At 40.3% G+C, this 71,342-nt stretch overlaps 5 protein-coding genes and 2 long non-coding RNA genes across 8 annotated transcripts; 4 read left to right on the top strand and 3 right to left on the bottom strand.

Annotated features, from left to right (window-relative positions):
* Nucleotides 1-4,890: 4,890 nt before the first annotated feature.
* Nucleotides 4,891-6,301, top strand: LOC116202400 (cysteine-rich and transmembrane domain-containing protein WIH2-like). The gene is made up of 3 exons (XM_031533946.1): nucleotides 4,891-5,058; nucleotides 5,170-5,320; nucleotides 5,889-6,301. Exons 1-3 carry the CDS (start codon nucleotides 4,989-4,991, stop codon nucleotides 5,932-5,934), a joined length of 267 nt encoding a protein of 88 aa, XP_031389806.1. The 5' UTR covers nucleotides 4,891-4,988; the 3' UTR covers nucleotides 5,935-6,301.
* Nucleotides 6,302-6,752: 451 nt separating this feature from the next.
* On the top strand, nucleotides 6,753-8,189 carry LOC116202402. Its single transcript, XR_004156069.1, has 2 exons — nucleotides 6,753-7,510; nucleotides 7,605-8,189. It is a non-coding gene; the product is annotated as an uncharacterized LOC116202402 (long non-coding RNA).
* A 676-nt stretch (nucleotides 8,190-8,865) lies between these two features.
* On the bottom strand, nucleotides 8,866-11,725 carry LOC116202399 (L-type lectin-domain containing receptor kinase IX.1-like). Its single transcript, XM_031533945.1, has 2 exons — nucleotides 11,264-11,725; nucleotides 8,866-10,886 (listed from the first exon to the last, which is right to left on the bottom strand). Exons 1-2 carry the CDS (start codon nucleotides 11,610-11,612, stop codon nucleotides 9,211-9,213), a joined length of 2,025 nt encoding a protein of 674 aa, XP_031389805.1. The 5' UTR covers nucleotides 11,613-11,725; the 3' UTR covers nucleotides 8,866-9,210.
* Nucleotides 11,726-16,733: 5,008 nt separating this feature from the next.
* Nucleotides 16,734-20,383, top strand: LOC116202398 (heat shock 70 kDa protein, mitochondrial-like). The gene is made up of 6 exons (XM_031533944.1): nucleotides 16,734-17,036; nucleotides 17,842-17,918; nucleotides 18,016-18,094; nucleotides 18,172-18,738; nucleotides 18,822-19,442; nucleotides 19,541-20,383. Exons 1-6 carry the CDS (start codon nucleotides 16,959-16,961, stop codon nucleotides 20,153-20,155), a joined length of 2,037 nt encoding a protein of 678 aa, XP_031389804.1. The 5' UTR covers nucleotides 16,734-16,958; the 3' UTR covers nucleotides 20,156-20,383.
* A 3,077-nt stretch (nucleotides 20,384-23,460) lies between these two features.
* LOC116204107 lies at nucleotides 23,461-24,408 on the bottom strand. The gene has a single exon (XM_031536188.1). The coding sequence runs from the start codon at nucleotides 24,406-24,408 to the stop codon at nucleotides 23,461-23,463; it is 948 nt and encodes a 315-aa protein (XP_031392048.1).
* Nucleotides 24,409-24,561: 153 nt separating this feature from the next.
* LOC116202401 lies at nucleotides 24,562-28,027 on the bottom strand. Of its 2 annotated transcripts, none has more exons than XR_004156067.1 (2): nucleotides 26,697-28,027; nucleotides 24,562-25,420 (listed from the first exon to the last, which is right to left on the bottom strand). It is a non-coding gene; the product is annotated as an uncharacterized LOC116202401 (long non-coding RNA). The 2 variants fall into 2 exon arrangements; XR_004156068.1 differs by having other exon boundaries at nucleotides 24,562-25,445.
* Nucleotides 28,028-39,374: 11,347 nt separating this feature from the next.
* LOC116204108 lies at nucleotides 39,375-40,400 on the top strand. The gene has a single exon (XM_031536189.1). It carries the CDS (start codon nucleotides 39,375-39,377, stop codon nucleotides 40,398-40,400), a length of 1,026 nt encoding a protein of 341 aa, XP_031392049.1.
* Nucleotides 40,401-71,342: the final 30,942 nt, after the last annotated feature.

Below are 71,342 nucleotides of genomic sequence, written 5' to 3' on the forward strand. Positions count from 1 at the left end.
TATGTCGATGATATCGTGCTTACCGGTGATTCATCCTGTTTATTGGACTCTCTCATTCGCAGTCTGAGTCATGCGTTCTCTATGAAAGATCTCGGCCCTCTTCATTATTTTTTGGGGATTCAAGTGACTCGATCTTCCGCTGGTCTTCATTTGTCCCAACGCAAGTATGCCACAGATCTTCTTGTTCGCACTTCTATGGAATATTGCCGGCCGATTGCTACACCCTTGGCTTCTAAGCCTCCTACAGTTAAGGATGGTGACAAGCCTTATAGTGATGTTTCTACATTCCGAAGTGTTGTTGGAGCTCTCCAATATCTCACTTTAACGCGTCCCGATCTTTCCTTTGCTGTTAATTCCGTCTGCTAGCACATGCATGCTCCCACTTTGACAAATTTTCAGCAAGTTAAGAGAATTTTGAGATACATCAAGGGCACTCTCGATGTTGGACTTCAGTTTCATTCCAATAGTTCTTTGGACCTTTTTGCGTTTGCTGACGCGGACTGGGCAAGTTGTAAACTTACTCGTCGCTCAACAACGGGTTATTGTACGTTCCTTGGAGCTAATTGTATTTCATGGAGTGCTAAGAAACAACCTACCGTAGCTCGCTCGACCGCTGAAGCTGAATATCGCGCTCTCGCTTTTGCCGCAGCTGAGCTCACCCGGGTTTCCTTCATTCTTCGAGATATTGGCATTTCACAATCTCAGCCGTCTTTGCTCTTTTCAGACAATATCTCTGCTTTGCACCTAACTGCCAATCCAGTTTTCCATGCTCGAACTAAGCATGTTGAAATTGACTATCATTTCATTCGGGAGAAGGTCGCCCTAGGCAACATCATTACCCGTTATGTTCCCTCTTCATTGCAGCTTGCTGGCATCTTCACGAAGTCACTGTCTCGAGATTCTTTTCAGTCGTTTCGGTCCAAACTCGGGCTTTGGTCCTTACCGACGCCCAGTTTGCGAGGGAGTATTAACGGATTCAGTTCAGATATTTCTCCTTCAACTGATTCAGTTGTTGTACCAGAGAAATCCTCAGACCATGTAAATAGGATAGTCAGTTAGTATAATATCTTTCTCTCTTATCCTCTAATTACTTGTATATATACTGATGTACAACACTCATAGTGATTAATGTGAAAATCATTCCATCAAACTCTCTCTCTCAATCTTTCATTGTAAACCCAATCTCAATTATGTCGAAAGATAAGAATTTTCAAAATTCCTTCCCACTTTTCATCCCGACCACCAATCCTTACTTGCATATATGTTAGTAGAGAAAGAAAAGAATATTTACTTCAACGACTATATCATATTATCCTTGCATATAAACTTTTTAGATATGTGCTGATTCCGTCATTGTCAAAAGCTGTTAAAGAAGGAATTATACTTGCTGCTGAGAGAGGATGGAGGTCAGTAATTGTTGAAAGTGATACGGGAGGGTGTCCTTTGAATTGGGTGTATGAACCCCATTTTCTTTGCTTGTTCTGTTAGATAGTGATGTTCATAGAAATGACTTCACTCTGAAGTGAACAATGGCTGTAGTATTCATGATACAGGATGAAATCAATTAAAAGGAGTATGTTGTTTGGCAAACAAAAAAAAAAGTAATTCGGAATATTTTAAAAAAAGATTAAATTTGCTCCTCAATCTTTTACTCTTTTTTTAAAAATTATTTTAGTCATAAATCTACCTTTTTTTAAGATTAATTTTAATTCTCAATCTTCTAATATTATTTCACGTTGATCCTACTATTTTAATTAAAAATGATTTTATGTAGTTCACCCAAAAAAAAAATTATATGAGACATTTTATTTAAATACAAATTAATTTTCAAAATATCAAATTTACTAAAATAAAAAGGAAATTCAAAAATCTGAAGGAGTAGGAGCTGGAGGGAGACTTGTTGGCGGCCATCCCTCCCCTCCGAAGTTGCTGGTGGACACATAAGGCTAGAAAAACATGTAGTTATATCTACTGTAATACTTAATAAATGCTAGAGTGTAAATATATCGAATTTAGCTCGTGTAATCATGTGATGATCGGAAATAGATGAGTCAAGTTGGGTTTGTGAGGTAAGTTGTAAAGAGGAGTCAGGTGGGTGCACTCGTTGTGGTCAAGAGGAGAAGAGGATGAAGGGGACACAGAGGGGATGCTAGCAATTATTTGGGTTGCATTGGGCAGATTAGAGGAATTGAAGTGACCAGGGATGATGAGTTGGGTGCACGATTAGTGGACGGCCCATCTTTTTTTTTTTTTCGCTGAATAAAAGGTTAGGTCGGGTTATTAGCCCGCTGTGGCTACCCCGACTAAAAGAATCTAACCGCCACATAATATTTCTTTCGTCATAGCTCGCTAAGACTTTAGCCCAACTTGGTCATCGCAGTCCCATCAACACACTAGTGAATTAAGTCCAAGGCTCACTGGATCAAGCATTATGGGCCGGCCACCGCCATCCCATAATACACATATATAGTGGTGAGTTCTACGTCCTCAGTGAGATTCAAACTCGTGATGTTCAAGTGAAACACTCGATGGTTAATCACTAAATCACTGTGTTAGTGGTTAGTGGACGGCCCATCATGTATGAAGGGTGAATTAGGTCAGTGGATGACTGCAATCCGAAAAACAATCTGACAAAACCGAACACGTCGACTGACATAGACTCCATTTGTGATTTCTGGTCTAACACACCGGTATCCTTATTTATTTGACGGATAACTTAGAAAAAACACGAGTGCTGTTTTCGCAATTCCAGTTCTGATGCTTCCTATGGATTGCTGGTCCATGAGCGTCCCGTACTAACCTTGTCTTGTTCGGTTCATTGTCATGTTGGGATTGCTATGACCGAACCGACTCTCTGGATCCCTAGGAAATAATAATATGTGCCATGAGCGCTCTGAGCTGATACTTTTCCCATATGCCTCAGGGCCCTTTACTGTCTGATCCCTTCGAAGGATCACTTCAGACAAATCGATCGTGGTGGGTCCGCCTCACTAACCACACCGTTTTCTTATAGGAGAAAAAGTTATGATGCCTACAATCATCATGTGCAGTATAGTCTTGGTATATGTGTCATCAAGACGATATTCAGCTTTTGTGCCTTCCATTACCAAAAGCATGGACGGCAAAGGTACTGTTCCAGATTGTGAATGATCTTAGATGATCGATTAAATCCAACTTCAAGCAAAATTCTTCGTCTTTCTAGCATACTTGCCTCCTGCACTTGGTCATATGGGCTCGGCCGGCAAAGGTTGAGCTGGTTGGGTACGAATGGGGAGGATTATGATCTAGCAAGTTGCTCAACAGACCAAAAGATGTAGTGCTGGTTGATGGATGTCTTTTGCATAAGTACTCCTCATGTTACATAGTCCAACTAATGTTGAATTAACTCAGAATTCCCCCGAAAAGGTGGAAATATCAGGTAAGTTCTAGATGAAATTACCTAAACCAAAATTATTATAAACATAAAAAGACAGAGAAAAAGGCAACGTCTGAATCTGAAAGGCAGCAGAGGAATAAAATAAGGACTTTCCAAAAGAAAAAAGAGAGCAAAGGAATAATATTATACTCGGAATTTTCTTTTTAGCCTGCGAAATGGACCATGCACATTTTGGATTTGGGTTTTAGTAAATTTTGTACCTGCTCAATCTCCAATATTGACCAGCTGTCTGGGAAACGGAAAAAAACCCCACTTTTTAATTTATTCGTTGCGTCTAAGATTTACGATAAGCTCGTGAAGAAAATAAGCATAATTTAAGAACGATAGGGGAATGGATCGCTTGCTTGTCCCATAAAAATATCTTAAATACTTTTACCTCTACCGCAAGGTAGTACAATTATCGGAATATTTTAACGCATGTTCCTTCCGTGAATATTCACTTATTCTATTGGCTAGCTTCTCGAAGATCATGGAAAAGCTGCTATCTTGTATAGCAGCCATGAGATGTCGCACGAAAGACTCGAACTATTTCCTTGCGCTCGAGTTAGTGATCTGTATCCTTGGAGGAGGAGAAACTATTATCTAACTATAAAGAAACGTTTTCCGCAACGTTGATAAATTGAATATTTAGACAGGAAAATTTAGGAGTGTGCACATGATATACTCAGAATTGATCGGAACCTACCCGTTATGATAGGATCTAGGTAGCTCGTATTAAAAATAAGATATGGTCTGAATATTAAAATATGAAACCGGCAAAAATCGATTTCGATTCTAATTCTCACATATAGGTACCAAGAAACCGAATCAGAATGGATATCTGGATCCGAATAATAATTCCTTCCATTATATATATATATAATTATATTCATATATTTCTATATTTAAAAAATATAGTGACTAATTTAAGAAAATTTAAATCTACGTCACATTCTGTTTGGCGTGATTATTAATTATAAATAAAATATTTTCGATTTATTTAACTTAACAAGAAAATTTATAAATTTCAATAGAGTACCTAAAATCAGTAATATAATATATATTTCGGATAGATTCTAATTCTATGACTCAATAAGGTAAGATTCAATTTTAAAATCTAGAAATATGTCGCTTATATTATCCTTTAAAAAAATGGGGTACCTCGACAAGCACCCTGGGAAAAACGTGACTCAACTAAATTTATTATTTCCTTTCCTTCGATGGCCAATAAATGTCATGGGATGGGACGTCTTAATATATTGACAAGTGGAGGAAGTATAACAATTTACAACAAAGGAAAAGGCGGGGTTTACTGAAGAACCAATTGGCTTTTGGTCTCCGCAACGTCAACTTCTCCTTATCAATATTATATGCAAGCGTACAGATAAGACCAAACCTTATACAATGCATCTCTCTCTCTCTCTCTCTCTCTCTCTCTCGATGTTATATATATATATATATATATATATCTATATAAGCATATACATTTGTATCCATTCAGTAATTCAACGAGAGAGAGACACATCTCATCAGAGAAAATATAAGGAAAGGGATATTGATCAAGCAGCAATCGATGAGTTACTACGATAGCCAGTACCCGCACAAGCAGCCGCCTCCCGTCGTCGGAGTTCCTCCTCCTCAAGGTATATTATTTATGGTGGTTGGCTAGTCAAGAACTGATTGTTTTGTTACCTTGTCTTATTTTTCCAGCTAGATTTTCATGTCTTGGGATTTGGATGTTGGATTCGGCGCAGGATACTACCCGACCAAGAATGACGCCGTATATCCGCCACCACCTCCAGGCTACCCGCCACCCTACGCCAATCCCCCGTCGTATGCTCCCCCGAGTGCCCAGCCCACTGCTCAGCGGCCAGAGCAGCAGAGCATCGGCTGCTTTGAAGCTTGGTAATTACCTATCTCTCTCTCTCTCCCCCCTTCTCTCTCTCAAATTAATGAATTGTTAACTTAGCAATGATATAACACGGAACTACTGAAACTATTAGAAAGTAGTTCAGAAGTGATGACCCTTAGTGACGGTCAAAATGTTCCGGTTTGAACCAACGTAGATTGGTTCAAACGGTTCGACGCTTGTTTTGCTTAAAGAAGGTCTCTGGTTCGAGTTCTTGTGAATGCAGAAAATTCACACTGAGAGAGTTTTACTCATTGGGCCGATCTGGCATAACTGAATTAGTGAGGGTCCAATTGAACTTCTAGATATCATGGCTCACACAAAAAAAAAAGAAGTTCTGGTTTGGTTCTTCTACTAGAAGACCATCGATCAAGAGTGAGTTGATCGAGAAATCCAATAACCAACCGTTTTTACATTTTAGTTCTTTTGGTTTTTTTCATGATCATAAGCCGTTTCATTAGAGCTAGGAAAAAAATAACAGAAGTTAGTATTTCAATTAAGTACCTTAATGCTAATTGATGACAACTTACGTATTATCAATTATGTCTTGGTCGTTCTTACCAGTTTGGCCACTCTTTGCTGCTGTTGCCTCCTCGATGCAATTGTATGATAGATGGTTTGTGTCGCCATTGCTCAACCCCATGAAGTATATGCACTTTTCGGAAGGATACTACAAAAGAGAAGAGAGGCGTAGAGCGATCTCTTGATCCCTTGTTGATTTATTCTTTATCATATATTCCTGGATTTGATGATTCGATCAGTTGTTATGTATTATTAACTTACAAGCTAGAAAATCTTGTTTATAAGTCGTTAGTCTCGTTTCCAGCAAGTATTGCTCGCCACCGAGAGGATACTGAGCATTCCGTAAGATATATTTGTTGTTGTAGCGTAGGAGCGTTCCTCAAGAAGAGATCGAATGGTGTTTATGCCATTGTTTTATTGAAGATTTGATTTTACGAAGAACTTTCTTTCTTTTCCCTTTTTGCTGAATCAATGCAATTGGAATTTCTCGAGGGATGCCGAGGTTTATAAATCTGGCCAACATGATATAATACAATACAATGTGAAATATCTCTAACAATATTCGATGCAAATTTTCAAATTTATAGTGGATCAGCATCTCAATTGATCATGACTTCTTTCACAGAATTAATAAGTTTTTAAAAATACGTCCAATTTTATGGGCCTATGCGCATATATATATATATATATATATAATGACACCGTACGTAACTAAAGTTGCTTAAAAGTGTATATATATATATAGAACTTATTGACTCTTTTTTTTCTTTTTCCCGGTGGAGAGAAACTTATTGACTTTTTGGTTTTTCTTGGAATCTCTTAGCCGGCTCTCTTTCCTCTCTGTCTCAGTAGGAAATAAAAGCGGAGCTCAGGTGCGTTAGAAAATGGGATTTCGTGTACGCCTCAATGTCCATGGGTCCCCATCAATCATTCCATCATATCCTTACGACCAAAAGCAAGCCTATAATGAATCCTATCCAAACGTACGTTGTATTATATGTATACAGAAAGTAACAGAACAAACTCTGTTTGGTTGGGCAAGCGGTTGGTTTTCCGTCTGCTTCGGTCCAGCCCAACATACCCACCCTATATGACGTCGGTCCAGTCCAACAAGGTCCCAACGACATCGTCGAAGCAGCTTCGCGGTTCGTCTCCGAACGGGCAGAGCAGAACAGTTGTATGGCGCATATACATACAGAGTGTGCGTTTTGTAAGTATAGGTCGGTAAAAGGAAGGAAGAACCTTCGACCGCCATACGTTCTGGAAATCTCTGGCAGCATCCGAGCCTGAGCTCTCCCCCCCCCCTCCGGTTTCTCTCTGAACTTCCCAACTTCACTGTCCCATCATAAACCCTAACGTATCCTTCCCCGACCGACCCGGAAACTCCCTCTGCACTCGGAGCTGAACCGTCCTCTGTCCCCGTTTCCTCGCGATCATGGCCACCGCGGCGCTGCTCCGCTCGCTGCGACGTCGTGACGTCGCCTCCGCCTCCTTCTCTGCTGCTCACGGCAAGTTCATCCCTGAAATAAATTATGTGTACTAATTGGTTTGGACGTGGCAAACGTTAGGACGAATTGGTCCTTCTGTTTGAAAATATGAGAGGTACCTGACGGAACCATCCTGTAGAAGCCGTTAATGTGCACCGTTGGTCCTTCCTGATGTTTGTAGGCTTCCTCCCGCCCAAATTGCCCCAAATTGCTCCTTCCTTCAAAATTCGATCGAATAATCCTAATTGAGAGTGTCGCCCGTGATTTTTAGGGAGGAGAAGGGGAATAACCCCGAGAGGATCCGGGCGTCCAGCGGCTGCAGCTGCGGCTATTGCTGTTGATTCGCGTTGCACATGGCTTCCAGATCAGTATTGATTGTTGTTTCTGCTGTCTTTGGTTGTTCATTTGGGGTAATTATTGTTCATCACGATGCATAGCTACTGCTCGACAATATGCTCGACAAGTGCTCGACAAAATGCAAGTGCTCAGCTGATTCTGATTTCCCTCAACTTCCGTCCTTGCCCTCACCTCAATTCAGTCACCCTCAGCTCACCATCGACAGATCACCCCATTCATGCCCATTTGGCTTCCGAAAAAATAAAACCAAAGCTACTCCAGTCAGTGAAGAACCCTATTTTCGCTTGTAATTGCGATATCAGTTTGCCACTCTCGTTCATTTCGTGTCAGTTTGCCAGTCTCGTTCATTTTCACCCCGTTTTGTTTGCGATGGAGTGAATGTGACGGAAGTGTTAGGGGCTGTATATGGAGAGGTTATGATGATTCAAAAGTCAAGACACATCTAAAACTTGTTTTTATTCCTTTGCTTGATTGAATTATGCCTGGAAGTGAGTATCTACCGAGCATGGATCAGTTAACAGGCAGATCCAATGGTTGAAGAGGGGGGATCAAAATTAATTTTGTTTTATTTTTAATATAATTCTAGATCGCTAATCAACTAAATAATGAAGAGGAGATCTCATCAACGGTCAACCATCATCCAATTGATGGAAAGACTAGCTTTTCCAGAATCAGCAAATAAAATATCACGTTATTAAATAAATTTGATACATCTTTCTTTTTCTTTTTTCAGGAGAAAGGATTTCTTGAATTCTTTATATATATTATCTGAAAAATTATTTGGGGCACGGTAACATTTTAGTTATTCGCTTGAGATATTATAAAATAATTATCAAATATTGAAAATTGATTCCCATTCTCTAGGCAATGAATGAAACAGAAATAAATGAAATCGAACTCCGATTCTTTATTAAATAAAACAAATGGAAAAAGTTTTCATTTCATTCCCAATTTTATCCTATTTCACCTCATTTTGATTCCGCTCCCTTTCCACTTCCATGCCTCAAACCAAACATGTAATTTTCTTGTAGATGCCAGTTCCACGTTATTCTTGGAGAGGATGGCATTTGTGGGCTGGGCTAGAGGCCCAAAGTGAAAGAGAGCTTGGAGCGGGCTTGGAGGCCTCGATTACCATAAATCTCTCAAATTTTGACTTAATTATCGGAGAGAAAAACTGAGAACGTATATCAGTGTCTTCCATTCACAGCAATTTTGAATGAATGTTTTGGGTACAAGGATACTATTTCCTAAAATGATAATTACGGAGAAATTTTTGGTAATGTTGCTTTGTTCTAATTAATTAACTAGACATGGGAAGTGATTACTAAGTGGTTTATGATCACTTATATGAGGTATCCCGTGCACTCCAAATTAACCGATCGAATTGGCAATGTTTCCACTTCTTTCCCAGTTGAATTCATACCCTGTCTGCTATCACGTTGCCTGGTAAAATGCACTCCGACAAATCAAAGTCTCACCATCTTTCATGTACAAAGATGGAATAAACAGACAAATTTCTCTTACCGACCGCCGTAGAAATCCAACGAGGAGGAAGAAGCTGTAGCACCAGATTGTGAACTAAACTGTGACGATGAGAACGTTTGGTTGCTAATGCTGGTTGTCGATGAACGCCGGTGTTGGTCTCCTTCAGGATTCTCCAGTGCAGGAAAGTATGTCGCTAATCCTGCAGGACCTTCTGCCGGGAGGACGGGCAGCGGACTATTGAATTCCAGCACGTGCAACGCTTGCTTTGCAGAAGGCCGGCGCCTAGCGTCTGTTAAAGTGCAGGACAAGCCGATGATTAACAGTCTCTCTATCTCTGGCTCGTTGAAATCACTGCCCAGCCTTGGGTCTGCGGCCTTTAGGATCTCCCCCTTTTCCTGAAGCTTCCACACCCACCCGACCAAAACTACTTGATCCTCGGGCAGGCTCGAGTCCACTGGTCTCCTCCCGCAGGCTATTTCCAGGCATACCACTCCAAAGCTGTATATATCCGATTCCTTGGTGGCCCTGAATGTCTGGGCACATTCCGGGGCCATGTACCCCATTGTCCCTGCCAGAACTGTGGTCTGGGCCCCTTTTGCGTGATCTACCAATCTTGCTAGCCCGAAATCCCCAAGCTTTGTATTGTAGTCAGAATCGAGCATAATGTTGCTCGACTTTATGTCCCTGTGGACCACGCACTGCTCCCACTCCTCGTGCAGGTATAGCAGCGCCGAGGCCAAACCTTGTGCAATCTTGTACCGGATATTCCCGGGGAGGAAGCTTCTTCCCTTGAACAGATGGAAATCCAAGCTCCCGTTCGGCATGAACTCATAAACAAGAAGTAGCTCCTTCCTCTCGTGGCACCATCCGATGAGCTGCACCAGATTCCGGTGCCTGAGACGGCTAATGATCTTTATCTCCGAAGCATACTCCTTAACCCCCTGCTTGGATTTGCTGGATATCCTCTTCACTGCAACATACAAACTTGTACTTTGCAAGAATCCTTTATAAACTCCGCCAAACCCGCCCTCACCCAGCTTCTCCTCAGCCTTGAAGTTGCTCGTCGCATTGGCCAATTCAGAGTACAAAAACTTCTTGGGCCCCGATGATTCCATCTGTAATTCACCACTCATGTACTGAAGGATCTCATCCTCTTCTGCTTCATCCCCATTTCTCTTCCGGCACCAACAAAACCAGACTAATCCCATTAACGCAGTCACCAAGATTAACCCGCCGATGCTCAGGCCCACTGCGAGGCCTACTTTACTGCCCCGCTGTGACGATGGCGGCGTCACTGTCCTGTTAATTTCTAAATTCGAACTAAAGTTCCATGCCGTAACAATATGAGCAGCGGAAGCGTTTCCAGTTGATCCAGAGAACCCGAAAATGACTTGCTCGGGTAGCCAAAGCCTCAAGTCAAACACATGGCTGAGATACTGAAGGACTCGTGTGGCATTTCGATAACCAGTGAATACGACACTCAAGTTTTTTGACACAGAATCATAATTAATCCATGCTTCGTTCGTCTTCCCGCCAGTTACATTACTCAGCCAAGAGATATTTGTCACTGACACCACGGAATCAATGTCTATCCCAGCATGTGTACCCGGAGGGTCCCAATGATTTTTGTAAACGTCGAACTCCACCGCGACAAATGGATTACTGCTCGAGTTCTGGAACAGCTCCCTACTGGTGAGGCCCAGAGTGCCACCTTTCAATTGGAAGACAATAAATTCATTTCAACGGAAGATTACTATGGAAAACATGAAAGAGCACGCCGAGTGGCAATTACTTCATGGCTTACGTATGTCTTCTCCAGCATTTCTGACAAATCGAAAATTAGTCTTTCAAGTGCAGAAAATCCATGTTAGGAGGCTTTACCTTGATGGACCGACCCGGTTCGATTGGATTAAGCGGGGCCTAATTGGTCTTCCGAATACCGAAGTTTACACCAAAAAAAAAAAATTTATCTTCTAAGTGTTTCAACTATATCCCGATGCCATAGAACTTCTTTCTCTGAAAATGAATCTTTCGGGAGTAAATTATGAGAAGTAGAGGCTAAAGCAAATGCTTTTCATCATAACGCACCTTTGGTTAGATTATCGGGGATCCTGGAACCGACCGGGGCAAGGAAGAAGGCAAGGCCGTCTCCAAAGGCAGTGCGGTTATTAGAGTCAATTATGAAGGAGAAGTACGTCTCGAAGTCGGTGAGGTTTCCGGTGGACTTGTCCCAGAGCTGCATAGGCTTGGAACTGGTGGCCCGCCCAATATTGGCCCTGTTGTTCGCAGTGAGCTGGATGGCTCCTTCACCATTGACGTAGGCCCTCTCATAGGTGATGTTCGGGTCGGCGCTATTAAAGACCGTGTAGTTGAAGGACAGAGCTTCCGAGATCGGGGCAGCGGCCACAGAGAAGAGGAAGAAGAGAGTGAGCATCATCGAGAATTGCGGGGGACGGTGAGAAGGGACAGAGATGGATTGAGTGTAATGTTTTGCTGTATATACATGAGATCGAGAGAGAGAGAGAGGGATACATTGTATGAGGTTTGGTCCTATCTGTCCGTTTGCAGATAATATTAATAAGAACAAGTTGCCGTCGCGGAGACCAAAAGCCAGCCTTTTCCTTTGTCGTTATACTTCCTCCACTTGTCAATATATTATGCCATCCCATCCCGTGACATTTATTGGCAATTGATGGAAAGGAAATAATAAATTTAGTTTAGTCACGTTTTTCCAGTCAAAATGTTCAATTTATCAAGGTTGAGGAAAACGTTTATTTTTAGTTGGATAATAGCAAGGGTTCCCCCTCCTCCAAGGACGCCGATCACTAACTCGGGCGCAAGGAAGTAGTTCGAGTCTTTCGTGCATCATCTCATGGTTGCTATATAAGATAGCGGCTTTCCCATGATCCTCGAGAAGTTAGAATAAGTGAATATTCACGGAAGGAACATGCATTAAAATATTTCGATAATTGTACTACCTTGCGGTAGACTTGTTCCGTTTGATTTTACAATTAGATTTTAAAATTTAATTATAACTTTAATTATATTCACTACACAACAAAAATTAACGTTTAAAAGTTAAAAATGTGAATCCATACATAAATTCACATACAATTCTATTATACTCAATTCAATTTTTAATATTAAATTCTCTCAATTATTCATTATTTTTTCATTTATTTTTTTTATCATAATTCAACAATACAATCATTACAATCCAGTTATAATTAAAACTCAACTCAACTCTAAAATCAAAAATACTGTACGCAACTAATAAATTAAAAAGTGGGGTTCTTCCGTTTCCCATACAGCTGGTCAATATTGGAGATTGAACAAAAAGGGACAAAATTTACTAAAACCCAAATCCAAAATGTGTCTGGTCCATTTCGCAGGCTCAAAAGGAAACTATGAGTATAATATTATTCCTTTGTTCTTTTTTTTTTTTCTTTTGGAAAGTCTTTATTTTATTCCTCGGCTGCCTTTCAAATTCAGACGATACCTTTTTCTCTGTCGTTTCATGTTTATAATAATTTTTGTTTAGGTAATTTCATCTAGACCTTACCTAATATTTCTATTGAGAGATATTCCCGATATGTTTACTTTCTTCTAGATATATCAAGCTATTGTAATCTTTCAGTTTAGATCTTCCAGTTTAGGATTGAGATAGTTTCTTTCTTCCTTTCGTCAGTGTATCAACCTTGTATATGTAATCCTAGAACTCAATAAGCAGCAAGTCTTCATCCTCAATCTCATATCTTAAGATGGTATCAGAGCAAGGTTTTCTTGGAACCTTTAAGACTCGAAAACTGATAAGGAGAGATGACGAAGAGAGAAGGCAAGGTTGAAAGCTCCGGGAAAGGGATGCAAGACTCGGCAGTGTATAAGATTGGAAGCTCGGATTCCACTGGGGTGCAAATTACCTCGTGTCTGCTCAATGGAGAGAATTATTTGACATGGTCGAGGGCAATGACGATTGCATTGACAGCAAAGAGGAAATTAGGATTTGTGGATGGCAAGATACCGAAGCCATCACCAAGTGACTCGAACCTAGAAAGCTGGGAGATGTGTAACTCCCTTGTTTTGGCTTGGATTTTCAATGGATTAGAGAGGGAGCTTCAACCGAGCGCGGCTTATGCAACCGAAGCAAAGATGCTTTGGGATGATCTCAAAGAGAGGTATTTTCAAGGCAACGAAACGAGAATATATCAACTGAAGTATGACATCTCCTTGTATTGATAGGGATGAAAGACAGTACAAAGGTATTATTCGGGAATCAAGACGCTGTGGGATGAGCTCGAGACTTACCTCGAGTTGCCGGGATGTTCTTGTGAGGCTGCCACACGGTATGTTGCACAAAAAGAGAAGGAAAAGGTATATCAGTTCTTGATGGGTTTGGATGATTAATTTCAAGGTGTACGATCCGATATTCTCGGGACCGTCCCTCTGCCAACACTCAGTAGGATATACTAGATGGTTTCGGAGGAAGAAAATTAGCTTGCAGTCACTCGTTCCCGAGAAGTGGTGCGCACACCAAAGGGAGGAATTGAGCTTGGAGCGTTTGCTGTCAAGGGGGCAAGTGAAAACCGGCAGGGACAACGTTGGACAGCAGAAGGCAAACCGATTTGTGACCATTGCGGTCAATCTGGCCATTTCAAGAATTCATGTCGGGCACTCCACGATCCACCTACAGAAGGAAGCAACAAAAATAAAGGGAAGAAACTGATTGGATAGGGGAAGCAGGGAACATATGGAGAGTGGAAGACATCTGGACAGAATGCAGGACAACCATGGAGCATAATCATGGGCTAACGGCTAGTTCAAGCTCACAACTTGAAGATGCAAGTAGATATAGACGTTTGATTGGTCGTTTAATCTATCTAACCATTACCAGACCGGATTTATGTTATTCGGTGCATGTATTAGCACAATTCATGCAGGATCCTTGTCAACCACATTGGGATGCTGCTATGAGAGTGGTGCACTATCTGAAGCAGTCACCGAGACATGAAATTTTCATACAACCCGACTCTTTAGATCTTGTGGCTTATTGCGATTTAGATTGGGCAGGCTGTTCGACAACGAGGCAATCAGTCACAGGATATTTTATCACACTTGGTGGATCACCGGTATCCTGGAAGACCAAGAAGCAGACTACAGTTTCTCGTTCGTCTGCCAAGGCGGAGTATAGGGCTATGGCTGCTACTGTGAGTGAGATAATTTGGCTATGCAGCTTATTGAGATCCCTTGGTGTTCAGAGTACTCGCCCTACACGTTTATTCTGTGATAATCAGGCTGCTCTACATATTGCAGCCAATCCCGTGTTTCACGAAAGGACTAAACACATAGAGATAAATTGTCATTTTTGTTCGTGAATACATTCAATTTCGAGTCATTGCCACTGCACATGTTCCAACCAGGCTTGTGGATATATTTACAAAGGTTTTGGGTCGAGATTGGTTTACATTTCTCCTCAGCAAGTTGGGCATTCGTCAGACTCATGCTCCAATTTGAGGGGGGAGTATTCAGAGATATTCTCGATATGTTTTCTTTCTTCTAGATATATCAAGCTATTGTAATCTTTCAGTTTAGATCTTTCAGTTTAGGATTGAGATAGTTTCTTTCTTCCTTTCGTCAGTGTATCAACCTTGTATATATGTAACTCTAGAACTCAACAACTAGCAAGTCTCCATCCTCAATCTCATATATTAAGAATTTCCACCTTTTTGGGGGAATTCTGAGTTCATTCAACATTAGTTGGACCATGTAACATGAGGAGTACTTATGCGAAAGACATCCATCAACCAGCACTACATCCTTTGGTCGGTTGCGCAACTTGCTAGATCATAATCCTCTCCATTCGTACCCAACCAGCTCAACCTTTGCCGGCCGAGCGCATATGACCAAATGCCCTAGAAAGACGTAGAATTTTGCTTGAACTAGGATTTAATCGATCATCTAAGATCATTCGCAATCTGGAATGGTACCTTTGCCGTCCATGCTTTTGGTAACGGACGGCACAGAAGCTGAATATCGTCCTGATTACATGTATACCATGACTATATTGCACATGATGATTGCAGGCATCATAACTTTGCTCCTATAAGAAAACGGTGAGGTTAATGAGGCGGACCCACCACGATCGATTTGTCTGAAGTGATCCTTCGGAGGGATCAGACAGTATAGGGCCCTGAGGCATATAGGAAAAGTATCAGCTCAGGGCGCTCATGGCACATATTATTATTTCTTAGAGACCCAGAGAGTCGGTTCGGTCTTAGCAATCCCAACATGACAATGAACCGAACAAGACAAAGGTCAGTAAGGGACGCTCATGGACGAGCAATCCATAGGAAGCAGCAGAACTGGAATTGCGAGAACAGCACTAGTGTTTTTTCTAAGTTATCCATCAAATAAATAAGGATACCAGTGCATTAGACCAGAGATCACATATGGAGTCTATGTTAGTCAACATGTTCGGTTTTGAGAGAATTTTTCTGGATTGCAGTCATCTAATGGCCTAATTCACCCTTCCTTAATACATGATGGGCCGTCCACTACCCGTGCACCCAACTCATCATCACCGGTCCCTTCAATTCCTCTAATCTGCCCAATGCAACCCAAATAATTGCCAGCATCCCCTCTGTGTCCCGTTCATCCTCTTCTCCTCCTGACCACAATGCGTGCACCTACCTGATTCCTCTTTACAACTTACCTCGCAAACCCAACTCGACTCATCTATTTCCGATTATCACATGATTACATGAGCTAAATTCGATATATTTACACTCTAGCTTTTATTAAGTATTTCAGTAGATATACCTACCTGTTTTTCTAGCCTTATGTGTCCACCAGCAACTTCGGAGGGGAGGGATGGCCGCCAACAATTCTCCCTCCAGCTCCTACCCCCTTCAGATTTTTTAATTTCCATTTTATTTTAGTAAATTTGATAGTTTGAAAATTAATTTGTATTTAAATAGAATGTTACATATAATCTTTTTTTTTTTGGGTGAACTACGTAAAATCATTTTTAATTAAGATAGTAGGATCAACATGAAATAATATTGGAAGATTGAGAATTAAAATCAATCTTAAAAAAAAAGAGAGTAGATTTAGGACTAAAATAATTTTTTAAAAAAAAGTTAAAGATCGAGGAGCAAAATTAATCTTCTTTTTTTTTTAATATTCCGAGTTACTTTTTTTGTTTGTTTGCCAAACGACATACTCCTTTTTATTGATTTAATCCTGTGTAAGAATAGTACAGCCATTGTTCACTTCATTCGGAGTGAAGTCATTTCTCTATCATATCCTCACGACTAAACGCAGTCTATAATGAATCCTATCCAAACGGACGTTGTATTATATATACAGAAGTAACAGAACAAACCTGTGTTTGGTGGGGCAGGCGGTTGGTTTTCCGTCTGCCTCGATCCAGCCCAAACATACCCTATACGACGTCGGTCCAGTCCAACGAGGTCCCAACGACGTCGTTGAACCAGCTTCGCGGTTCGTCTCCGAACGAGCAGAACAGAACAGTTGTATGGCGCATATACATACAGAGTGTGCTTTTGTAAGTATAGGTCGGTAAAAGGAAGGAAGAACCTTCGACCGCCATCCGTTCTGGAAATCTCTGGCAGCATCCGAGCCTGAGCTCCCCCCCGGGGTTTCTCTCTGTACTTCCCAACTTCACTGTCCCATCATAAACCCTAACGTCTCCTTCCCCGACCGACCTGGAAACTCCCTCTGCACTCGGAGCTGAACCGTCCTCTGTCCCCGTTTCCTCGCGATCATGGCCACAGCGGCGCTGCTCCGCTCGCTGCGACGTCGTGACGTCGCCTCCGCCTCCTTCTCTGCTGCTCATGGCTCGGTACCCTCTCGTTAACTCCCTCCTTCCTCTCTCGCGAATTCCCTTCCCCTGTTTGTACGCTTGTGGGTGGCTGGTCTTGTGTGTCTTGAAGAAGCTCGGGAAAGCTGGAGATTTTGGGTGATCAAAGTAGAGCTCAATGGTAAAGCTGTCGGTATTTTTCGCGGATTAACTGAGCTTGGTTCAGCTGAAAGCTGGACTACTCCCCCGTGGTAGTGGAGTCTCACTATGTACGGCACCATTCCGGGACACTTTTGTATCCCTGCAGTTTCAAGCCGGTGGTCCTCTGCCGTGTTTCCAATTTCCGATTAAATTCAAATCATAAACTGGCGGAAAAGTGGTTTTTCCTCGCTAATTCGAGATTATCATAGCAGAGTTCGGGATTTTATTTATACCTTGTTTGAGTTGTGCTTGGTCTTCCTATGTCGCATATTCATTGAGCTCTGCAGTTAGATTTAGGAATGAAGTCCAGAGTGCGTCACAATTCTCGGGTTTTTCTTACATTAATGGGGGCATAGTTTTCCGGCCATATTAGCTTTCCCGTGATTTCAAGTTAAGTTGGTGTGAACGACTCCTGGCCTCCTAAAGTTCGGGTCTTATGATCGTATTCTGTTGCGAAGGTGCTATACTGCAATTTATTTATTTTGTTAATTTCTTCGGATAAAGTTCAAGTTTTTAGACGTAAATTTGCAGTTAGCTGAAGACTCTGTCTTTACTATCCCTTGAGTGTTATGTTAAATTAGTTGGTTCTTTTTTGCTATAACTCTCTAACTGCAAAATTGGCTGATATGTGATTTTCTGCACGCAGCTTGGTCGGAGCACGAAGCTGTCATGGTCTGGTTCATATCTAGGTCAAAGTTGGGCAAGTCTGTGCAGACCTTTCAGGTACTTTTAAATTATTTCATGTTCTGCATGTGAACTTATTCCCGTTCGTTCCATTGCTGCATAATATATTTATTCTCTTGCTCATTGTCTGGTACAGCTCAAAGTCTGCAGGAAATGAAGTGATCGGTATTGACCTGGGCACTACAAACTCCTGTGTTGCAGTCATGGAGGGAAAGGTGAGCATATTGATGTTTCTGATACATTGTCTAATTATTTCAAATGCTTGCGACTCACATGCTGGTGAACAATGCAGAATCCCAAAGTTATCGAAAATGCCGAGGGAGCTAGAACCACTCCATCTGTGGTTGCCTTTAACCAGAAGGGTGAACTCCTTGTTGGTACACCAGCAAAACGCCAGGCAGTGACCAATCCAACAAATACGGTCTTTGGAACAAAGCGCTTGATTGGAAGACGCTTTGATGATCCCCAAACTCAGAAAGAAATGAAGATGGTCCCGTATAAAATTGTTAGGGCTCCAAATGGAGATGCTTGGGTTGAGGCTAATGGACAGCAGTATTCCCCCAGCCAAATTGGTGCCTTCATCCTCACTAAGATGAAGGAGACTGCGGAGGCATATTTGGGGAAGACAATCAATAAGGCCGTTATTACAGTACCTGCCTACTTCAACGATGCCCAGAGACAAGCAACAAAAGATGCTGGGAGAATTGCAGCACTTGATGTCGAGAGAATCATCAATGAGCCCACTGCTGCTGCACTGTCCTATGGTATGAACAACAAGGAAGGTCTAATTGCAGTTTTCGATCTTGGTGGTGGAACTTTTGATATTTCCATCTTGGAGATATCTAATGGTGTTTTCGAGGTATGCATCAGTAAAAACATTATGATGGTTATGCGATTCATCTACCATAAGTTTCACTACAAGCTTCTGGTGTGAAAGTGCAGGTCAAAGCCACCAATGGGGATACGTTCTTGGGAGGAGAGGATTTCGACAATGCTCTGCTGGACTTCTTAGTCAATGAGTTCAAGAGAACTGAGGGGATTGATCTTTCCAAGGACAGGCTTGCCCTACAGAGACTTAGAGAAGCAGCTGAGAAGGCCAAGATAGAGCTCTCATCGACATCCCAGACAGAAATCAACTTGCCATTTATCACAGCCGATGCTTCTGGTGCAAAACACCTGAACATTACCCTCACCAGATCAAAATTTGAGACTTTGGTAAATCACTTGATTGAGAGGACTCGGGAACCATGCAAGAGTTGTTTGAAGGATGCTGGAATTTCAACTAGGGATGTGCATGAAGTTCTTTTAGTTGGAGGCATGACACGTGTTCCCAAGATACAAGAAGTGGTCACAGAGATTTTCGGGAAGAGCCCAAGCAAAGGAGTTAACCCTGATGAAGCTGTTGCGCTCGGAGCTGCTATTCAGGGTGGTATCTTACGTGGGGATGTAAAAGAACTGCTACTTCTCGATGTTACTCCCTTATCGCTTGGTATCGAAACCCTTGGTGGTGTCTTCACAAGGCTCATCAACAGAAATACAACTATTCCTACAAAGAAGAGTCAGGTATAGAGGTCCATCCCAAATGTTAGATTAGATGACCGTTATTTTGTAAATCCTTTCCTGGTTCTTAGACGGGCATGTATGTGCCTCCTATGTTTCAGGTTTTCTCGACAGCGGCTGATAATCAGACCCAGGTGGGTATCAAGGTTCTTCAAGGTGAAAGAGAGATGGCTTCTGACAACAAGTTGCTTGGAGAATTCGAGCTCGTGGGCATCCCACCAGCTCCTAGAGGGATGCCACAAATCGAAGTGACCTTCGATATTGACGCTAATGGGATTGTCACAGTCTCTGCCAAGGACAAGGCAACAGGGAAAGAGCAGCAGATCACCATTCGATCCTCAGGAGGCCTCTCGGAAGGTGAAATCGAGAAGATGGTCAAGGAAGCAGAGATGCACGCTCAGAGGGACAAGGAAAGGAAGGCTTTGATTGACATTAAAAACAATGCGGACACCACCATCTACAGCATTGAGAAGAGCCTGGGCGAGTACCGGGACAAGATACCCAATGAGGTCGCCAAGGAGATTGAGGATGCTGTCGCTGATTTGAGGAAGGCAATGGGAGGGGACGATGCTGACGAGATCAAGTCGAAGATGGATGCTGCGAATAAGGCTGTATCAAAAATTGGGCAGCACATGACAAGTGGCTCAGCCCCCTCTGGGGGTTCACAGAGTGGAGACCAGACCCCCGAGGCCGATTTTGAAGAGGTGAAGAAATAAATTTCAAGTAATCAGATGTTTTTGTAGCCTATTTCAATGCCTGTGTGGAGAGAACGACCGGGAATCTCGATCTCTCCTTCCCTTTGCTTTATTAGGATACGAACACTTATATCGCGGTTCTTGCATGTAAATAATGGAGGTCTGGTGCGAGGATGTATTTGGTAAATGATACAAACGGTTACTGCTCAATGTTAAACCGGCCAACCCACGTTATTGCCTGTCGTTAAATTGTGGAGTTTCTGATGGAAAATCTTACTTCCAAGATGTGTGCGGTCATGCTCTGGCAGTGATCAGGCTTTCGGTGATTTAGATCGTCACTTGAAAATGGTTAGGATGGAATGCAAAGCAGATGGAATAGAACTGTGACAACGTTTCTGATTACTTTTGCGTCTGGCATTCTGCTCTATTATTATATGGAATGCAATCTTATGATCGCGTCATCGGCAACTCTAGTTTCCGTAGAGACAGGATTCAATAGCCATAGAACAGATGTCAAAGTCATGGGAATTTGTCACTCTGGAAAATTTTGGGACATGGTTAGGTCTAAGAACGTTGAATATGTCCGTAAGATAATTCTTCAATGCATTTATTGATGTAAAAGTAGCATGAGCCAGGTCACTGAGGAAATGTGAAATACTTGGATCATGAAATACATTAACCGAACAAGACATAATTGAAACATCAAACAAAACACAGAAACATGAGCTATTGGTGGTCCACTAGAACCACACCCCATCAATTGCTCTCGACATGGCCTCCAAAGTAGGCTACTCTGTTGCTGTTTGAACTTCCTGGAAACTTATCTTGTAAATGACAGGAAATGACCAAGGCAGTGGATCCTCAGACTGCCATTCACAACAGCATGATGTGGGGAAACATCTGCGTGCATGAGACTCACGTTCGTAGAACATCCTACAGTGGGTTACTCACGCCACAAGTGTAACGCTACACTTGTCACGCTTCTTCATGAAGCGTTGAAGGGGTTGCTCGGCACTTCTCCCAGAAATGCAAGTCAAATCCCTTAGAATCTGGTGCTGATATGCCATGAGCATACATAATTGGTTCTAGCCGGTGGACTGCGTTGAGAGTTGTCCTCTAGTTTTATGCATCAATAAAAACCATAATTCTTTGTTTGTGAGCTTAGAATATTCTTCTCCAATACTAACTTCAAGTTTTATCTTTAAAAGCCAATCACGTAAAACACGTTCATCATCATCAACACAATCAAGATCAAGAGTATTAGTAAATCCAGTATTCTGGGATCTAAGCAATCTATATTTAGCAGGGACTTCTTTTTTCCATTTATTATCAGCTTTAAAATATCCTTCCTTGTAAGGATAATTCCAATCAGGTTGTTGCTTAAAATAAAATGCTTCATCAGGATCATTATCGTCAACTCTATGTGGCTTTCTTTTTCTGCTTTGGGAGCTACTCCCTTCATGTCTCTTACCTAAATCAGGTTTGCTTTCATGTTCCATATCAAAACGAATTTCATTATCATCAGAATCAGACATAGCAAACATAACATCATTGTCGACAAAGGTAAAAGCAGTTTTTTGTCTAAAAGGCTCATCTTTTATAGGAAATCTTTCTTCAGATTCAAACGAACTAGCAGATTCAGCTTTCATTGGTACGCTTTTAGAAGTTCTAAAACTAGCTAAGCTTTCATCATCAGATTCAACCATTGAGTCGGCAAATTTCTCAAATTCTTTTTCCTGAGCTTCGACAAAAGTAGTATGTTCAAAATCAGATTTTAACTCTACTGGTTCTACAGATTTCTTAACCGGTGTATACATTCTAGATTTTCCAGATTCTATATAACCTTTATCACTTAATACTTTTCTATACAAAGCTTCTTTTCTAAGCCTTTCTTTTTCCTCTATAGAACTAATTTCTTTAGTTTTTTCTATAGCAGGGTCTAAATGCATTCTTTGAGTTTCTTCTTGTAAGGCTTCTAATTGTCTCATTTGGCTTCTAACCTCACTAAGCTTATTTCTGATTTCTTCGAAATTCATTCTATCTGATCTTTCTTAGGCTCCTTATCTTTTCTAGGTCCAGAGAAAGGTGGATATTTAGGAAATGTCAAAGGATGTCTTCTTGGTCTATCATGAAATGCAATTAATTCTTCTCTAAAAATGTTTCTAATCTGAGCTTCTCCAAGTTCTAAAATTCTAGATTCAGTAGATACTAAACTAGCTTCTTTTATTCCTACAACTTCATCTAATATTTTGCTAGTTTCATCTATTATTTTAGAGGCAGAGGTAGACGTTCCAGTCTCTCCAAGATTCAACATTCTCTTTTCAATTTCAGACAAAGTTTTCTTAATTTCATGAGTATCTTCAGACATAGACACCTTTCTATTTATTTCTACTAAAAGATCAGCTATATTGTTCAACTGTGGATTTTTAGTATGTGCTAAATGTTCATAAGATTTGCCATGGGGACAGTTCATAATATCGATTCCATTAAAATAGGTTTCCGAAGGTTTCAATTCACCAATATCAATTAATGTTTTTATTTGTTCCATGCAAAGCTTCTGTTGAGCACTTACTAAATCCAATCTTTTTTCAATAGCTTCTTGCTTTCTTAAACTAGTTTCAACATTCATATTTAATGCCATCAAGAACGTAATCAAGGCTCTGATACCAAGTTTTTACACGCGGAATATCTATTATAAAATCTCACAGAATGAAATTGTACAAACACAGATTATCAAGGAATTCCAGATGCTTCAAAGGATAACAAAATATATAACCATGTAAAGAAACATAGGATAATTATACAGACAGATTCCCAAAACATTAAAGAGATAATAATACATAATATACAAAATACAACTGGAAACCAAGTCATTTTAAAATTACAAATCCATTTCTTTGATTCCATACTATAGTTGGTTTACAATCTTCACATATAATTGCACAATTTATACCCAAATTGTTTCTATGCTGAATTCCTTTTACTAAATAAATTACTTCATTATCACAAAAGTTTTTCAAATGAATAGTTTCTTTAGACATCAATTCAATCAACTGAAATCTTCTATCTTTTGAAATAGTATATATAGCAGCAGAAAAATCTTTCCATTTCATTTCAGAATCTAATTGTAAAGTCTCATTTTCTCTAAATCGTTTTCTACAAGAAGAAGAAGATCCAGGATCCATAAAACCTTAGTCCCTTTGATCAATCTCGCACTCCTGTATTCAAAGATTCCTTTAGTACAAGGAATACAAATCAGGCTAAACGTTTAGTATGATCAAAGAACTTGAATTTTACTTCAAGCTTGTCCTTTAGGCTGGATCCTATCAAATTCTTCTAGATAAATCCTGAGTCAAAACATTTAGTTCTCTAACTTGATTTTTAATCTCATCTAAATCAGATTTCATTGGTAAGTGTATAACAGCAGGTGCTTCCTGAGGTTTCTCATCTAACATTGGTTCTTTTCCAACAGATATAGGTGCAGTGATTCTAAAGCTTTCAGATTTCAACAATCTAGTATTACTAGTGGAAGGTAATCTTTCAATAAATTCTAATCTAGTGCTTGTTCTAGCAAATAAATCTTCAATAACAATCTTATCTTTATTAATAAATTCTACACTATGATGAGAGTTGCTTAAACCATAAGATGTAGCATAAGTAATAGAAAACGGAATATCAGTTTCTTGCATAATATCTTTATTCATTAATTCAAACCAGATTCCAATCGAATTATTAAAACAACTAGATGCAAGCGGAACAGCATAATTACAAGTAACATCGAATTTAACAACTCCATATCCAAGATCTCCAGTAATTACCCCAAGTATCTTATCACAGTTTTTAGTCATTCTATTATCAATCACAGCAATTCTAACAGGGCAGTGGATATTTCTACGAAAAGTAGACTTAATCAAAATCTGAATAGTTCCAACATGTATCCAACCAATCTTAGATCTATGAGATTCCTTCATTTTCTTAATTCTAGCATCAACTTGTTCGGAATTCAAGACAGTCAAACATCTATCACCTTTAGCTTCTTTCAAACGAATTTGAAATTCTTCAACAGTTTTTCCAAAATATAAAATATTGGTTCTATCTTTGTTAAACAGATTCAAAAATCCATCAGATCGTTTTCTTTTCAAACCATAGCCTTCTTTTAGAGTAATGTTTCCTTTTTTCTCTACTTCAGAAATCTTTGCATCTTCAATAAGTATATCAGTAGAATATTCACCTCTATCGTCTCTAAGAGATACAACTGAATATAAATCTTCCATAAGTAACTTTAATTAAATCTTCTAAGAATATCGAAAGTAATTGTTCGCACTATAACATATAAAAGTTCAAATGGAACTGTATCTTGATTAATATCAAACATATCCAGAGTAAATAAGATCAAACCAACAAGAGTATTTAAACATTCATAAGTATAGATGGGCAACGGATGATTCATGCTCATAATTATGAATAATACTTCACACAATTTATTCAAGATCAAACTGTATACAGGAAATCAAACAGATAAATACACTCCTAAGAGTGGGAACTAGATAGTAAGAGCAGCTAGGCTCCAGGGGATATGGCTGTGCCGGCGGAATTACCTCTTATCCTGTGGCGGCGCCTCTTCAACCCAACCTTCAAGCTCACTCTTCTATTTCGCTCCCTTATGACAGACGGGAGAGCGTCTATAAATAGCTAAAACAGACGCATCCTAGTCGTTGATAGCCAACGGCTAAGATTCAGATCTAAAATCAAAAGCGGATGGCCGACAAAAGATGTCAGTCATTAAAGAAAAAGTAAAAGTAGTGGATGACAGCACATCGTGTCAGAGCCACAAAAAGTAAAAGACGCGTCGGGACAAACCGACACAACAGCTGTGAAGACAGCTGGTTTCCACTAGAGCGTCATGGCTGACGCAAGCTTCCACGTGACGTCATTGAATGCGTCACTCAGTAATCAATTCCAGAGAGGCTTCTGAATGGGCCTCATCTGCAGCTTCCTCGGATGCTTCTTCAGAGTGTCTAGAGCCATCCAAAGATGCACGGCAACAGCTACATCGGTGGTTTCCAATTTCTTCACCGTTGCTTCCATTTAAACAGCTACATAAAATCTCCTTCATGGCTGGCTTGCAAGCTTCTAAGTCAAGAATTGGCCTCTCAAAATCTAAAACAGCCTTTTCATGAACTGGATTGATCTTGTGTCCAAAAGGCGTAGAAATCAAAAGGATGTTTTCTGACTTGTATAAAACACGAGTATTTTGTCCCAGCTGCTGGAGACCCCTGCATATGCCTACATAGTTGTTTTTCCGCCATTTCTTCAATTCCGCGTGTAAAAACTTGGTATCAGAGCCTTGATTACGTTCTTGATGGCAAATTTGCCATGGGGACAGTTCATAATATCGATTCCATTAAAATAGGTTTCCGAAGGTTTCAATTCACCAATATCAATTAATGTTTTTATTTGTTCCATGCAATGCTTCTGTTGAGCACTTACTAAATTAGAAGTTCTAAAACTAGCTAAGCTTTCATCATCAGATGTTCCTCCAAACTGGATAAAAACTCTGTAGCTTAAATTTGTCTTCATAATCAATCTGAGAGTTGCTTAAACCATAAGATGTAGCATAAGTAATAGAAAACGGAATATCAGTTTCTTGCATAATATCTTTATTCATTAATTCAAACCAGATTCCAATCGAATTATTAAAACAACTAGATGCAAGCGGAACAGCATAATTACAAGTAACATCGAATTTAACAACTCCATATCCAAGATCTCCAGTAATTACCCCAAGTATCTTATCACAGTTTTTAGTCATTCTATTATCAATCACAGCAATTCTAACAGGGCAGTGGATATTTCTACGAAAAGTAGACTTAATCAAAATCTGAATAGTTCCAACATGTATCCAACCAATCTTAGATCTATGAGATTCCTTCATTTTCTTAATTCTAGCATCAACTTGTTCGGAATTCAAGACAGTCAAACATCTATCACCTTTAGCTTCTTTCAAACGAATTTGAAATTCTTCAACAGTTTTTCCAAAATATAAAATATTGGTTCTATCTTTGTTAAACAGATTCAAAAATCCATCAGATCGTTTTCTTTTCAAACCATAGCCTTCTTTTAGAGTAATGTTTCCTTTTTTCTCTACTTCAGAAATCTTTGCATCTTCAATAAGTATATCAGTAGAATATTCACCTCTATCGTCTCTAAGAGATACAACTGAATATAAATCTTCCATAAGTAACTTTAATTAAATCTTCTAAGAATATCGAAAGTAATTGTTCGCACTATAACATATAAAAGTTCAAATGGAACTGTATCTTGATTAATATCAAACATATCCAGAGTAAATAAGATCAAACCAACAAGAGTATTTAAACATTCATAAGTATAGATGGGCAACGGATGATTCATGCTCATAATTATGAATAATACTTCACACAATTTATTCAAGATCAAACTGTATACAGGAAATCAAACAGATAAATACACTCCTAAGAGTGGGAACTAGATAGTAAGAGCAGCTAGGCTCCAGGGGATATGGCTGTGCCGGCGGAATTACCTCTTATCCTGTGGCGGCGCCTCTTCAACCCAACCTTCAAGCTCACTCTTCTATTTCGCTCCCTTATGACAGACGGGAGAGCGTCTATAAATAGCTAAAACAGACGCATCCTAGTCGTTGATAGCCAACGGCTAAGATTCAGATCTAAAATCAAAAGCGGATGGCCGACAAAAGATGTCAGTCATTAAAGAAAAAGTAAAAGTAGTGGATGACAGCACATCGTGTCAGAGCCACAAAAAGTAAAAGACGCGTCGGGACAAACCGACACAACAGCTGTGAAGACAGCTGGTTTCCACTAGAGCGTCATGGCTGACGCAAGCTTCCACGTGACGTCATTGAATGCGTCACTCAGTAATCAATTCCAGAGAGGCTTCTGAATGGGCCTCATCTGCAGCTTCCTCGGATGCTTCTTCAGAGTGTCTAGAGCCATCCAAAGATGCACGGCAACAGCTACATCGGTGGTTTCCAATTTCTTCACCGTTGCTTCCATTTAAACAGCTACATAAAATCTCCTTCATGGCTGGCTTGCAAGCTTCTAAGTCAAGAATTGGCCTCTCAAAATCTAAAACAGCCTTTTCATGAACTGGATTGATCTTGTGTCCAAAAGGCGTAGAAATCAAAAGGATGTTTTCTGACTTGTATAAAACACGAGTATTTTGTCCCAGCTGCTGGAGACCCCTGCATATGCCTACATAGTTGTTTTTCCGCCATTTCTTCAATTCCGCGTGTAAAAACTTGGTATCAGAGCCTTGATTACGTTCTTGATGGCAAATTTGCCATGGGGACAGTTCATAATATCGATTCCATTAAAATAGGTTTCCGAAGGTTTCAATTCACCAATATCAATTAATGTTTTTATTTGTTCCATGCAAAGCTTCTGTTGAGCACTTACTAAATTAGAAGTTCTAAAACTAGCTAAGCTTTCATCATCAGATGTTCCTCCAAACTGGATAAAAACTCTGTAGCTTAAATTTGTCTTCATAATCAATCTGAGAGTTGCTTAAACCATAAGATGTAGCATAAGTAATAGAAAACGGAATATCAGTTTCTTGCATAATATCTTTATTCATTAATTCAAACCAGATTCCAATCGAATTATTAAAACAACTAGATGCAAGCGGAGCAGCATAATTACAAGTAACATCGAATTTAACAACTCCATATCCAAGATCTCCAGTAATTACCCCAAGTATCTTATCACAGTTTTTAGTCATTCTATTATCAATCACAGCAATTCTAACAGGGCAGTGGATATTTCTACGAAAAGTAGACTTAATCAAAATCTGAATAGTTCCAACATGTATCCAACCAATCTTAGATCTATGAGATTCCTTCATAGTTCCACTGACGAAGGTCGTGGCGTCCCTGAACGACAACAGGAAACTAGAAATAAGCTTTCACATCTTGAAATCTGTGATATGAGATTTTACTCTGAATTTTATTGTCATTACAAAGAATACTACTATACTCTTGAATCTGAAGCTGATAGACTTGCTTTCAAAAATTTATTTATTGATAAGCTACCTTATCCTGTGTCTGCTGTTATTAGAGAACGATTTGAAAAAGCTTTGCATGATAATGAAATCTTTGATACTCTAGGTGGTATAAATACTATTGTGAAGAAGCATAAGACTGAAGTCTGTCTTCGCAGACAACAAGAAAAACAATTGAAACAGCATGTAAATTTTTGTGGTAATAGAACTTTAGATATGCCTAGGCAATATGGTTGTAAGGATTCTAGAGATAGAAGAAAATTTTACAAAAAGAAATATAAAATTAAAAGATATACAGGTAGAAGACCACCGTGGAAAAATAGGAGATCTATAGATAACTGGAATAGAAAGAAATTTTTTCGAAGGGGGGGAGAATTGGAAATAGAAACCCCAAGAAAGTACAAGATAAATCTAGATACTGTCCTGAAAAGAAGAAAATTTGTAGATGTTGGATATGTCAGGAAGGACACTATGCTAATGAATGTAGAAAAAGAAAGGATAAATCTAACGATAGAGCTCAGATGTTCTATGGATTGATTGCTAAAAGTCTAGAACCTATAGAAGATTCGGATTATGATAGCGAGGAATCTTACTATGAATTGATTACTGATGATTCTGATTATTCTGATTATTGATGTCGGGTGTTAATCCCAATGCTACTTTTATTCGTGTTAGAATCTTTAATAAACTTGTTATGGCTTATATCGATACTGGTGCTAGTGTTTGTTTTGGACGACCTAGTATACTTCCTGATAGATTCTGGAAAAGGATGGAAAAACCTTTAGAAGTTGTTATTGCTGATAAATCTAAGGTACAGATTTGGTACCGAGCTGAATTGCTTACTTTGATGATTGAAGGAAAGAGATTTCCTATACCCTCTATTTATAAGCAAGATTCTGGTATGGATTTGATTATTGGAAACAATTTCTTAAGGCTATATGAACCTTTCGTTCAAAGACTAAGGTATGTACAGTTAACTTGCCCTGAATTAGAAAATCAGAAGAAGCAGGCAATAGAAATTCCAATAGAACATTCTAGTAAGCTAAAACAGTTGAAGCTTATGACAGATTTGTTTATGAATCTTAGTGAAATAAGTGCTAATCTAGATATGAAAGAAATAGAAGGATATTTAGATTTGATAACTAGTGATAATCCTTTAGATATAAAGAAAAATAGAAATAATATGGTTGTAGAGATTAAGCTTAAGGATCCTAATGCTGAAATTAGAGTAAAAAATAATATTCCATATACTATTAAGGATGTAGAAGAATTTAAAACTGAATGTGGAGAACTTTTAAAATTAGGAATAATTAGACCTAGTAAAAGTAGACATTCTGCTCCAGCTTTCTATGTAGAAAATCATAATGAATTGAAGCGTGGTAAAAGAAGAATGGTTATAAACTATAAGAAGCTTAACGAAGCAACTTTTGGAGATGCTTATAATTTACCTAGAAAAGATTATATACTTGCAAAATTGAAAGGGTGTAACTGGTTTAGTACTCTAGATGCTAAGTCTGGATACTGGCAGATTAGGTTAGAAGAAAAGACTAAAGAATTGACTGCTTTTACTTGTCCGCCTCAGAGGCAGTACGAGTTTAATGTCTTACCATTTGGTTTGAAGCAAGCTCTGTCTATTTATCAAAGATTTATGGTTGAAAATTTGACAGGTTTAGAAAAATTCTGTCTTGCATATATTGATGATATTATTATCTTTTCAAAAGGAAGTCTTGAAAATCATAGAAAATATTTGAAGGAAGTTTTGAAACGATGTTTTGAAAAAGGAATTATTATTTCAAAAAAGAAAGTTGTTCTGTGTAAAACTGAAATAGATTTTCTAGGTTTAACAATCAAAGAAAATGGAAACTTTTGTTTACAACCCCATATTTTAGAAAAGGTAAATCTATTTCCTGATAAAATTGAAGATAGAAAACAATTGCAACGTTTTCTTGGATGTTTGAACTACATTTCTGACCAAGGATGGTTGAAAGGCCTATCTAAGGAAAGAAAATCTCTTCAAAAGAAACTCTCTGAAAAAACTATTTGGTCTTGGACTGAAAAAGATTCTGAAGCTATTAGAAAATTGAAATCTCTTTGTAAAGATTTGCCACCTTTGTATAATCCAAAAGAAGATGATTTGATTATCATTTCTACTGATGCAAGTGGAGACACTTGGAGTGGTACTATGACTGCTATAGTCGGTGGCTGTATTGAATCTTTGTCCGCTATTGATACTAAATCCCTATCTCCTCGGAGACCAGGTCCCTCGAAAGAGGAAGCATTTGAATCTATGATCGCTATTGAAACTTGCATTCGTGCAACCTCGCCCGATTTATCGGAGAAATTGCTTCTAAACGAAGCTCCTCGTGTTAAACGAGATGATTGTATACTTGCCGAAAGGCTATTGAAACTGTCCGATGGACACCCCTTACAAACTTCTGTTTTGCAGGAAAAATTGTGTAAATATATTTGTGGGGCTTTTTCAAAAGCCGAACAAAATTACACTACACATGAGAGAGAACTGCTAGCAGTTATCAAAACTTTGAAAAAATGGCGTGTAGAACTACTCCCAAGGAAATTTATTTTGAAAATTGACTCTACTTATGTAACCAGGTTTAGACACTTGAAGAATTTCAAGGAAGGCTACAACAAAAGTCGCCTAATCAGGTGGCAGCTAGAGTTGGAACCTTACACTTTTGTGGAAAAACATATAAAAGGAAGCGCGAATCATCTCCCGGATACTCTGACTCGAGAATGGAAGCCGTAAAACAATTGGACGTTCTTATGGAAAAGGAGATGGCTGTAGTAGAAGCTTCAATGAAGAAAATTGAAGAATTGAAAAAGGGAAAAGAAGCTCTATTGAAGGCTTTAGGCTTAGTAAAGCTTGAAGATGTTTTGGAGCCATGGCAGATGCCGAAGGAAGCTGGGAGTTCTTCTAAAGCTCCAGTAGAAGCTGTTCAACCTGTAGAAGCAAAGCCGGTAGAAAAGCCTAAACTTAACTGGGCCAAAGAAGTAGAAGCTGAAGAAGAAGCTGCGAAGAAGGCTGCTGAAGAAGAGAAGCCTGTTATTGAAAAAATTGTAAGAAACTCGGTCAAGGCCAAGAAGTTTTATGCTATTTTTAATGGACCGATGAAAGGAATCTATGATGACTGGAGTAAGGCCGCTCCCTTTGTCACTGGAAACAAGTCGATACTCCACAAGAGTTACGACTCCATGGAAGCTGCTAAGGAGGCATTGCAGGAAGCCGAGAAATCTTATGCGATGAAACTGAAGGTTCCTGCTCAAAAGGAATCTATCAACCGTATGAGATCTCTTGGAAAGGTCCCTCAAGGGCCTTAACTATTGATTCTATCCGGACTCGTGCCGAAATGGAGAAAGCCCGGACTGTCACTGTTGATATTTTCAGGGAAAGATTCATGTCCCTGATTGATTATGAGGAAAAATATAAGCTTCAGAGTTTCTACCCTGTCTGGAGGAACTCTTTCGGGCCGAAGGTGATTATCCTACCTGAAGCCTCGTCAGAAACTACTTTTGAGTTCTTCGCTTGTGGGTTAGTGGATTCTATTTACTCAACTCATAGCTCGATATCTACTCAGTTTGCTCTCTTCCCGAGTAAACTTATGGAGTCTGTTCGTGGATTCTCAAGCAAAGTTCTGCATGGAGAAAGCACTCTTTTTGTTAAGTGCTTTTCAACCTACCCATCTTTTTTGAAGGAGGGGGGAGGTATATTGAAAAATGTTTACGCTTTGGCAACTGTTGGTAGAAGCAACGAAAATCTACCACCACTGGACACTTGCCCAAAGGATGCTGCAAACGAGGAAGCCAGAAATGAATTTTATAAGAACAACTATGTAGGCTTGTGCAAGCGACTTCAACAGCTTGGACAAAACACTCGTGTTTTGTATAAGTCCTCTAGCACCCTTTTGATTTCTACACCCTATGGACACAAGATTAATCCTGTCCATGAAAAGGCTGTTATAGATTTTGAAAGGCCAATCTTGGACTTAGAAGCCTGCAAGCCTGCTATGATGGAGATTTTATGTGACTGTCTCAATGGAAGCAATGGAGAGGAGATTGGCAACCATAGATGCGAATACTGTCATATCTCTGACGGTTCCCCTGCTGATCTTGAAGCTGCCAAAGACGAAGGCAAATCTGAAGATTCCTTGGAGCTGCTCACTGAGTGACGCACTGGATGACGTCACATAGAAGCTTGCGTCAGCCATGACGCTTTAGTGGAATCCAGCTGTCCTATACAGCTGTTGGTGTCGGTTTGTCCCGACGCGTCTTTTGCTTTTGTGGCTCTGACACTTTGTGCTGTCATCCACTACTTTTTCTTTTTCTTTAATGACTGACATCTTTTGTCGGCCATTATCTTTTCGTTTTAGATCTGAATCTTAGCCGTTGGTTATCAACGACTAGGATGCGTCTGCGTTTTCTATATAAGGACGCTCTCCCGTCTGTAATAAGGGAGCGAAAATAGAGAGTCGAGTGCAAGGTTGGGTCGAAAGCCGCCGCCACAGGAGAAGAGGTAATTCCGCCGGCATAGGCATATCCCCTGGAGCCTTACTCCTCTTTTATCGTAGTTCCCACTCCCAGGAGTGTATTTATCTTTTTATATTTCTGTATGCTTGTTTTATTTCTTTGAATCAATAAAACTTGTGAGGTACTATTCATTTCTTGATTGTTCATGGAAGATATATATTCTGTGGTATCTATTAGAGACGATAGAGGCGAATACTCTACTGATATTCTTATTGAAGATGCTAAAATATCAGAAGTTGAAAGAAAAGGAAACATTACTTTGAAAGAAGGCTATGGTTTGAAGAAAAAAGGATCTGATGGAATTTTGAAACTATTTAGTAAAGATAGAACTAATATTCTTTATTTTGGAAAAACTGTTGAAGAATTCCAAATCCGTTTGAAAGAAGCTAAGGGTGATAGATGCTTAACTGTTTTGAACTCAGAACAGGTGGATGCTAGAATTAAGAAAATGAAAGAATCTCATAGAGCTAAGATTGGTTGGATTCATATTGGAACAATTCAGATTTTGATAAAATCAACTTTCCGTAGAAACATCCATTGTCCTGTTAGAATTGCTGTAATTGATAATAGAATGACTAAGAATGTTGATAAGATTCTTGGAGTCATCACTGGAGATCTTGGATATGGAATCGTTAAGTTTGATGTTACTTGTAATTATGCTGTACCACTTGCTTCAAGTTGTTTTAATAATTCTATTGGAATCTTGTTTGAATTAATGAATAAGGATATTATGCAAGAAACAGATATTCCTTTTTCGATTACTTATGCTACTTCTTATGCTTTAAGTAATTCTCATCATAGTGTGGAATTTGTTAATAAGGATAAGATTGTTATTGAAGATTTGTTTGCTAGAACCAGTACTAGATTAGAGTATATTGAAAGGCTACCTTTGCCTCCGATTGTTGATGAATCTGCTAGTTCAAGCGCTAGATTATTGAACGTAGTTTCCCAGCCACTAAGCGTAGGGATAGACCTACAAAGAAAGAAGAGTCTTATTTGGAAGAGCATAGGAAAGGAGAAAGCTCTGAGTATGCTAGAAATTTTGACAAAGATTTCTATGACCAAGGATTCTTCCAGGCCGGTGGCAAATGGAAAAAAGAAACTCCTCAGAAGTACAAGCTTCTGAGAACAGGTAATGTAAATTCCTTTGGAAGCATTCTCGATCTTGATTGCATAGACGATAACATGAAGATTCTTTCTGATTGGGTCATGAAGACCAAGTTAGAAGTCCAAATAGGCGAAGAATATAGCAAGCTTAGCAATAAGGAGCTTTGGCAACTTTTGCTTCATAAGACTCGTGGACAAGTCCACCAGTATATGTCTATGATTAGCACTCTTATAAATTATGATGCTAACCCTTTTGCTTCGTTTACTCGTGATGAAATTTGGAGTCATTTTGTTACTAACATCGAACGTGAGTTCGTTGGTGCAGTCACTACAGGTGTAGGAGCATTCGAGAAACAGCAGGAGCTTAAACATAAGCTCAACAAATTAGAAATCTGCGATATGTGTTATTTTAACACATTCTATTGCAATTTTAAGGAGTATTATTATCAATTAATCGAACCAGCTGACATTGCTGCTTACAGGAATCTTTTCATAGATAAGCTGCCCTATCCGGTGTCTTCAGTAGTCAAAGAAAGGTACGACAAAGAGGTAGAGTCTGGAGCTATCTATCCTACTCTAGGTGGAATAGCCACAATAGTCAAAAAGCATATGGAAGAAGTCTGTCTTAGGAGAAAAACTGAGAAAATGATGCAAAAGACTAGAATATGCTGTGGACCTGAACAAGGTCTTGACATTCCTCAACAATACGGTTGTAGTCGTCGTATCTCTAGAAGAATCTCTAGGAAGTCTAGCAAGCCTAAGAAAAGATATCGCCTTAAGCGGTATTCTGGCAATAGGCCTCCATGGAAGAGTCAGTCAAAAAGAAGAAGCTGGAATCGTAGAAAATTTTTTCGAAGGGGGGGAGATAATAGAAACCCTAAGAAAAAATGGAATAGTCGTGATAAGAAAAGATTCTGCCCAGAAGGCAAAAAGACTTGTCGTTGCTGGATATGCAACGAAGAAGGACATTACGCTAATGAATGTAGTCAGAAAAGGAATCAAAATAATAATAGAGCACAGGTATTCTTAGGAGTCATGTCTAGGAATTATGAGCCTATTGAAGATTCTGATTATGATTCTGATGAGTCTTACTATGAGTTAGTAACAGATTCAGAGTATTCAGATTCAGAGTATTCTAGCGATGCCTAAAGAGAATCCGAATGCAACATTCATTGAGGTAATTATTCTTGGTAAAAGAATCATGGCTTATATTGACACAGGTGCAAGCGTGTGTTTCGGCAAGCCTAGTCTTCTTCCAGGTAAGTACTGGAAATCTATGGAGCATCCTCTAGAGATAGCAATCGCTGATAAATCAGTCCTTAGGATTCACCATAGAGCTGAGTTTGTCAACTTAGTCATAGAAGGATTCAGGTTTCCCACACCTAGCATTTATAAGCATGATTCAGGAATGGATTTAATCATAGGAAATAACTTCCTTAGACTTTATCAACCTTTTGTTCAACGAACTAGGTTTGTAGAGCTTACATGCCCTGATCTTGATGGTCAGAAGAAAAGAGTCGTCCAAATTCCCATTCATCATAGTAATAGAATCAAACAACTTAGGTTGTTAAATTATCTGTCTAAGTCCATTCAGGAATTAGAAAATGAAGTCGATACTGCTGAAATAGAAAGACTCTTAGATTCTATCACTAGTGATAATCCACTAGATCAGAAGAAGAATCGCAATAAGATGCTTGTAGAAATCAAACTTAAGGATCCCCTTAAGGAAGTAAAAGTCCCAAACAATATTCCTTACACCATTAAAGATGTAGAAGAATTCAAGGAAGAGTGCAAGACGCTTTTAGAATTAGGAGTCATCAGACCTAGTAAGAGTCGTCATAGTGCACCAGCATTCTATGTTGAAAATCATAATGAACTCAAACGTGGTAAGAGGCGTATGGTCATCAACTATAAGAAGATGAACGAAGCAACATTCGGAGATGCTTATAGTCTGCCTAGAAAGGATTATATTCTTGCCAAACTGAAAGGTTGTCAGTGGTTTAGTACTCTTGATGCAAAATCAGGTTATTGGCAAATCCGCCTCGAGGAGTCTACAAAGGAGTTGACAGCATTCACTTGCCCTCCGCAGAAGCAGTATGAATTCAACGTGCTTCCCTTCGGCTTGAAGCAAGCACCATCAATCTACCAGAGATTCATGGATGAGAATCTCTCAGGTCTGGATTCTTTCTGTCTAGCCTATATAGACGATATAATCATATTTTCAAAAGGATCTTTGGAAAATCATAAGAGTCATTTGAAAATAGTTTTGAAACGATGTTTCGATAAAGGAATCATTATTTCAAAAAAGAAAGCAATCCTTTGTAAGAAAGAAATCGATTTTCTTGGTCTTACTATTAAGCAAAATGGAGACTTCTGTCTTCAACCACACATTCTTGAAAAATTAAATCTCTTTCCAGATCAGATGGAAGACAAGAAGCAACTTCAAAGATTCCTTGGAAGTTTAAACTATATTTCTGACCAGGGATGGTTAAAGGATTTATCAAAAGCAAGAAGGAGTCTTCAAGAAAAACTTTCTGAAAAAAGAGTCTGGTCTTGGAATGAAGAGGATTCTAAAAATGTGAGATATTTAAAGTCTATTTGCAAAAATCTCCCATCACTTTATAATCCTTCTGAAAATGATTTGATTATCATTTCTACTGACGCAAGTGGAGACACTTGGTCCGGAACAATGACAGCAGTCGTTGGAAAGGCATCTGAAATAGATGTCAAGGAGTTCTTATCTCTTTTAAGAGTGAAGTCCTTTGATGAGGTTGATGCCTCAAACGAAATACTCTTTGCTTCGGCATATACTCCGTACTCTTGTGCGAGGAAATCCCCTGGCTTATTTCCGGCTAGCAATGCTAAATGGTTAAGTCATGGTCCACGCGTCAAGCATGACGATAGTATTCTTACTAAGGTCAGGTCTGAGCAATCAACCCACCTTAGGCGGTTGCGGGAACAATCGCGGCTCTCGGAGCCTTATTACGCTAACTCAGCTTCTCTTTTGCAGGAAAAGTTGTGTAAATATGTTTGCGGGTCTTTCTCTAAGGCCGAGCAGAATTATACTACTCATGAACGCGAGTTATTAGCAGTCATAAAAACTCTGAAGAAATGGCGTGTTGAACTCCTGCCCAGGAAGTTCATTCTCAGAACTGACAGCAGTTATGTTACTCGCTTCAGGCATTTGAAAGGATTCAAACAAGGCTACAGTCAAGGAAGATTAATCCGTTGGCAACTGGAATTGGAGCCATATACATTCGTGGAACAACACATCAAAGGAAGCAAGAACTTTCTTCCCGACACCCTAACCCGGGAATGGAAGCCATAAAAGCACTCGATGATATCGTGGCCACTAAAATGGCTACAATCGAAGCACTCATGAAGGAAGTTGAGAACATTCAACTTCAGAAGAATACTCTCAAGAAAATTCTTGGTTTGGAGGAAGAGTCTCTCCCAGCTGAGACTCAGAAAGATTCTTTACCAGCAGGAATCAAGGAACTCGTTCCTGAGTATATTCGACAATCTGCTGAGCAAAGGAACAAAGAGTCAGGCGAGCAATTGCCTGATCCTAAGCAATCTACAGGACCAAAGAAGAAATGGTCTGATTATTCGGAAGACGAGGCAGAAGTGGTAGAGTCCAAGCTCTCTACCACCCGCACTGAAGAGACAGTTACTGGGTCCAAGCTCCCGGTAACCAGCACAGCAGTCGCTGAGGTGAAAACTTCAGCGGCCGGCCTTCCAGATGATTCTCTTTGGCAACATGCCAAGCCAAAGAAATTCTATGTTATATTCAATGGCCCTATGCGAGGAATCTACGACGAGTGGCATAAGGTTTCTTGCCATGTCCAAGGCAAACCAAATATCACTCACAAGAGTTACAAGACTCTTACCCTCGCTCAGGAGGCTTTGAAGGAATCTGGCAGCACTTTTGCCGCCAAAGCAGCAGCTGCACCGTTTCCGCAGCACGAAGGAATCAACCGACTGAGAAGTCTTGGTCGTATTCATGGAGGAGCATCCAGCTCTGCAAGCACACCAGCGCTTACAATCTCCAGTATTCCGACCAGGCAGCAGTTCGAGCAATCTCAACATCTCACTGTTGAACAATTCAGGTCGAGGTACACCCAGGTGGTGGAATACAAGGAGTCCTACAAAACTCAAGGATTCTACCCCATTTGGAGAAATGCCTACGGCCCTAAAGTCATCATTCTGCCCGAAGCAACGGCAGAAACAGTCTATGAGTTCTTCATGTCAGGACTCGTCGATACAATCTACTGTGACGGTAAATCTTTAGTCTCACAGTTCAAGCTTTTTCCCAATAGGCTTCAGGATGCAATCAGACAATTCTGCATCCGAGTACTCGAAGGAAACCCGATGTTCATCAAATGCTACTCCATTTACCCTGGATTTTTTCCGAGGGGGGAGGATATTCAGGAAAAACCTATCGATGCCAGGCACCTTATGGTACTTGGTAAAAGCAATCAGAATTATCCACCTATTGATTCTTGCCCAGCTGAAGCACTCCGCCAGGATCAAAGGGATGGATTCTACATAGTCAACTATGTTGGCTTGTGTAGGCGTCTACAAAATATGCAACAGCAGACTGCGGTTAGATACAAGTCTGCCACTACTCTTTTGGTGTCTCATCCACCAAACCCGAAGTTCACCATGAACCCTGCCCAGGAGAGGGTCCTCAGAGCATTCGAGAGGCCCGTCATCGACCTCGAAATATGCAAGCCAAGGAATCAGCAAGAACTCTGCGCTAATCTCTCCGGCCTCAAGGGAGAATGGGTTGGCAATCACAAATGCCAGCTTTGCAGTCCTAAGCCCAAGGCTGAAGAGTCAAGCCCAACAAAGGATGAGTCAGGTGGATCCAGCCCACAAGGAGTCTCGGATTCCGAATTGGAGCCACTTGAAGATTGACGTCAGCCATGACGTCTCGAAGGAATCTTACAGCTGTGTCTTAGCTGTTTGTGTCGGCCACTAGGGCCTTCTGTCCTTTTGCTTTATGGCTCTGACACCATGTGGGTTGTCATCCATTATTTTTCCGTGAGTGCGCCTTTTGTCGGCCACTTACCTTTTCTTTTAGATCTGAATCTCAGCCGTTGCCTATCAATGGTTGAGATGCGTCTGCTCCGCCTATATAAGGAGCCGCTCCCCGTCTGTTCTAGGGGAGCGAAATAAGAGAGTGAGTAAGAGGTTTTGGGTTGAGGCCACAGGCACAGGCACAGGAAGGGTCCGCCGCCGCAGCCACAGGCAAGTCCCCTGGAGACCCATCCTCCTTATCTTCTACCTCCCGTCTAGGCGACGAAAATCCCTTTATCGGTTCGAGTCATTTATATCAATAAAATCATTGAAGTATTATCCATATTCTGTGCATAATTCTGAGCAATGTTTACATCACAATCATATATGTTTGCGTATGAATTCTTATGTACTCTCGTATTCGTAATCTGTGAACTAATTCTTGAAGTAATCTTGTTTGAAATCTGAAGAAATCCCAGGCATACAACCCTGAAGAGAAAACTACAGGTAATCTATGGAAGATTTATATTCTGTTGTTTCCTTGCGTGATGAATCTGGTGATTATTCAACTGATATTCTTATTGAAGATGCTAGAATAGCTGAAGTCGAAAGAAATGGAGTCATAACCCTAAAGGATGGAACTGGGTTTAGAAGCAAGTCTAGAAAGAGTCTCATATCTAGTCTTTTACATAGTCGCAAGAACATAGTCTGTCTTGGTAGAACAGTCGAAGAATTCCCTATTAAGCTTAGAGAAGCTAAAGGCGATAGGTGCCTTACGCTTGTTAATTCTGAACAGGTAAATGAAAGAATCAAGAAAATGAAGGAATCTGATAGATCTAAGATAGGTTGGATTCATGTCTCTACTATTCAGATCTTGATTAAATCTACATTTAGAAGAGGTATTCATTGTCCAGTTAGGATAGTAGTAATCGATAATCGCATGACTCGTGATTCAGAAAAAGTCATTGGGATCATCTCAGGTGATCTTGGATATTCTGTGGTTAAATTCAATGTCACATGCAATTATGCTATTCCTTTATCTTCTTCTAAGTTCAATAATTCTCTTGGTTTATTATTCGAACTTGAACGAAAGGATATTATGGAAGACGCTGATATTCCTTTTAGTATCACATATGCATGCTCTTATGCTTTGAGTAATAGTCATCATTCTGTTGAGTTTATCAATAAGGATAAAATAGTCATTGATGAGTTATTCGCTAGAACCTCAACTAGGTTGGAGCCTATAACTAGAATTCCCTTACCAGTCATAGAGGAAGCTAGTTCTTCATCTAGATTAATCAAAGCACCAGAAGCAATCACTGAACCTTTAACGGTTAGCAGAATTCGTGAGAACCTTGATAGGTTAGGAAGTCTTAGATTGAGAGATTATTCTGACAAAGGATCAACCATTAGTCAGGATGAAATTCTGGAGAAAGCTCCTGAAGTAATAGTCTTACCCCATAAAGAGGACATAGCTGAAATTAAGAGTCAGGTTAATGAACTTAGTATTCTTACGAAGGATCTTTCTAGAAGGATCTGAATCGCTTGACAAGCTCAGGTTAACTACCCGAGTTTCGGAATCAAACAGTCCATGCCCCTGCAAGGCCTCTCAATGCAGTCATATTCATTGAAGCATAGCTTATGAAATATTCTGTGAAGCATACTCATATGACATGGTGAGATCTCCGAGGAAAGCTTTTCATTCCTTTTATTTTGATTCTTTTGTAGAATGCGTCGGGCTAGGAACCCTAGGATTCAGAAGTCAATAAGATTCGGTCCTAAACTGACCAAAGACGAGAAGAGAGTAATCCGAGAAGAAAGAATGTCTAGAAAAAGAACTCGTGAAGAAAATACTCTGGATTTCAAGACTTCTTCCCAACTTAGAAGCTACCAGGAATTAGTACATAGCATTCCCTCGGCTAGGAAGATTCAGCTAACTGAAGCAATCTGGATTGGAGAATTAATTCATCTGAAGAATTATTCCCCGAATGAGCAACTCTATCTGATAGAAGCCTCTTCTAGCAGAAAGAAATTAGGAATCAAAACATCAGAATACTGTTCTGAATGTACTCCTTATATATTCTTTGTAGAGCATGGTGGCTGGAAGGTTATCCCTTCTGAGAAATGCTCTTGCTAATAGCATTCTTGTTTGCTGTTAGTTCTATCAATTTTATGCCTTTGCAAGTTATTATTCTATGTATCTTCATATGGATTTGCATAATGAAAAGTCTTTCTGATTATCCTTGAATATTCTTAATGGATCGATCTGACCGTGATCTGACTGTTAGAATCTTATCTCACATTTTGAGATTAACTCGCAGGGAGCGGTCTGATGCCGCTGTAGAAGCTTTAAAGTCTGTAGGTCTAGAAACCTTACAACACTTTGATAGAGTCTTAGCATCTGTTATAAGTAGATGTCCTAATAATAATCTTTTAATAAAATTAGTCGAGTGCAGAGCTTGTGTCACTAGGGCTATTCATGATTCTCTTAGAGATAGAATTCGTAGAAATCCATGATTTTTAGTCTGTTTATAATCCGCGTTAGAATTTGGTATCAGAGCCATGTTTAGCAATCCAATTAGTCATTAATCATGTTAGGTTCAGGTAATCTTGAAAAACTTCTCAAAGAAGTAGGCTACCAGAGAACTCTAGGCGAAGCCTTTCGCAACAATCCTTATTTTGATGAAAATACCATTCATGGTCTAGCATTTCCCACCGAGAAATATCTAGATGAAAATAAGTCTTTAGTCGACTGTACTCAGGGAGGTCAGTATCCCCACATTAGTCATACGTTCCACCCACAGTTGAACGTCATAGTCGACCTACTAGTCAGCCTTAATAAAAAGATTACTCAGAAACAACATGAAGAAATCTCAAGTCTTAAAGAAGAGCTTAGTGAAGTCATTAAAAGAGTCAAAGAAATTAGTTTTAAAGAAACTCTAGATGAAACTTCTAAGCTTTTAGACGAAGTCATAGGAATCAAAGATTCAGTTTCAAAGGCGGATTATAAACAGACTAAAAATCATGGATTTCTACGAATTCTATCTCTAAGAGAATCATGAATAGCCCTAGTGACACAAGCTCTGCACTCGACTAATTTTATTAAAAGATTATTATTAAGACATCTACTAATAACAGATGCTAAGACTCTATCAAAAAGTTGTAAGGTTTCTAGACCTACAGACTTTAAAGCTTCTACAGCGGCATCAGACCGCTCCCTGCGAGTTAATCTCAAAATGTGAGATAAGATTCTAACAGTCAGATCACGGTCAGATCGATCCATTAAGAATATTCAAGGATAATCAGAAAGACTTTTCATTATGCAAATCCATATGAAGATACATAGAATAATAACTTGCAAAGGCATAAAATTGATAGAACTAACAGCAAACAAGAATGCTATTAGCAAGAGCATTTCTCAGAAGGGATAACCTTCCAGCCACCATGCTCTACAAAGAATATATAAGGAGTACATTCAGAACAATATTCTGATGTTTTGATTCCTAATTTCTTTCTGCTAGAAGAGGCTTCTATCAGATAGAGTTGCTCATTCGGGGAATAATTCTTCAGATGAATTAATTCTCCAATCCAGATTGCTTCAGTTAGCTGAATCTTCCTAGCCGAGGGAATGCTATGTACTAATTCCTGGTAGCTTCTAAGTTGGGAAGAAGTCTTGAAATCCAGAGTATTTTCTTCACGAGTTCTTTTTCTAGACATTCTTTCTTCTCGGATTACTCTCTTCTCGTCTTTGGTCAGTTTAGGACCGAATCTTATTGACTTCTGAATCCTAGGGTTCCTAGCCCGACGCATTCTACAAAAGAATCAAAATAAAAGGAATGAAAAGCTTTCCTCGGAGATCTCACCATGTCATATGAGTATGCTTCACAGAATATTTCATAAGCTAAGCTTCAATGAATATGACTGCATTGAGAGGCCTTGCAGGGGCATGGACTGTTTGATTCCGAAACTCGGGTAGTTAACCTGAGCTTGTCAAGCGATTCAGATCCTTCTAGAAAGATCCTTCGTAAGAATACTAAGTTCATTAACCTGACTCTTAATTTCAGCTATGTCCTCTTTATGGGGTAAGACTATTACTTCAGGAGCTTTCTCCAGAATTTCATCCTGACTAATGGTTGATCCTTTGTCAGAATAATCTCTCAATCTAAGACTTCCTAACCTATCAAGGTTCTCACGAATTCTGCTAACCGTTAAAGGTTCAGTGATTGCTTCTGGTGCTTTGATTAATCTAGATGAAGAACTAGCTTCCTCTATGACTGGTAAGGGAATTCTAGTTATAGGCTCCAACCTAGTTGAGGTTCTAGCGAATAACTCATCAATGACTATTTTATCCTTATTGATAAACTCAACAGAATGATGACTATTACTCAAAGCATAAGAGCATGCATATGTTATACTAAAAGGAATATCAGCGTCTTCCATAATATCCTTTCGTTCAAGTTCGAATAATAAACCAAGAGAATTATTGAACTTAGAAGAAGATAAAGGAATAGCATAATTGCATGTGACATTGAATTTAACCACAGAATATCCAAGATCACCTGAGATGATCCCAATGACTTTTTCTGAATCACGAGTCATGCGATTATCGATTACTACTATCCTAACTGGACAATGAATACCTCTTCTAAATGTAGATTTAATCAAGATCTGAATAGTAGAGACATGAATCCAACCTATCTTAGATCTATCAGATTCCTTCATTTTCTTGATTCTTTCATTTACCTGTTCAGAATTAACAAGCGTAAGGCACCTATCGCCTTTAGCTTCTCTAAGCTTAATAGGGAATTCTTCGACTGTTCTACCAAGACAGACTATGTTCTTGCGACTATGTAAAAGACTAGATATGAGACTCTTTCTAGACTTGCTTCTAAACCCAGTTCCATCCTTTAGGGTTATGACTCCATTTCTTTCGACTTCAGCTATTCTAGCATCTTCAATAAGAATATCAGTTGAATAATCACCAGATTCTTCACGCAAGGAAACAACAGAATATAAATCTTCCATAGATTACCTGTAGTTTTCTCTTCAGGGTTGTATGCCTGGGATTTCTTCAGATTTCAAACAAGATTACTTCAAGAATTAGTTCACAGATTACGAATACGAGAGTACATAAGAATTCATACGCAAACATATATGATTGTGATGTAAACATTGCTCAGAATTATGCACAGAATATGGATAATACTTCAAAGATTTTATTGATATAAATGACTCGAACCGATAAAGGGATTTTCGTCGCCTAGACGGGAGGTAGAAGATAAGGAGGATGGGTCTCCAGGGGACTTGCCTGTGGCTGCGGCGGCGGACCCTTCCTGTGCCTGTGCCTGTGGCCTCAACCCAAACCTCTTACTCACTCTCTTATTTCGCTCCCTTAGAACAGACGGGGAGCGGCTCCTTATATAGGCGGAGCAGACGCATCTCAACCATTGATAGGCAACGGCTGAGATTCAGATCTAAAAGAAAAGGTAAGTGGCCGACAAAAGGCGCACTCACGGGAAAATAATGGATGACAACCCACATGGTGTCAGAGCCATAAAGCAAAAGGACAGAAGGCCCTAGTGGCCGACACAAACAGCTAAGACACAGCTGTAAGATTCCTTCGAGACGTCATGGCTGACGTCAATCTTCAAGTGGCTCCAATTCGGAATCCGAGACTCCTTGTGGGCTGGATCCACCTGACGCATCCTTTGTTGGGCTTGACTCTTCAGCCTTGGGCTTAGGACTGCAAAGCTGGCATTTGTGATTGCCAACCCATTCTCCCTTGAGGCCGGAGAGATTAGCGCAGAGTTCTTGCTGATTCCTTGGCTTGCATATTTCGAGGTCGATGACGGGCCTCTCGAATGCTCTGAGGACCCTCTCCTGGGCAGGGTTCATGGTGAACTTCGGGTTTGGTGGATGAGACACCAAAAGAGTAGTGGCAGACTTGTATCTAACCGCAGTCTGCTGTTGCATATTTTGTAGACGCCTACACAAGCCAACATAGTTGACTATGTAGAATCCATCCCTTTGATCCTGGCGGAGTGCTTCAGCTGGGCAAGAATCAATAGGTGGATAATTCTGATTGCTTTTACCAAGTACCATAAGGTGCCTGGCATCGATAGGTTTTTCCTGAATATCCTCCCCCCTCGGAAAAAATCCAGGGTAAATGGAGTAGCATTTGATGAACATCGGGTTTCCTTCGAGTACACGGATGCAGAATTGTCTGATTGCATCCTGAAGCCTATTGGGAAAAAGCTTGAACTGTGAGACTAAAGATTTACCGTCACAGTAGATTGTATCGACGAGTCCTGACATGAAGAACTCATAGACTGTTTCTGCCGTTGCTTCGGGCAGAATGATGACTTTAGGGCCGTAGGCATTTCTCCAAATGGGGTAGAATCCTTGAGTTTTGTAGGACTCCTTGTATTCCACCACCTGGGTGTACCTCGACCTGAATTGTTCAACAGTGAGATGTTGAGATTGCTCGAACTGCTGCCTGGTCGGAATACTGGAGATTGTAAGCGCTGGTGTGCTTGCAGAGCTGGATGCTCCTCCATGAATACGGCCAAGACTTCTCAGTCGGTTGATTCCTTCGTGCTGCGGAAACGGTGCAGCTGTTGCTTTGGCGGCAAAAGTGCTGCCAGATTCCTTCAAAGCCTCCTGAGCGAGGGTAAGAGTCTTGTAACTCTTGTGAGTGATATTTGGTTTGCCTTGGACATGGCAAGAAACCTTATGCCACTCGTCGTAGATTCCTCGCATAGGGCCATTGAATATAGCATAGAATTTCTTTGGCTTGGCATGTTGCCAAAGAGAATCATCTGGAAGGCCGGCCACTGAAGTTTTCACCTCAGCGACTGCTGTGCTGGTTACCGGGAGCTTGGACCCAGTAACTGTCTCTTCAGTGCGGGTGGTAGAGAGCTTGGACTCTACCACTTCTGCCTCGTCTTCCGAATAATCAGACCATTTCTTCTTTGGTCCTGTAGATTGCTTAGGATCAGGCAATTGCTCGCCTGACTCTTTGTTCCTTTGCTCAGCAGATTGTCGAATATACTCAGGAACGAGTTCCTTGATTCCTGCTGGTAAAGAATCTTTCTGAGTCTCAGCTGGGAGAGACTCTTCCTCCAAACCAAGAATTTTCTTGAGAGTATTCTTCTGAAGTTGAATGTTCTCAACTTCCTTCATGAGTGCTTCGATTGTAGCCATTTTAGTGGCCACGATATCATCGAGTGCTTTTATGGCTTCCATTCCCGGGTTAGGGTGTCGGGAAGAAAGTTCTTGCTTCCTTTGATGTGCTGTTCCACGAATGTATATGGCTCCAATTCCAGTTGCCAACGGATTAATCTTCCTTGACTGTAGCCTTGTTTGAATCCTTTTAAATGCCTGAAGCGAGTAACATAACTGCTGTCAGTTCTGAGAATGAACTTCCTGGGCAGGAGTTCAACACGCCATTTCTTCAGAGTTTTTATGACTGCTAATAACTCGCGTTCATGAGTAGTATAATTCTGCTCGGCCTTAGAGAAAGACCCGCAAACATATTTACACAACTTTTCCTGCAAAAGAGAAGCTGAGTTAGCGTAATAAGGCTCCGAGAGCCGCGATTGTTCCCGCAACCGCCTAAGGTGGGTTGATTGCTCAGACCTGACCTTAGTAAGAATACTATCGTCATGCTTGACGCGTGGACCATGACTTAACCATTTAGCATTGCTAGCCGGAAATAAGCCAGGGGATTTCCTCGCACAAGAGTACGGAGTATATGCCGAAGCAAAGAGTATTTCGTTTGAGGCATCAACCTCATCAAAGGACTTCACTCTTAAAAGAGATAAGAACTCCTTGACATCTATTTCAGATGCCTTTCCAACGACTGCTGTCATTGTTCCGGACCAAGTGTCTCCACTTGCGTCAGTAGAAATGATAATCAAATCATTTTCAGAAGGATTATAAAGTGATGGGAGATTTTTGCAAATAGACTTTAAATATCTCACATTTTTAGAATCCTCTTCATTCCAAGACCAGACTCTTTTTTCAGAAAGTTTTTCTTGAAGACTCCTTCTTGCTTTTGATAAATCCTTTAACCATCCCTGGTCAGAAATATAGTTTAAACTTCCAAGGAATCTTTGAAGTTGCTTCTTGTCTTCCATCTGATCTGGAAAGAGATTTAATTTTTCAAGAATGTGTGGTTGAAGACAGAAGTCTCCATTTTGCTTAATAGTAAGACCAAGAAAATCGATTTCTTTCTTACAAAGGATTGCTTTCTTTTTTGAAATAATGATTCCTTTATCGAAACATCGTTTCAAAACTATTTTCAAATGACTCTTATGATTTTCCAAAGATCCTTTTGAAAATATGATTATATCGTCTATATAGGCTAGACAGAAAGAATCCAGACCTGAGAGATTCTCATCCATGAATCTCTGGTAGATTGATGGTGCTTGCTTCAAGCCGAAGGGAAGCACGTTGAATTCATACTGCTTCTGTGGAGGGCAGGTGAATGCTGTCAACTCCTTTGTAGACTCCTCGAGGCGGATTTGCCAATAACCTGATTTTGCATCAAGAGTACTAAACCACTGACAACCTTTTAGTTTGGCAAGAATATAATCCTTTCTAGGCAGACTATAAGCATCTCCGAATGTTGCTTCGTTCATCTTCTTATAGTTGATGACCATACGCCTCTTACCACGTTTGAGTTCATTATGATTTTCAACATAGAATGCTGGTGCACTATGACGACTCTTACTAGGTCTGATGACTCCTAATTCTAAGAGCGTCTTGCACTCTTCCTTGAATTCTTCTACATCTTTAATGGTGTAAGGAATATTGTTTGGGACTTTTACTTCCTTAAGGGGATCCTTAAGTTTGATTTCTACAAGCATCTTATTGCGATTCTTCTTCTGATCTAGTGGATTATCACTAGTGATAGAATCTAAGAGTCTTTCTATTTCAGCAGTATCGACTTCATTTTCTAATTCCTGAATGGACTTAGACAGATAATTTAACAACCTAAGTTGTTTGATTCTATTACTATGATGAATGGGAATTTGGACGACTCGTTAGATTCCATGACCGTCCAAGAACAGTCACATTAGGTCCTCCTAATACTATGCCTTGGCAGAAACTTAGGCCAGAACAACAGTGGAATCCTTTAGATCAACCACTTTCTGATTGGGTCATGAAGACCAAGTTAGAAGTCCAAATAGGCGAAGAATATAGCAAGCTTAGCAATAAGGAGCTTTGGCAACTTTTGCTTCATAAGACTCGTGGACAAGTCCACCAGTATATGTCTATGATTAGCACTCTTATAAATTATGATGCTAACCCTTTTGCTTCGTTTACTCGTGATGAAATTTGGAGTCATTTTGTTACTAACATCGAACGTGAGTTCGTTGGTGCAGTCACTACAGGTGTAGGAGCATTCGAGAAACAGCAGGAGCTTAAACATAAGCTCAACAAATTAGAAATCTGCGATATGTGTTATTTTAACACATTCTATTGCAATTTTAAGGAGTATTATTATCAATTAATCGAACCAGCTGACATTGCTGCTTACAGGAATCTTTTCATAGATAAGCTGCCCTATCCGGTGTCTTCAGTAGTCAAAGAAAGGTACGACAAAGAGGTAGAGTCTGGAGCTATCTATCCTACTCTAGGTGGAATAGCCACAATAGTCAAAAAGCATATGGAAGAAGTCTGTCTTAGGAGAAAAACTGAGAAAATGATGCAAAAGACTATGCTGTGGACCTGAACAAGGTCTTGACATTCCTCAACAATACGGTTGTAGTCGTCGTATCTCTAGAAGAATCTCTAGGAAGTCTAGCAAGCCTAAGAAAAGATATCGCCTTAAGCGGTATTCTGGCAATAGGCCTCCATGGAAGAGTCAGTCAAAAAGAAGAAGCTGGAATCGTAGAAAATTTTTTCGAAGGGGGGGAGATAATAGAAACCCTAAGAAAAAATGGAATAGTCGTGATAAGAAAAGATTCTGCCCAGAAGGCAAAAAGACTTGTCGTTGCTGGATATGCAACGAAGAAGGACATTACGCTAATGAATGTAGTCAGAAAAGGAATCAAAATAATAATAGAGCACAGGTATTCTTAGGAGTCATGTCTAGGAATTATGAGCCTATTGAAGATTCTGATTATGATTCTGATGAGTCTTACTATGAGTTAGTAACAGATTCAGAGTATTCAGATTCGGAGTATTCTAGCGATGCCTAAAGAGAATCCGAATGCAACATTCATTGAGGTAATTATTCTTGGTAAAAGAATCATGGCTTATATTGACACAGGTGCAAGCGTGTGTTTCGGCAAGCCTAGTCTTCTTCCAGGTAAGTACTGGAAATCTATGGAGCATCCTCTAGAGATAGCAATCGCTGATAAATCAGTCCTTAGGATTCACCATAGAGCTGAGTTTGTCAACTTAGTCATAGAAGGATTCAGGTTTCCCACACCTAGCATTTATAAGCATGATTCAGGAATGGATTTAATCATAGGAAATAACTTCCTTAGACTTTATCAACCTTTTGTTCAACGAACTAGGTTTGTAGAGCTTACATGCCCTGATCTTGATGGTCAGAAGAAAAGAGTCGTCCAAATTCCCATTCATCATAGTAATAGAATCAAACAACTTAGGTTGTTAAATTATCTGTCTAAGTCCATTCAGGAATTAGAAAATGAAGTCGATACTGCTGAAATAGAAAGACTCTTAGATTCTATCACTAGTGATAATCCACTAGATCAGAAGAAGAATCGCAATAAGATGCTTGTAGAAATCAAACTTAAGGATCCCCTTAAGGAAGTAAAAGTCCCAAACAATATTCCTTACACCATTAAAGATGTAGAAGAATTCAAGGAAGAGTGCAAGACGCTCTTAGAATTAGGAGTCATCAGACCTAGTAAGAGTCGTCATAGTGCACCAGCATTCTATGTTGAAAATCATAATGAACTCAAACGTGGTAAGAGGCGTATGGTCATCAACTATAAGAAGATGAACGAAGCAACATTCGGAGATGCTTATAGTCTGCCTAGAAAGGATTATATTCTTGCCAAACTAAAAGGTTGTCAGTGGTTTAGTACTCTTGATGCAAAATCAGGTTATTGGCAAATCCGCCTCGAGGAGTCTACAAAGGAGTTGACAGCATTCACCTGCCCTCCACAGAAGCAGTATGAATTCAACGTGCTTCCCTTCGGCTTGAAGCAAGCACCATCAATCTACCAGAGATTCATGGATGAGAATCTCTCAGGTCTGGATTCTTTCTGTCTAGCCTATATAGACGATATAATCATATTTTCAAAAGGATCTTTGGAAAATCATAAGAGTCATTTGAAAATAGTTTTGAAACGATGTTTCGATAAAGGAATCATTATTTCAAAAAAGAAAGCAATCCTTTGTAAGAAAGAAATCGATTTTCTTGGTCTTACTATTAAGCAAAATGGAGACTTCTGTCTTCAACCACACATTCTTGAAAAATTAAATCTCTTTCCAGATCAGATGGAAGACAAGAAGCAACTTCAAAGATTCCTTGGAAGTTTAAACTATATTTCTGACCAGGGATGGTTAAAGGATTTATCAAAAGCAAGAAGGAGTCTTCAAGAAAAACTTTCTGAAAAAAGAGTCTGGTCTTGGAATGAAGAGGATTCTAAAAATGTGAGATATTTAAAGTCTATTTGCAAAAATCTCCCATCACTTTATAATCCTTCTGAAAATGATTTGATTATCATTTCTACTGACGCAAGTGGAGACACTTGGTCCGGAACAATGACAGCAGTCGTTGGAAAGGCATCTGAAATAGATGTCAAGGAGTTCTTATCTCTTTTAAGAGTGAAGTCCTTTGATGAGGTTGATGCCTCAAACGAAATACTCTTTGCTTCGGCATATACTCCGTACTCTTGTGCGAGGAAATCCCCTGGCTTATTTCCGGCTAGCAATGCTAAATGGTTAAGTCATGGTCCACGCGTCAAGCATGACGATAGTATTCTTACTAAGGTCAGGTCTGAGCAATCAACCCACCTTAGGCGGTTGCGGGAACAATCGCGGCTCTCGGAGCCTTATTACGCTAACTCAGCTTCTCTTTTGCAGGAAAAGTTGTGTAAATATGTTTGCGGGTCTTTCTCTAAGGCCGAGCAGAATTATACTACTCATGAACGCGAGTTATTAGCAGTCATAAAAACTCTGAAGAAATGGCGTGTTGAACTCCTGCCCAGGAAGTTCATTCTCAGAACTGACAGCAGTTATGTTACTCGCTTCAGGCATTTAAAAGGATTCAAACAAGGCTACAGTCAAGGAAGATTAATCCGTTGGCAACTGGAATTGGAGCCATATACATTCGTGGAACAGCACATCAAAGGAAGCAAGAACTTTCTTCCCGACACCCTAACCCGGGAATGGAAGCCATAAAAGCACTCGATGATATCGTGGCCACTAAAATGGCTACAATCGAAGCACTCATGAAGGAAGTTGAGAACATTCAACTTCAGAAGAATACTCTCAAGAAAATTCTTGGTTTGGAGGAAGAGTCTCTCCCAGCTGAGACTCAGAAAGATTCTTTACCAGCAGGAATCAAGGAACTCGTTCCTGAGTATATTCGACAATCTGCTGAGCAAAGGAACAAAGAGTCAGGCGAGCAATTGCCTGATCCTAAGCAATCTACAGGACCAAAGAAGAAATGGTCTGATTATTCGGAAGACGAGGCAGAAGTGGTAGAGTCCAAGCTCTCTACCACCCGCACTGAAGAGACAGTTACTGGGTCCAAGCTCCCGGTAACCAGCACAGCAGTCGCTGAGGTGAAAACTTCAGTGGCCGGCCTTCCAGATGATTCTCTTTGGCAACATGCCAAGCCAAAGAAATTCTATGCTATATTCAATGGCCCTATGCGAGGAATCTACGACGAGTGGCATAAGGTTTCTTGCCATGTCCAAGGCAAACCAAATATCACTCACAAGAGTTACAAGACTCTTACCCTCGCTCAGGAGGCTTTGAAGGAATCTGGCAGCACTTTTGCCGCCAAAGCAACAGCTGCACCGTTTCCGCAGCACGAAGGAATCAACCGACTGAGAAGTCTTGGCCGTATTCATGGAGGAGCATCCAGCTCTGCAAGCACACCAGCGCTTACAATCTCCAGTATTCCGACCAGGCAGCAGTTCGAGCAATCTCAACATCTCACTGTTGAACAATTCAGGTCGAGGTACACCCAGGTGGTGGAATACAAGGAGTCCTACAAAACTCAAGGATTCTACCCCATTTGGAGAAATGCCTACGGCCCTAAAGTCATCATTCTGCCCGAAGCAACGGCAGAAACAGTCTATGAGTTCTTCATGTCAGGACTCGTCGATACAATCTACTGTGACGGTAAATCTTTAGTCTCACAGTTCAAGCTTTTTCCCAATAGGCTTCAGGATGCAATCAGACAATTCTGCATCCGTGTACTCGAAGGAAACCCGATGTTCATCAAATGCTACTCCATTTACCCTGGATTTTTTCCGAGGGGGGAGGATATTCAGGAAAAACCTATCGATGCCAGGCACCTTATGGTACTTGGTAAAAGCAATCAGAATTATCCACCTATTGATTCTTGCCCAGCTGAAGCACTCCGCCAGGATCAAAGGGATGGATTCTACATAGTCAACTATGTTGGCTTGTGTAGGCGTCTACAAAATATGCAACAGCAGACTGCGGTTAGATACAAGTCTGCCACTACTCTTTTGGTGTCTCATCCACCAAACCCGAAGTTCACCATGAACCCTGCCCAGGAGAGGGTCCTCAGAGCATTCGAGAGGCCCGTCATCGACCTCGAAATATGCAAGCCAAGGAATCAGCAAGAACTCTGCGCTAATCTCTCCGGCCTCAAGGGAGAATGGGTTGGCAATCACAAATGCCAGCTTTGCAGTCCTAAGCCCAAGGCTGAAGAGTCAAGCCCAACAAAGGATGCGTCAGGTGGATCCAGCCCACAAGGAGTCTCGGATTCCGAATTGGAGCCACTTGAAGATTGACGTCAGCCATGACGTCTCGAAGGAATCTTACAGCTGTGTCTTAGCTGTTTGTGTCGGCCACTAGGGCCTTCTGTCCTTTTGCTTTATGGCTCTGACACCATGTGGGTTGTCATCCATTATTTTCCCGTGAGTGCGCCTTTTGTCGGCCACTTACCTTTTCTTTTAGATCTGAATCTCAGCCGTTGCCTATCAATGGTTGAGATGCGTCTGCTCCGCCTATATAAGGAGCCGCTCCCCGTCTGTTCTAAGGGAGCGAAATAAGAGAGTGAGTAAGAGGTTTGGGTTGAGGCCACAGGCACAGGCACAGGAAGGGTCCGCCGCCGCAGCCACAGGCAAGTCCCCTGGAGACCCATCCTCCTTATCTTCTACCTCCCGTCTAGGCGACGAAAATCCCTTTATCGGTTCGAGTCATTTATATCAATAAAATCTTTGAAGTATTATCCATATTCTGTGCATAATTCTGAGCAATGTTTACATCACAATCATATATGTTTGCGTATGAATTCTTATGTACTCTCGTATTCGTAATCTGTGAACTAATTCTTGAAGTAATCTTGTTTGAAATCTGAAGAAATCCCAGGCATACAACCCTGAAGAGAAAACTACAGGTAATCTATGGAAGATTTATATTCTGTTGTTTCCTTGCGTGAAGAATCTGGTGATTATTCAACTGATATTCTTATTGAAGATGCTAGAATAGCTGAAGTCGAAAGAAATGGAGTCATAACCCTAAAGGATGGAACTGGGTTTAGAAGCAAGTCTAGAAAGAGTCTCATATCTAGTCTTTTACATAGTCGCAAGAACATAGTCTGTCTTGGTAGAACAGTCGAAGAATTCCCTATTAAGCTTAGAGAAGCTAAAGGCGATAGGTGCCTTACGCTTGTTAATTCTGAACAGGTAAATGAAAGAATCAAGAAAATGAAGGAATCTGATAGATCTAAGATAGGTTGGATTCATGTCTCTACTATTCAGATCTTGATTAAATCTACATTTAGAAGAGGTATTCATTGTCCAGTTAGGATAGTAGTAATCGATAATCGCATGACTCGTGATTCAGAAAAAGTCATTGGGATCATCTCAGGTGATCTTGGATATTCTGTGGTTAAATTCAATGTCACATGCAATTATGCTATTCCTTTATCTTCTTCTAAGTTCAATAATTCTCTTGGTTTATTATTCGAACTTGAACGAAAGGATATTATGGAAGACGCTGATATTCCTTTTAGTATAACATATGCATGCTCTTATGCTTTGAGTAATAGTCATCATTCTGTTGAGTTTATCAATAAGGATAAAATAGTCATTGATGAGTTATTCGCTAGAACCTCAACTAGGTTGGAGCCTATAACTAGAATTCCCTTACCAGTCATAGAGGAAGCTAGTTCTTCATCTAGATTAATCAAAGCACCAGAAGCAATCACTGAACCTTTAACGGTTAGCAGAATTCGTGAGAACCTTGATAGGTTAGGAAGTCTTAGATTGAGAGATTATTCTGACAAAGGATCAACCATTAGTCAGGATGAAATTCTGGAGAAAGCTCCTGAAGTAATAGTCTTACCCCATAAAGAGGACATAGCTGAAATTAAGAGTCAGGTTAATGAACTTAGTATTCTTACGAAGGATCTTTCTAGAAGGATCTGAATCGCTTGACAAGCTCAGGTTAACTACCCGAGTTTCGGAATCAAACAGTCCATGCCCCTGCAAAGCCTCTCAATGCAGTCATATTCATTGAAGCTTAGCTTATGAAATATTCTGTGAAGCATACTCATATGACATGGTGAGATCTCCGAGGAAAGCTTTTCATTCCTTTTATTTTGATTCTTTTGTAGAATGCGTCGGGCTAGGAACCCACACGCGGATTATAAACAGACTCAAAATTAAGAATTTCTACGGATTCTATCCCGTAACGATTCATGAATAGCCCTAATTACACAGGCTCTACACTCGACTAATTTTATTAAAAGACTTTCATTTGGACATCTATCTATAACAGATGACAAGACTCTATCAAAGTGGTGTAGGGTTTCTAATCCTACAGATTTCAAAGCATCTACAGCAGCGTCCTGACGCTCTAGACGAGTTAATCTCAAAATATGAGACAAGATTCTAACAGTAAGATCACGATCTGAACGATCCATCAAGAATATTTCAGGGAAAATCTGAAAGACTTTTCATAACTTGAATCCAAATGAAAATACACAGAATAATAACCTGCAAAGGCAGAAAATTAATAGACGTTACAGCAAACAAGAATGCAATCAGCAAGAGCATGAGCCAGTAACGACTCTCCAACCATTTCCTTCTGTAAAGAATACATACGGAAAACAATCCGAACAGAATTCTGAGACTTTGATTCCTAGTTTCTTCCTAGACTCACTAGCTTCTAGGAGGTAGAGTTGTTCTTCTTCGGAATATCCCTTCAGGTGAATGGTTTCTCCAATCCAGATTAATTCAGTAAGCTGAATCTTTCTATCTTTGGGGATAGCCTTGACCATTTCTCTATAGAGGAAAGACTGGGTTGCAGTTTTGATCTCTAGAATATTTTCTTCAAGAGGTCTCTTCCTAGACATCCTTGGAGGACCGAATCTTATTGACTTCTGAAGCCTAGGGTGTTTTGAACGACGCATCCTAGCAAAGAATCAAAATAGAAGAAATAAGAGGCTTTCCTCGGAGATCTCACCATGTGTTAGGAGTATGCTTCACAGAATGTTTCATAAGCTATGCTTCAATGAATGTGACTGCATCGAGAGGCCTTGCCGGAGCATGGGCTATTTGATTCCGAAACTCGGGTAGTTAACCTGAGCTTGTCAAGCGACTTAGATTCTTCTAGAAAGATCCTTAGTGAGGATACTGAGTTCATTGACTTGACTCTTAAGTTCTGCTATATCTTCCTTATGAGGTAAGACTATGACTTCAGGAGCTTTCTCCAAGATTTCATTTTCACTAATGACTGATCCTTTATCAGAATAATCTTTAAGCCTAAGACTTTCTAGACGGTCTAGATTCTCACGAATTCTACTGACTGTTAAAGGCTCAGAAATGGCTTCTGGGACTTTGACTAGACGAGAAGAACTAGCTTCTTCGATGATTGGTAAAGGCAGTCTAGAAATAGGCTCTAACCTAGTAGAGGTTTTTGCGAATAATTCATCTATGACTATTTTATCCTTGTTAATGAATTCTACAGAATGATGACTATTAGACAGAGCATATGAGCATGCATATGTAATGCTGAATGGAATGTCAGCATCTTCCATGATATCTTTTCGTTCGAGTTCGAAAAGAAGACCAAGAGAATTGTTAAATTTAGAAGAAGACAGAGGAATAGCGTAGTTGCAAGTAACATTAAACTTGACAACAGAATAACCAAGATCACCAGAAATGATTCCTATGACCTTCTCAGAATCACGAGTCATACGATTATCTATGACGACTATTTTGACTGGACAATGAATACCATGTCTGAATGTAGATTTAATTAAGATTTGGATAGTAGACACATGAATCCAACCTATCTTGGACCTATCAGACTCTTTCATTTTCTTGATTCTATCATTGACTTGTTCAGAATTTACAAGTGTAAGGCACCTATCACCTTTAGCTTCTCTAAGTTTGATTGGAAATTCTTCGACTGTTCTTCCTAAGCATACAATGTTTTTACGACTGTGAAGAAGACTACCTATCAGATTCTTTTTAGACTTAGATCTAAAACCAGATCCATCCTTTAGAGTGATGACTCCATTTCTTTCGACTTCTGTTATCCTAGCATCTTCGATAAGAATATCAGTAGAGTAATCACCAGACTCATCACGCAAAGATACAACAGAATAAAGATCTTCCATAAAGACTATACCTGGAATTTACGCTTCAGAGTTGAATGTCTGAGAGTTCTTCGAGATTTAAGAATAAGAATTCAGAGATTAGTTCACAGATTATGCAGACAAAAGAATACAATGAATCATAACAGAACATAATTGTTCGACAGTTAAACATAACTGGGAGTAGATATGCTTCAATCAACAAATTTTATTGATAGTAATTGTAAACGAACAATGGAATTGGGATAGGGAGTTTACAGTCTTCTCGGACCGGAGGTACGTAGAGAGATAGATGGGCTCCAGGGGATATACCTGCGGCTACGGCGGCGGACACCTTCCTATGCCTCTGCCTGCGGTCTCGACCCAACCTCTTACTCTTATCTCACCTATTTCGCTCCCTTAAGACCGACGGAGGTCGATCCCTTATATAGGAAGAGAAGGAGGAGAGAAGATACCTCACGACGCATCTCAACCATTGATAAGCAACGGCTGAGATTCAGATCTAGGAAAAGGTGGAGAGTGGCCGACAAAAGGCGCACTAACCAAAAGTAGTGGTTGACAGCCCACATGGTGTCAGTGCCACAAAAGAAAAAGACACAAAAGGACAAGGCCCTAGTGGCCGACACATACAGCTGTTACATAGCTGTAGACTTCTTCGGACGTCAGGGATGACGTCAGTCTTCAATCGGTTCCAGCTCCGAATCAGAGACTCCTTTTGGGCTGGATCCTTCAGCATCCTTCGATGGGCTTGACGACTCCTTGGGCTTTGGACTGCATAATTGGCATTGGTGGTTGCCAATCCATTCTCCTTTGGATCCGGAGAGATTTGCGCAGAGTTCAGCCCGATTTCTTGGTTTGCAGACTTCAAGGTCTATGATAGGCCTTTCAAAGACTCGGAGAACCCTCTCCTGGGCAGGGTTCATTTTGAACTTAGGATTAGTAGGGTGAGACACCAGTAGAACTGTGGCAGACTTGTAGCGGACGGCAGTCTGCTCTTGCATATTCTGTAGACGTTTGCAAAGACCAATATAGTTGACTATATAGTAGCCATCGCGATGGTCTTGCCTGAGTGCTTCAGCTGGACAAGTATCAATTGGTGGATAATTGAGATTGCTTTTGCCAACGGTCACCAGATGATGAGCATCTAGTGGGATTTCTTCGATATCCTCCCCCCTTGGAAAAAATCCTGGATAGGAAGAATGGCATTTGACGAAGATATCCTTGCTTTCCATGACTCCATGGCAGAATTTTGCGACAGCCTCCTTGAATCTTCCATTGAAAAGCCTGAACTGCTCAGTGATAGACTTTCCATTGGAATAGATTGTATCCACGAGGCCGCTCATGAAGAATTCATAAACAGTCTCCGAAGAGGCTTCTGGTAGAATAATAGCTTTTGGACCATAGGCATGGCGCCAAACTGGGTAGAAACCCAAAGACTTGTAAGCTTCCTTGTATTCGACCAGTTGAGTAAACTTCTCACGGTATTGCTCGACGGTGAGAATCTGCTTCTTCTCGAACTGCTCGCGAGTAGGAATGCTTGAGATAGTCGGGACACTAGTAGAGCTAGAAGCTCCGCCTGGAATGCGTCCTAGACTTCGTAGCTTGTTGATTCCTTCATGCTGCGGAAACGGTGCAGCAGAGACTTTAGCAGCAAAGGTGCTGCCTGATTCCTTCAAGGCCTCCTGGGCGAGGGCAAGAGTTTTGTAACTCTTGTGAATGATGTTTGGCTTTCCCTGAACATGAAGGGAGACTTTGTGCCATTCATCATAAAGTCCTCGCATAGGACCATTGAAGATCACATAGAATTTCTTGGGTCTGGCATGTTGCCAGAGAGAATCTTCTGGAAGGTTGATCTCTGAAGCTTTCGCCGCAGAGACTGCTGTGCTGACTGCTGGGAGCTTGGACCCTGCAGTTGACTCTTCTTTGCGGGTAGAAGAGAGCTTGGACTCTTCTACTTCTGATTCATCTTCAGAATATTCGGACCATTTTTTCTTGGTCTGAACAGCTTGCTTGGGAATGAAGGAAGAAGTTCCTTGATCGCCGACTTCTTTCTTTCTTTGTTCAGCAGACTGTTGAATGTAGTCAGGAATGAGTTCCTGAATGCCTTCTGGCAGAGATTCCTTCTGAGTCTCAGCTGGGAGAGACTCCTTCTTGACTTCTAAGCCGAGAATCTTCGCGAGTTGCTCTTTTTGGAGCTGAATACTCTCGACTTCCTTCATAAGAGACTCTATCATAGCCATTTTACTGGCCACAATATCTTCGAGTGCTTTCACGGCTTCCATTCCCGTGTCAGAGTATCGGGAAGAAAGTTCTGGGAGCCCTTGATGTGTTGCTCCACGAATGTGTATGGCTCGAGCTCGAGTTGCCAACGGATGAGCCTCCCTTGGCTGTAGCCCTGCTTGAATCCTTTGAGATGCCTGAACCGAGTAACATAGCTGCTATCAGTTCTCAGAATAAACTTCCGGGGTAGAAGTTCGACACGCCACTTCTTAAGGGTTTTAATGACTGCTAAGAGCTCGCGCTCATGAGTTGTGTAATTCTGTTCGGCCTTTGAAAAAGAACCGCAAACATATTTACACAGACGTTCCTGTAAGACAGAAGCTATATTAGCATAATAAGTCCCCGAGGGACGCGATTGTTCCCGCAATTGCCTAAGGCGGACTGATTTCTCAGATCGGGCCTTAGTAAGACTACTATCGTCGCCGTTGTGACACAGCGGACCATGACTTAACCATTCAGAATTTCTGGCCGGAAATAAACCATGGAATTGGAGTGTTTTTGAGGCATCAACCTCTTCATAGGATTTCTCCCGTAGAATGGACAAGAAGTCCTTTGAATCAATCTCGACTGCTTTACCGACGACGGCTGTCATCGTTCCGGACCAAGTATCTCCACTTGCGTCTGTTGAAATGATAATCAAATCATCTTCAGAAGGGTTGTAAAGAGGTGGAAGATTTTTACAAATAGATTTCAAATATCGAACATTTTCTGAATCTTTTTCGGACCAAGTCCAGACTCGTTTTTCAGAAAGCTTTTCTTGAAGACTCTTTCTTGCCTTGGATAGGTCTTTCAACCATCCTTGATCTGAAATGTAGTTTAAACTACCAAGAAAACGTTGTAACTGCTTCTTATCTTCCATCTTGTCAGGAAATAGATTCAATTTTTCAAGAATGTGAGGTTGAAGACTAAAATCTCCATTTTGCTTGATCGTGAGACCAAGAAAATCAATTTCTTTTTTGCAAAGGATTGCTTTCTTTTTAGAAATTATGATTCCTTTATCAAAACATCGTTTTAAAACAGTTTTAAGATGTTTCTTATGATTTTCAAGACTTCCTTTTGAAAAGATGATAATATCATCTATGTATGCTAAACAGAAAGAATCCAAACCTGTGAGATTCTCGTCCATGAATCTTTGGTAGATTGATGGTGCCTGTTTAAGACCAAAAGGTAAGACGTTAAATTCATACTGCTTTTGAGGAGGACACGTGAATGCTGTTAATTCCTTGGTGGACTCCTCAAGACGGATTTGCCAGTATCCAGACTTTGCATCTAGAGTGCTAAACCATTGACATCCTTTTAGCTTTGCTAGAATATAATCCTTTCTAGGAAGACTATACGCATCTCCGAAGGTAGCTTCGTTCATGCGTTTGTAGTTAATGACCATACGCCTTTTACCGCGTTTTAGCTCATTATGATTTTCAACGTAGAATGCTGGTGCGCTATGGCGACTCTTACTAGCTCTAATGACTCCTAATTCTAAGAGCTGCTTACACTCTTCTTTGAATTCTTCTACATCCTTAAGGGTGTATGGAATGTTATTAGGAACTTTAACTTCCTTAAGAGGATCCTTGAGCTTGATTTCTACGAGCATCCTATTTCTATTCTTAGACTGGTCTAGTGGATTATCACTAGTGATTGCATCTAAAAGCCGTTCTATTTCGGCAGAATCAATATCATTTTCTAACTCCTGGATAGACTTAGAAAGATAGTTTGACAACCTGAGTTGCTTAATTCTATTACTATGGTAGATTGGAATTTGAATGACTCTTTTCTTCTGATTTTCTAAATCAGGACACGTAAGTTCAACGAACCTAGTTCTCTGAACGAATGGCTGATATAATCTAAGAAAGTTATTTACTATGATTAGATCCATGCCAGAATCATGCCTATAAATGCTTGGTGTGGGAAACCTGACTCCTTCTATCATAAGATTGACAAATTCGGCTCTATGAGTAATTCTAAGAACAGACTTGTCAGCGATTGCTATCTCTAAAGGATATTCCATGGGTTTCCAGTACTTACCTGGAAGCAGACTAGGCTTTCCAAAACACACGCTCGCACCTGTGTCGATGTAAGCCATGACTGTTTTTCCACTGATTTTAACCTGGATGAATGTTGCGTTGGGGTTCTCCTTAGTCATCACTGGAGTACTCCGAATCTGAGCATTCTGAGTCAGTAACTAACTCATAATAGGACTCATCAGAATCATAGTCAGAATCTTCTATTGGCTCATAATTTCTAGACATGACACCTAGGAATACCTGAGCACGATTATTATTACGATTCTTTCTTTGACTGCATTCATTCGCATAATGACCTTCTTCGTTGCATATCCAGCAACGGCATGTTTTCTTGCCTTCAGGGCAGAATCTTTTCTTATCTAGACTTTTTCTCTTAGGGTTGGTTTTTCTAAATCCTCCCCCCCTTCGAAAAAATTTTCGACTCTTCCAGTTTTGTTTCTTAGACCGACTCTTCCATGGTGGCCTACTGCCAGAATATCGCTTAAGGCGATAACGCTTCTTAGGAATACTAGATTTCTTCCTAGAGACTCTTCTTGACAGACTACGACAGCCATACTGCTGAGGAATATCTAGCCCTTGTTCTGGACCACAGCATATTCTAGTTTTCTTCATCATTTTCTCAGTCTTACGCCTGAGACAGACTTCTTCCATATGCTTCTTAACAATTGAGGCTATTCCTCCTAAAGTTGGGTAGACTGCTCCGATTTCGACTTCATGATCATATCTTTCTCTGACCACGCTAGACACTGGATAGGGAAGTTTGTCTATGAAAAGATTCCTATATGCAGTAATATCTGCAGGTTCTATCAGCTGATAGTAATATTCCTTAAACTGACAATAAAAAGAATTAAAGTAACACATGTCGCAGATTTCTAGCTTATTCATTTTATGCTTAAGCTCCTGCTGCTTTTCGATTGCTCCGACACCTGTCGTGACTGAACCAATGAACTCACGTTCAATGTTAGTAACAAAATGATTCCAAATTTCATTACGAGTAAATGAAACAAAAGGATTAGCATCATAGTTAATAAGAGTAGAAATCATAGACATATACAGATGTACCTGTCCTCGAGTTTTATGCAACAAGAGTTGCCAGAGTTCTCTATTGTTTAGCTTGCTATACTCTTCTCCTATTGAGACTTCTAATTTGGTCTTCATGACCCAATCAGTTAGGACTTTTTGATTGTCATCAACACAATCAAGATCTAAGACTGAACCGAAAGAATTGGTATTACCAGTTCGCAGAAGTTTATACTTCTGGGGAGTTTCCTTTTTCCATTTTCCACCTGCTTGGAAGAATCCTTGGTTATAGAAATCTTTATCAAAATTTCTATTGTAATCAGAATCCTTACCTTCTCTATGTTCTTCTATGAAAGACTCTTCTTTCTTAGTAGGACGATCCCTACGCTTGGTGGCTGGGAAACTACGTTCTTGGCCAATGTTGAATCTTGGTTCTAAGACTTCTTCATCAGAAAAGGCGAACATAACATCACCTTGTTCCTCAGTCATATTGAATGCTTTATCTTTTGGAGACTTGGCTTGGTCTATAGGGGACCTAGCACGATCAGATCTGGACCTAGATCTGGAGGCAATAGGACTAATGGACCTAGTCCTAGGTTTAGTCTTGCGACTAGACTTCTTACTAGAAGAGACTGAGACTTCCGACAGAGTTTCTTCGTCGGCAGCTGTGACTAAACTGGGCATACTACTATGAATGCTAGCTTCAGATTCTTCAGACTCAGAGGATTCTCTAATCCTATCTCCGAATCTCCTTTCTTCTTCGGAGTCAGACTCATCTTTGTCCCTATAGTCTTGAAACCTTCGTTTCTCGAAACTTCTATAGGCAGAATCTTTTGTTAGATCAAAGATCTCTGGATCTAAAGGGATTGGTTGTTTGAGTTTCTCAAACCTAGCTTTATCTAGTTTAGCCTGCTCTTCGTAGCCTTTAGAGGCTTCTTCGAATCTTTGCTTATCTTTAGACTCTTTTTCTTTTCGACTCCTAACATAGACAGCTTCAGGGTCGTATACGACAACACCTGATTCTCTAGACGCCTGGGTTTCAGGGGCACTATCGTAGACTGCAAAACCAGCACCTGTCCTAAGGGACTTACCAGTAGGTTGTCTGAATGTTGGAGGAGTTCTATAAGACGCCTGAAAATCTTCTTCGAAGCGGTCAAACTTCGTTTTCATTTTTTCAGTTCTTTCTCTAAGATTGCTAAGGTATTCTTCATACCGTTCTCTATCAGATTTCTTTTTAGCAGCTTGTTCTCTAAGATTCCTTCTATGAATTTCAGCTTGCTCTCTTTCAGCTTCTGCTTTTGTTTGACGCCTACTTCCTCTAGACGACTCGAATCTTAAAGAATCTCTTTCTCTATCACTGAGATCAGCGTAAGCTCTCTCAGCAGCATCTATTTCTCTGGAGACTCCTTCACGACTAGGGTTTAACCTAGCGGTTTCCTGCTCTAAGACTTTAAGTTGGGCAATCCTAGACTTAAGACTAGCCATCTTATCAGCGATTTCTTTAGAATTCATGACTAAGAATCTTCTTTGACTAACTTATAACCTTTAGGGGCTCTAGGTTGGTCTAAAGGATTCCAGATTTCACTTGGCTTGAGTTTTTGCCAGGGCATGGTCATAGGAGGAGTAAGTTCATGCTTTCTAGGTCTGTCATGGAATCTGACGAGTTCTTCACGAATAAATTTTCTAAAGACTTCTTCTGTGGGTGTTTCTATATGAGGTTCCTTCCCCCCTTTTGAAACAGACTCTCGGATTCCTACGACTTCATCTAAAAGCTTGGTAGTTTCATCTAATGTTTCTTTAAACGAGATTTCTTTGACTCTCCTAATGACTTCATTTAGCTCTTCCTTTAAGCTAGAGATTTCTTCATGTTGTTTCTGAGTAATCTTTTGATTAAGGCTGACTAATAGGTCGACTATTACGTTCAACTGAGGGTGGAACGTATGACTGATGTGAGGGTACTTATCTCCTTGGGTACACTCAGCTAAAGACTTATTTTCGTCTAGATATTTCTCTGTGGGAAATGCTAGACCATGAATGCTATTTTCATCAAAATAAGGATTGTTTCTAAAGGCTTCGCCTAGAGTTCTTTGATAGCCTACTTCTTTTAGAAGTTTTTCAAGATTACCAGATCCTAACATGATGATTATTTACTAATTGGATTCATGAATAGCCCTGGTTACACAGGCTCTACACTCGACTAATTTTATCAAAAGACTTTCATTTGGACATCTATCTATAACAGATGACAAGACTCTATCAAAGTGGTGTAGGGTTTCTAATCCTACAGATTTCAAAGCATCTACAGCAGCGTCCTGACGCTCTAGACGAGTTAATCTCAAAATATGAGACAAGATTCTAACAGTAAGATCACGATCTGAACGATCCATCAAGAATATTTCAGGGAAAATCTGAAAGACTTTTCATAACTTGAATCCAAATGAAAATACACAGAATAATAACTTGCACAGGCAGAAAATTAATAGACGTTACAGCAAACAAGAATGCAATCAGCAAGAGCATGAGCCAGTAACGACTCTCCAACCATTTCCTTCTGTAAAGAATACATACGGAAAACAATCCGAACAGAATTCTGAGACTTTGATTCCTAGTTTCTTCCTAGACTCACTAGCTTCTAGGAGGTAGAGTTGTTCTTCTTCGGAATATCCTTTCAGGTGAATGGTTTCTCCAATCCAGATTAATTCTGTAAGCTGAATCTTTCTATCTTTGGGGATAGCCTTGACCATTTCTCTATAGAGGAAAGACTGGGTTGCAGTTTTGATCTCTAGAATATTTTCTTCAAGAGGTCTCTTCCTAGACATCCTTGGAGGACCGAATCTTATTGACTTCTGAAGCCTAGGGTGTTTTGAACGACGCATCCTAGCAAAGAATCAAAATAGAAGAAATAAGAGGCTTTCCTCGGAGATCTCACCATGTGTTAGGAGTATGCTTCACAGAATGTTTCATAAGCTATGCTTCAATGAATATGACTGCATCGAGAGGCCTTGCCGGAGCATGGGCTATTTGATTCCGAAACTCGGGTAGTTAACCTGAGCTTGTCAAGCGACTTAGATTCTTCTAGAAAGATCCTTAGTGAGGATACTGAGTTCATTGACTTGACTCTTAAGTTCTGCTATATCTTCCTTATGAGGTAAGACTATGACTTCAGGAGCTTTCTCCAAGATTTCATTTTCACTAATGACTGATCCTTTATCAGAATAATCTTTAAGCCTAAGACTTTCTAGACGGTCTAGATTCTCACGAATTCTACTGACTGTTAAAGGCTCAGAAATGGCTTCTGGGACTTTGACTAGACGAGAAGAACTAGCTTCTTCGATGATTGGTAAAGGCAGTCTAGAAATAGGCTCTAACCTAGTAGAGGTTTTTGCGAATAATTCATCTATGACTATTTTATCCTTGTTAATGAATTCTACAGAATGATGACTATTAGACAGAGCATATGAGCATGCATATGTAATGCTGAATGGAATGTCAGCATCTTCCATTATATCTTTTCGTTCAAGTTCGAAAAGAAGACCAAGAGAATTGTTAAATTTAGAAGAAGACAGAGGAATAGCATAGTTGCAAGTAACATTAAACTTGACAACAGAATAACCAAGATCACCAGAAATGATTCCTATGACCTTCTCAGAATCACGAGTCATACGATTATCTATGACGACTATTTTGACTGGACAATGAATACCACGTCTGAATGTAGATTTAATTAAGATTTGGATAGTAGACACATGAATCCAACCTATCTTGGACCTATCAGACTCTTTCATTTTCTTGATTCTATCATTGACTTGTTCAGAATTTACAAGTGTAAGGCACCTATCACCTTTGGCTTCTCTAAGTTTGATTGGAAACTCTTCGACTGTTCTTCCTAAGCATACAATGTTTTTACGACTGTGAAGAAGACTACCTATCAGATTCTTTTTAGACTTAGATCTAAAACCAGATCCATCCTTTAGAGTGATGACTCCATTTCTTTCGACTTCTGTTATCCTAGCATCTTCGATAAGAATATCAGTAGAGTAATCACCAGACTCATCACGCAAAGATACAACAGAATAAAGATCTTCCATAAAGACTATACCTGGAATTTACGCTTCAGAGTTGAATGTCTGAGAGTTCTTCGAGATTTAAGAATAAGAATTCAGAGATTAGTTCACAGATTATGCAGACAAAAGAATACAATGAATCATAACAGAACATAATTGTTCGACAGTTAAACATAACTGGGAGTAGATATGCTTCAATCAACAAATTTTATTGATAGTAATTGTAAACGAACAATGGAATTGGGATAGGGAGTTTACAGTCTTCTCGGACCGGAGGTACGTAGAGAGATAGATGGGCTCCAGGGGATATACCTGCGGCTACGGCGGCGGACACCTTCCTATGCCTCTGCCTGCGGTCTCGACCCAACCTCTTACTCTTATCTCACCTATTTCGCTCCCTTAAGACCGACGGAGATCGATCCCTTATATAGGAAGAGAAGGAGGAGAGAAGATACCTCACGACGCATCTCAACCATTGATAAGCAACGGCTGAGATTCAGATCTAGGAAAAGGTGGAGAGTGGCCGACAAAAGGCGCACTAACCAAAAGTAGTGGTTGACAGCCCACATGGTGTCAGTGCCACAAAAGAAAAAAGACACAAAAGGACAAGGCCCTAGTGGCCGACCCATACAGCTGTTACATAGCTGTAGACTTCTTCGGACGTCAGGGATGACGTCAGTCTTCAATTGGTTCCAGCTCCGAATCAGAGACTCCTTTTGGGCTGGATCCTTCAGCATCCTTCGATGGGCTTGACGACTCCTTGGGCTTTGGACTGCATAATTGGCATTGGTGGTTGCCAATCCATTCTCCTTTGGATCCGGAGAGATTTGCGCAGAGTTCAGCCCGATTTCTTGGTTTGCAGACTTCAAGGTCTATGATAGGCCTTTCAAAGACTCGGAGAACCCTCTCCTGGGCAGGGTTCATTTTGAACTTAGGATTAGTAGGGTGAGACACCAGTAGAACTGTGGCAGACTTGTAGCGGACGGCAGTCTGCTCTTGCATATTCTGTAGACGTTTGCAAAGACCAATATAGTTGACTATATAGTAGCCATCGCGATGGTCTTGCCTGAGTGCTTCAGCTGGACAAGTATCAATTGGTGGATAATTGAGATTGCTTTTGCCAATGGTCACCAGATGATGAGCATCTAGTGGATTTCTTCGATATCCTCCCCCCTTGGAAAAAATTCTGGATAGGAAGAATGGCATTTGACGAAGATATCCTTGCTTTCCATGACTCCATGGCAGAATTTTGCGACAGCCTCCTTGAATCTTCCATTGAAAAGCCTGAACTGCTCAGTGATAGACTTTCCATTGGAATAGATTGTATCCACGAGGCCGCTCATGAAGAATTCATAAACAGTCTCCGAAGAGGCTTCTGGTAGAATAATAGCTTTTGGACCATAGGCATGGCGCCAAACTGGGTAGAAACCCAAAGACTTGTAAGCTTCCTTGTATTCGACCAGTTGAGTAAACTTCTCACGGTATTGCTCGACTGTGAGAATCTGCTTCTTCTCGAACTGCTCGCGAGTAGGAATGCTTGAGATAGTCGGGACACTAGTAGAGCTAGAAGCTCCGCCTGGAATGCGTCCTAGACTTCGTAGCTTGTTGATTCCTTCATGCTGCGGAAACGGTGCAGCAGAGACTTTAGCAGCAAAGGTGCTGCCTGATTCCTTCAAGGCCTCTTGGGCGAGGGCAAGAGTTTTGTAACTCTTGTGAATGATGTTTGGCTTTCCCTGAACATGAAGGGAGACTTTGTGCCATTCATCATAAAGTCCTCGCATAGGACCATTGAAGATCACATAGAATTTCTTGGGTCTGGCATGTTGCCAGAGAGAATCTTCTGGAAGGTTGATCTCTGAAGCTTTCGCCGCAGAGACTGCTGTGCTGACTGCTGGGAGCTTGGACCCTGCAGTTGACTCTTCTTTGCGGGTAGAAGAGAGCTTGGACTCTTCTACTTCTGACTCATCTTCAGAATATTCGGACCATTTTTTCTTGGTCTGAACAGCTTGCTTGGGAATGAAGGAAGAAGTTCCTTGATCACCGACTTCTTTCTTTCTTTGCTCAGCAGACTGTTGAATGTAATCAGGAATGAGTTCTTGAATGCCTTCTGGCAGAGATTCCTTTTGAGTCTCAGCTGGGAGAGACTCCTTCTTGACTTCTAAGCCGAGAATCTTCGCAAGTTGCTCTTTTTGGAGCTGAATACTCTCGACTTCCTTCATAAGAGACTCTATCATAGCCATTTTACTGGCCACAATATCTTCGAGTGCTTTCACGGCTTCCATTCCCGTGTCAGAGTATCGGGAAGAAAGTTCTGGGAGCCCTTGATGTGTTGCTCCACGAATGTGTATGGCTCGAGCTCGAGTTGCCAACGGATGAGCCTCCCTTGGCTGTAGCCCTGCTTGAATCCTTTGAGATGCCTGAACCGAGTAACATAGCTGCTATCAGTTCTCAGAATAAACTTCCGGGGTAGAAGTTCGACACGCCACTTCTTAAGGGTTTTAATGACTGCTAAGAGCTCGCGCTCATGAGTTGTGTAATTCTGTTCGGCCTTTGAAAAAGAACCGCAAACATATTTACACAGACGTTCCTGTAAGACAGAAGCTATGTTAGCATAATAAGTCCCCGAGGGACGCGATTGTTCCCGCAATCGCCTAAGGCGGACTGATTTCTCAGATCGGGCCTTAGTAAGACTACTATCGTCGCCGTTGTGACACAGCGGACCATGACTTAACCATTCAGAATTTCTGGCCGGAAATAAACCATGGAATTGGAGTGTTTTTGAGGCATCAACCTCTTCATAGGATTTCTCCCGTAGAATGGACAAGAAGTCCTTTGAATCAATCTCGACTGCTTTACCGACGACGGCTGTCATCGTTCCGGACCAAGTGTCTCCACTTGCGTCTGTTGAAATGATAATCAAATCATCTTCAGAAGGGTTGTAAAGAGGTGGAAGATTTTTACAAATAGATTTCAAATATCGAACATTTTCTGAATCTCTTTCGGACCAAGTCCAGACTCGTTTTTCAGAAAGCTTTTCTTGAAGACTCTTTCTTGCCTTGGATAGGTCTTTCAACCATCCTTGGTCTGAAATGTAGTTTAAACTACCAAGAAAACGTTGTAATTGCTTCTTATCTTCCATTTTGTCAGGAAATAGATTCAATTTTTCAAGAATATGAGGTTGAAGACTAAAATCTCCATTTTGCTTGATCGTGAGACCAAGAAAATCGATTTCTTTTTTGCAAAGGATTGCTTTCTTTTTAGAAATTATGATTCCTTTATCAAAATATCGTTTTAAAACAGTTTTAAGATGTTTCTTATGATTTTCAAGACTTCCTTTTGAAAAGATGATAATATCATCTATGTATGCTAAACAGAAAGAATCCAAACCTGTGAGATTCTCGTCCATGAATCTTTGGTAGATTGATGGTGCCTGTTTAAGACCAAAAGGTAAGACGTTAAATTCATACTGCTTTTGAGGAGGACAAGTGAATGCTGTTAATTCCTTGGTGGACTCCTCAAGACGGATTTGCCAGTATCCAGACTTTGCATCTAGAGTGCTAAACCATTGACATCCTTTTAGCTTTGCTAGAATATAATCCTTTCTAGGAAGACTATACGCATCTCCGAAGGTAGCTTCGTTCATGCGTTTGTAGTTAATGACCATACGCCTTTTACCGCGTTTTAGCTCATTATGATTTTCAACGTAGAATGCTGGTGCGCTATGGCGACTCTTACTAGCTCTAATGACTCCTAATTCTAAGAGCTGCTTACACTCTTCTTTGAATTCTTCTACATCCTTAAGGGTGTATGGAATGTTATTAGGAACTTTAACTTCCTTAAGAGGATCCTTGAGCTTGATTTCTACGAGCATTCTATTTCTATTCTTAGACTGGTCTAGTGGATTATCACTAGTGATTGCATCTAAAAGCCGTTCTATTTCGGCAGAATCAATATCGTTTTCTAACTCCTGGATAGACTTAGAAAGATAGTTTAACAACCTGAGTTGCTTAATTCTATTACTATGGTAGATTGGAATTTGAATGACTCTTTTCTTCTGATTTTCTAAATCAGGACACGTAAGTTCAACGAACCTAGTTCTCTGAACGAATGGCTGATATAATCTAAGAAAGTTATTTCCTATGATTAGATCCATGCCAGAATCATGCCTATAAATGCTTGGTGTGGGAAACCTGACTCCTTCTATCACAAGATTGACAAATTCGGCTCTATGAGTAATTTTAAGAACAGACTTGTCAGCGATTGCTATCTCTAAAGGATATTCCATGGGTTTCCAGTACTTACCTGGAAGCAGACTAGGCTTTCCAAAACACACGCTCGCACCTGTGTCGATGTAGGCCATGACTGTTTTTCCACGGATTTTAACCTGGATGAATGTTGCGTTGGGGTTCTCCTTAGTCATCACTGGAGTACTCCGAATCTGAGCATTCTGAGTCAGTAACTAACTCATAATAGGACTCATCAGAATCATAGTCAGAATCTTCTATTGGCTCATAATTTCTAGACATGACACCTAGGAATACCTGAGCACGATTATTATTACGATTCTTTCTTTGACTGCATTCATTTGCATAATGACCTTCTTCGTTGCATATCCAGCAACGGCATGTTTTCTTGCCTTCAGGGCAGAATCTTTTCTTATCTAGACTTTTTCTCTTAGGGTTGGTTTTTCTAAATCCTCCCCCCCTTCGAAAAAATTTTCGACTCTTCCAGTTTTGTTTCTTAGACCGACTCTTCCATGGTGGCCTACTGCCAGAATATCGCTTAAGGCGATAACGCTTCTTAGGAATACTAGATTTCTTCCTAGAGACTCTTCTTGACAGACTACGACAGCCATACTGCTGAGGAATATCTAGCCCTTGTTCTGGACCACAGCATATTCTAGTTTTCTTCATCATTTTCTCAGTTTTACGCCTGAGACAGACTTCTTCCATATGCTTCTTAACAATTGAGGCTATTCCTCCTAAAGTTGGGTAGACTGCTCCGATTTCGACTTCATGATCATATCTTTCTCTGACCACGCTAGACACTGGATAGGGAAGTTTGTCTATGAAAAGATTCCTATATGCAGTAATATCTGCAGGTTCTATCAGCTGATAGTAATATTCCTTAAACTGACAATAAAAAGAATTAAAGTAACACATGTCGCAGATTTCTAGCTTATTCATTTTATGCTTAAGCTCCTGCTGCTTTTCGATTGCTCCGACACCTGTCGTGACTGAACCAATGAACTCTCGTTCAATGTTAGTAACAAAATGATTCCAAATTTCATTACGAGTAAATGA

This window comes from Punica granatum, chromosome 4, assembly GCF_007655135.1.
Source record: "Punica granatum isolate Tunisia-2019 chromosome 4, ASM765513v2, whole genome shotgun sequence".
Lineage (NCBI taxonomy): Eukaryota > Viridiplantae > Streptophyta > Magnoliopsida > Myrtales > Lythraceae > Punica > Punica granatum.

Excerpts from the sequence above, each read along its gene's own strand:
- LOC116202400 (XM_031533946.1), top strand. The coding sequence starts at position 4,989 with ATGAGTTACTACGATAGCCAGTACCCGCACAAGCAGCCGCCTCCCGTC. Across the intron at positions 5,059-5,169 it reads CGGAGTTCCTCCTCCTCAAG|GATACTACCCGACCAAGAAT; the intron begins GTATATTATTTA and ends GATTCGGCGCAG. Across the intron at positions 5,321-5,888 it reads ATCGGCTGCTTTGAAGCTTG|TTTGGCCACTCTTTGCTGCT; the intron begins GTAATTACCTAT and ends CGTTCTTACCAG.
- LOC116204107 (XM_031536188.1), bottom strand. The coding sequence starts at position 24,408 with ATGGAAGATTTATATTCAGTTGTATCTCTTAGAGACGATAGAGGTGAA.
- LOC116204108 (XM_031536189.1), top strand. The coding sequence starts at position 39,375 with ATGGAAGATTTATATTCTGTTGTTTCCTTGCGTGATGAATCTGGTGAT.
- LOC116202398 (XM_031533944.1), top strand. The coding sequence starts at position 16,959 with ATGGCCACAGCGGCGCTGCTCCGCTCGCTGCGACGTCGTGACGTCGCC. Across the intron at positions 18,739-18,821 it reads TATCTAATGGTGTTTTCGAG|GTCAAAGCCACCAATGGGGA; the intron begins GTATGCATCAGT and ends GTGAAAGTGCAG. Across the intron at positions 19,443-19,540 it reads TTCCTACAAAGAAGAGTCAG|GTTTTCTCGACAGCGGCTGA; the intron begins GTATAGAGGTCC and ends CCTATGTTTCAG.
- LOC116202399 (XM_031533945.1), bottom strand. The coding sequence starts at position 11,612 with ATGATGCTCACTCTCTTCTTCCTCTTCTCTGTGGCCGCTGCCCCGATC. Across the intron at positions 10,887-11,263 it reads CCCCGATAATCTAACCAAAG|GTGGCACTCTGGGCCTCACC; the intron begins GTGCGTTATGAT and ends TCCAATTGAAAG.